Genomic DNA, 71205 nt, shown 5'->3' on the forward strand with positions numbered 1-71205 from the left:
AGAGACTTAAATGACTGTGAGAAAAATACACTTTACAATCGGATTAAAAATGTTTATTACAGCGGATCCTGTTCCTTAATCTCATTTAAACCTCATTTGAATGCAAAGGATCGTTACAAATCAGCTGCTTAGAAGCTCTCGAGGCAGAATGGGTGCAGAGGAGATTATAGTTTGGTGTCACGCTGTGCAGAGATTTAAAAAGAAATAATACAAATTGAATCTTTAAACTTCACAACTGAATTTGTCTTTTAAAACTTCTAAAAGTTGATTTATCTATCTATCTATCTATCTATCTATCTATCTATCTATCTATCTATCTATCTATCTATCTATCTATCTATCTATCTATCTATCTATCTAACTATCTATCTATTTATTTTTTTTATTATTTATTTTATATAGAATGGTATATTTGATCGGAGCTCCAAAGAAAAATAATAAAAAAATAAAATAAAATAGGAAAATAAATATCTAAAAAATTTGAAATGAAAAAAATTTTATTCTCGTTTTAACAGACAGTTAAACAGACAGTTGCAATCGAATTAGCAAGACTTTTACTTTCAACATGGTGTGTGTTGATATTTAAAAACTGACATCTTAGTAAGTGAAACAATTAAAGTGTGATTAAAAATGAACTAAAGATAGGATTATTATTATTAATAATAATAATAATAATAATAATAATAATAATAATAATAATAATAATAATAATAAATATATATATATATAAACAAACAAACAAACAAATAAATAAATATTATAGTTTATTATGTGTATTGTATATATACATGTATTTATATATATGTGTATATATATATATATATATATATATATATATATATATATACGTATATATATATAAGTATATATAAATATATATACACATATATATATATATACACACATATATATATATACACATATATATATATATGTATATATATATATATATGTATATATATATATATAATAATATATAATAATTGTTTGTTTGTTTGTTTGTTTATTGCCAGATAATTTTGCTTCATTCTAGATTAAAAAAAAGAAAGCCTAAAATTAGAAAATGAAATATTTGTTAATATTTCTGCATATTTAGTTTGTTGTAATATTGTAATGGAAAATACTAAATGAAATAGGACTATATTCAAGATTTTCACCTGCTACGAAAATAAATTTAAACTCACGCTTTTCTCAACAGGGTTTACATCATCTAAATCCCTCAACACTGTCTATATTAGGAACAATGTGTGTCAAATGAATTGAGAACAATGAGACACTGTTGTATTGCTCTCATCCATTAAGTGTTGATCTGAAATGACTCAAAGCTACATGTCATTTCCCAAGGCCTGATCTTGCACTGTGTTTGTCTTTTAAGCACGACCTTCCTTAAGGGTCAGCGTGTGTCACGACTGAGCAACTAAGAGCAAACAAAGGGGCGGAGTCAAGTTGTGTGTTTATTTGATATGAGACACCAAATGTACCAGCTCAAATCTGCCCAGACTGAGACAGTGGACGTTCTATACTGTAAACCCTCCTTACACTGCAGAAAGAGAATCAGGATCAAACTCAATCTGTGTGTGTGGAGGCAAGCAGCGAGGTAGGACTTTGTTATTTCTGCTCTAGGCTTTAATATGTTCAGTGCAGATGGACGAGGCTGTAATATAAATCAGCAGTGTGAAGTGACAGCACAAGCTGTGCAGGCTGCTCATGTCACGCCAATATGGCTGAGTGGTGCTCGCTGACCGAGCTGTCAAAGTGACACTCGAGAGGACTGAACTGTTCCTCAGGCAACGGATGTGCTGCCATGTAAAGGTGAAACGCAGTGACGTCAAATGATTTCAGGGCATAGAAGTTACTTCATATGTACAGTAGATACAGAATCTGAATAAGCGCACTGTCACTTATCTTCTCACAACACGTTTGTGTGGATGCTTAATGCTACTGCATTGTGAAAATTTAATTCCCGTGTGTATTTTTAGACCACTGGGGGATGCAGCAACTCTGAGAATCTGTGACATCAGTGAAACCTTGAGCAGACTTTTGTTACATTCAGCATGGACAAAACTTAAGGAAGGGACATCCTTAACTGTCAAATTAATTCTACCCATAGCTACAATACAGACTTGACCTCTTCGTTTCTGTCTGTCTTTTTTAACCACTAAAAATGAAGGCTTGATGACCCTCTAGTGCAAACATATCTTTGGTTTTAATTCAATTCAGATTTATTTGCATAGCATGATTAACCCTTTCTGTACACTTGTCACTGAGAAGACATTGTCAAAAAGCAGCTTTATGAAACATATAAACTCAGAATATGAATTATACATTTTTAATTTATCCCCGAATTAGCAAGCCAGGGGTGAGTTGGTGAGGACTCCATGAGATGATACGAAGAAATAACCTTATGAGAACCCAAAAAGGAATCCATCCTTATCAACTGTGTACTATTTACTAATGGTACTAATAACTATGTACTACATGGTCAAAAATTGCAGGTGAGTATCCAGTAGATTCATTCTTATTTCAACGTGAATTCTGTCTTGTAGAAGTTATCAACAGTTTCAATGAAGAATCCTTGAGCGCTAAACTCTTCATGCCAATCGAAGCCCAAATCTATCTTCGTGGCTGCCATCCAACCTCATGTATCTCTAGACTGTCATGTTGGGCTATCCTCAGCAGTTTGAATTTAAAGCATAGCAACCAAACCATATTATCTAACATGGAGCTCCTTGAGGAAAGCTGATCCAATTGTAATTCCTAGCTCCCTGATTGGACAGGATTCAAGCTTTATACACTTTGTACACACTCAGTGTGGTTAGAAATAACTTAACAGGTTACCCATGTAGAGGCTTGTTGTTTTTTTTTTTTTAAATTATTATTATTATTATTATTTTGTTAACCCTGAACTCCTGCTTCCTGGTACAACCAGGTGGGAAAAGGACCATCACCACCTCTTTCCAGGCAATTTAATCCCAAGGTCAGTAAAATTGTTCTCAATGTTCAAAAAGTTAAAATAATATTTTTCATGTCTTTGGAGAAAGATTAATTATGTAGGTTGTTTTTGTGTTGTTTAGGGTACAAATGCCCAGAAACTCTTAAATAGAGTAATGAGATGGGTTTGAATGGGACGATGCTGGTTAAAGTGGTACATGTAAATGACCTGTATTGCTTAATCTTATATTTATGGCATTTGGCCAGTCAAATTGCATTCTAATCTCATTTTATACAACTGAGCAAAAAAATGGCTTGCTCAAACATCGGTGTCAGTTTGGTGGAACTGGCATTCAAACTCATAACCTTCCGGTCAGTAGTTCAACAAAAGAAAGACATTAAACATTGGACACAGACTGATGATTTTTAATCTCACTATCTGGTGACACCCAGAAGAAAAACAGACATTATACTGCTCATGTCATCTGCTGGAGTTTTTCCTTTTCCACACTTGCCCATGGCTTGCTCACTAGGAGGAAATGTAAAGCTATATCTGGATTTCTGTAAAGCTGCTTTGTGACAATATTAGTTACTAAAAGAGCCATATAAATAAAATTGATTTGAGTTGAATCGAATTGAGACGAGGAGGCTAAATCGCAAATTAAATGCTAGCATTTTGCCTCTAAGCGTAAACAACAAATTAGCCCATTACATGGTAGTTCATGCCATTGACCCACACCAGAACATTTTTAACAGGAACAACCACTCGTTGTTTTGCTACTAATTTGCCGTAGGGTTCTCATTACTCATTTTAAGCTTCGCTGCACCCTTTTCTCAAACAAATTATATCTGCGTTAAAATATCGAACGTAATTCGTCCAGACTTCCAGCAAAGGAAATTCTTAATCATTGAAAAGAATGTAAGGACGTGAAACTGTAAACAAAGCAGGTTCAATATCTATAGTGATAAATTCCATGTCATTTCATTCCTTTTAAGAGTTTTTTGTTTGATGATTGACAAATAATGGATGACACAAATTTAAGTCCACAATAAGGTGGCAGCTAGATGATGTCACCAAAATGCAGACTTTCTGAGAAAAAAATCATACCATACAAAGCTGGCTGTTAAACACAAGGATTGGGAAACACTTTTGTAAAATACAAACATGCAGTCAGAATTTTTTTTAGCAGCATAAACACACTAACTAGATGAAAACAGCTATATGCATGCACATTACAGGCTTAAAGGTGTTGCAATATCTGGTGCATAGCGTAAACACAATCTTACTATGTGTTTCTGCAGGCTTTTTGTTCGGGTTTATAGCTCTAATCTCTTCGTTTCTCTGCAGGTGAGCTAGTAAAACCTGAACAATGTATAAGCCACAGAGCTCAGCTCAGGCTGGAGAAGTCTCTGTCACTTCACCACCTCCTCCCTCTGAGTCACTGCTACAAACGTGGCTCTGGAGATACAAACATACAGGTTCTCGTCTGGATAAACAGCACCTCCTGGTGGTGGCGCTGGTCCTGTTGGCTCTGCTTGTCATGATTCTGCTTCTGATATGGAACTATCAGTGCTTCATAGTCAAAAAAGTGTGCCAGGACCAGGAGGATGGATCAGAGTAGGTCGGTTTTTACACAGGCGAGAGGAAGCCTTTGTTAACATAGAGGAGCTTGAGAGAAAAAGAGAAAGATACGTTTCAGAAAATACTTTGATGCCGATCTACTCCTGTTAGGTGGCTTTGTGTTTTAATGCTATTTTTATTCTATGTTCATGTTGTATAGCACCATCATCCAAAAGCAGGGATGGCAACAGCAATTAAATCATCGTTAGATGACGTGACGATAAAACTTTTGGTGGAACCAGATGCAAAATGAAACCCATCCTCATCAGAACGGACACCCAATAGTCTGATTATAAATCCTGACAGTATGTAGAATAAAGACCAACAGCACTAAAAGTGTTGTAAGGATGTTCAGTATGAGTGTACTCTTAATAAGTGTCCTGGGATGGACAGAAGATAGATTTTTTTGACTACAGCAGTAGTTCATATGTACAAATCTACAGTAGGCAGGTGAGATTTTCCTCTAAAGCAAAAGTGAGACATGGGGATAAAATGAATGAGACATTCAATATCTGGTTGGCAAAACAATGACTTTATTACTTTGTTAGAAGAAGGGTATGTCCTCTACTGAAAACACTTTTCTCAAATGTACATTCATTTCATTTTTTTTTCATCCAAACGATATCCACCTTTTGAAATAAACCTTTGTAGAAAGTGAGTCCAATCCAGAGCCCTTAAATGTTGGTATGTCTTAGCTCCTTTCAATGCCTGCTTCTGAATGGTCAAATATTCTTTTTTTTTTCTTCCCAGCTCTGAAGTTTATACTAATACACCCATATGTTTATAGTAGCCGTTATACCGAAACGTCCCAAAAACATTAACCATGATTTTAAACATATAATGTAGCCATGTCCTTCTTTGACCTGTGGGACTGGCAAACTTTGTAAGAATACTTTTTTATATAACTGTATAACAATCAGCACTGTGATGAGTTTTTCTCAGTCTCTTGCAGAGAAAAAAGATCTACGTAGCCGACTTCCGAGAAAACGGCCTTTGTGGCCTTGTGTGAAAACGACTACAAACTCTTTATACTGTGGTTCTGTCTCAGTGGAAGATTAGTGTAAAGTACAGGAAGTTTTGCAGTGCTGTGAAGTGATAAAACGTTCTCTCTGACTTGCAGGAGGATAAAAGGTCTTGTAAAACCAACATAAATGCAGATATCAACCACAACGACTGAATCGACTGAAAGAGCTCTGTACGAATATAAACGTAGCCCGAAGCCTTCAAGTTCAATTGATTTTTTTTTTCTTTCCTTTAACCATGTCATCAAGCTAAGGCAGGTAAACAAAACAAAAAAAGACCTGAATGGCTTTAAAGTGATTCTGTACAACACGATTTACAGCAGTATTTCAGATGGTTTGTTATTGTCTCAATGACTCAGTAGGTTCACCCTTATGTATTGTGTCATGCAGGTGGAACTCATATACTGGTGCCATGTTGACCTTATTTTCAAGTCTATTCTGAAAGACAGCATTAAAAAGAAAAAAGAAAAAAAAAAGCCTGCACATCTTTGATGCCTAATAATGTTTGTTTTTTTCTTGTGTGGTGTATAATTACACTGTGCTTGGGAGGACACTTCTGTTAATCTGCAGCCTTGCATTAGAGAGTTATGTCATGCCACATAAGGGCCATGCCCACTTTTATGGAGAGCACTTAGCAAGGCTTCTCACACACTCATGACACTCTCTGCAACAGGTGAACTAACTCCCTTGTACAACACACACACACACACACACACACACACACACGCGCGTTCGCGCGCACACTGCAGCTATCATGGGGAATCAACAGCAATCATGTCGCATAATCGTCCCAGTTGCCATGTTATTATTGGCGACTGTTGGCATTTTTCTGCTCGCCATCAACATCGAGGACGTGAAGGAACCCCCACAGTACATGGTAAATCTTTACTCTTCACTAGCACTCACTCACTCAACACACTTTTCCTAGTGCAATCCACAATTGTATCATCCTAAATGCATGCATGCATGCAGGCATTAATGTAATATGCCTTTTTTTAATCGATGGAAGCTTAATATCAAGCCGAAATGATGCACATCTAGTCGTGGTTAAGTGATCAATTCGTTTATTATTTGTGCGCGTATAATGGCATATTTACGGTATATGAACAAATACGATAAAAACACAAAATATTTTCCGGGTTGGTTTTTTTTTCTTTCTTTTTTTCTTTCTTTCTTTCTTTCTTTCTTTCTTTCTTCCTTTATTTATTTATTATACTTCGAAATGTCACTTTAACTCCAAAATGAATGAATTAACTTTATTGTAATTTAGCTGTCCCATCTATTAAATCCGTATAAAGCTTAATAGACACCCAGACAAACTAATAGTAATAAATGTTAATACTAAAGATAGATTTTTTTATGTACTGTACAAAATTTCAGGAAAGGTAGTATTACATGCACGGATTTTTAATGCGTTTATGAAATAAAGAGCGAATAAAACTTCAATTCTGTTTATTTTACTGTTTAATCATAATACCGTAAGACCAGATATATACGCGCGTTTGAAGTGTACAGACACAATTACCTTGTTTCCTGCCTGGTCTCAGTTCAGCTTGTCAGACATTAATATACTATATTAACAGACTAGGTTTAAAATATCTAACATAACTGGACTAAACTGTAAAAATATTAATTACAGAGACACGACTTGGGATTTATTATGGACTGAGTCAATATTTTTTATGCTTGTCAGACAGGTTTTTTTATATTTGTTTTTGTTTACGTTTCTTTAACCCAGTTATTTAGTCCTTAGAAAGTAGTCCTTTGCTTAAAGGAAACTGATTTACATGCACGCTTAAGATATGTGAAACGTATTCAAATCAGTCCTAATGTATTCACATTCTCATCAGAGTGATGTGATGCCATCTCTACTGTATAGCTCAGTTACAGACTGAATCCCAAATATAATATCTAAAATAATTCTACACCCTATATATAGAGATTCATTGAGCATCAGAAAGAGTCTCGCCTTATATCACGACATCGGGTTAATAAATTGAAATTTGAATTGAACAGAAAAGCATGACAGGGTTGTTCAGTCATCTTACGTAGGCCGGCTCATAATGAGATGAATTAATGCTTCCTTAGAGGTTCAACTGTGACTCAGTGACTTTTCTATTTCCTTTATTATCAACATTATGATTCATCTCAGTATAAACCAGTGTGGAGGAATCTAATCAGGATGTGAATTAAGGGGTTGTGGGATTTCTGACGACAATTAATCCCCTGTTGACTTTTAATCACCTTGAACAAAATCCTGAGTAGGTTCTTGAAGATTTTTAAATGTTGTAATCATTAAAATTGTTTTTATTCATCATGCCAGAAAGACATTACACTTGCCTACAAACACCCCTACGATGGACCATACCATTTCTTTAATTTTTGATCCAGCTTCAAGCTTGATTCCTTCATTACGTATTCATTTGAGTGTGAAAGAACAACACGAGGCCAAAACTTAAAAATAGCTATCTATGTTAGACTTGTAATTAGTTTATCTCCCGGTAATTGTTTTAATTCATGTCAATTTACTTACTAAGTATATGGTATGATGAAAGCATATATCATATATCACAAATAAATCATTTGATATTAAGTATTGACTGCCAACGTTAGAATAAAAAAACATACGATTTGTGATACACTTGAACAAAGTGAGTGTTTAATTATTATTATAATTTTTTTGAAAAGCATCCATAGATACGTACTGCGTTTTCTTCCAGTTTAAGCTACGGCGCTTGTATGAATGCAGCTAAACCAATGTCAGCACCGTGTTGTGTTATTCCTGCGTTCAATCAGCTCTTCATTTGAAAAGGGAAAAAAAAAATACTTGATATTCTGCTTGACTGAGGAGAGGGAATGTGTCGCCTCTGGCTTTGGTGTGTGTAACATCACAGCTTCTGCAGCGCTGAGTGAATGAATGAACTTCAACGAAATAAGCTACAGCTACTTTAAGCTTTATAACTGCTGCAGTTATTACTTTTTAACACGCCGTCAATTTAAAGCAGCCCCGATAACAAGGTGAGTAAGAGGGAGTGGCGCAAGTTGTTTTTCGACACCGTGTAATCCACGGTGGCATATCTTGTAAATCCAGCAGCAGTTTGTTTTGATTTCCTTAACATTCCCAGGATCGTTTATCTGTAGCTATGGATATCGAAATGAATGTTTTCAGCCAAAACAAACACTGAAAAGTTTAACTAGTACAATTCTTATCCAACCCCAAACTGCACCCTATGCTACCCCTGAGAAATATGGTGGATTAGAGCTTATTTTGTCAAGGGTTGTGTAAATAAACTTAAAATTCAACTTCTGTTGTCACATACACAACCGTACACAGTACGGCATGTCGTGAACTGCTTTTACTGTTCATGTCATAAATATGTCTGTGAATAATCTTGTGTTCTTCACACCCAGTTTTCCAGGAATAGCCTCGGGATTCACTCACGACTTGGACCGTTACGATACCTGGTTTCTCAAGATGAACGAATTTTCTATATATTAACATATCAACATAAACAACTATAGGAACATCTGTGATATCTAACACAGTCTCATACTTATAAATACTTATGAGGACATTTTCTGGTCCTCTTAATAAAGGTTGTGTAAAATATAAAATGATGAATTTGTAGGCATTTCATTTTTTTTATTTTAATTTTTTTTGCTGTTTAATTCTAAAAAGAAATGGCACACACAGAAACGTCGATGCTTTAAAGGAGTTTTGATTGAGTGCTGAGGTTTGGGAATGAGAATAAAGGTCTTGTATTTGCTGTCTTTAGTTTTCTATGGTTAACGCACCTGAGCATGCGAACACATGAACTTGGTGAATAAAATGCAGAAGCATTGAATCCGTACGCAAACTCAACTGAAGGGTGGAGTGCAGGTCTGATTTGGGAACAGCGCCCAAGTTGCATGTGTTGTCTTGTACGCCTTAATACATCTTGCCACAACGGCTAGAGAGAAAAAAAATCCCTTGTGCTTCTTCCTTCCCTTCAGGCGAATGTGTTGTTTTATTTCCCGAAACAAATCCAAACAACGAACTAGTTCAGTTGTCCGTTAAATTCCTGTCTGAGTGTCTAAAAGTGTCCAGGTAAAAGTGTCGTATCACCACATACACGAACCCCTGCACTGTTTTCCCATGCAGCAAATAAGGCTAATAATAAGGCTTAATATTGTTTGACGGTTTCTTACTGAGACTTCGGATGTGTTTTGCAGTATGGAATCGTCCTGGATGCAGGATCCTCCCATACAGCCATGTTTGTCTACAAATGGCCTGCGGACAAACAGAACGACACCGGCATTGTCAGCCAGCACAGCGAGTGCCATGTAAAGGGTGAGTAAATGCATGTGCATGTACGGGCGTGCGTCCGTGTGTCAGAAACACAATAACTCTTATTCATCAAAGTTTGGATTGGAGGACAATTGATGATTTAGCTTCAGTTGTGAGTCAGCTCTCGTTGATGAGGATGAGGATGAGGAGATGGTGGTGATATAAATGGAAAGCATTCTGATGGTGCTTTTGTCTGATGTTGCTGGAAATAAAGACTTAAACGTTAAAGTTACGTGAATGCCTGGGAAGTCGTGGCCTAATGATTAGAGAGTTTGACTCTTAACCGTAAGGTTGTGGGTTCGAGTCTCGGGTCGGCAATACCACGACTGAAGTGCCCTTGAGCAAGGCACCGAAAACACACACACACACACACACTTTGGATGGGTTAAATGCAGAGAACGAATTCTGAGTATGGGTCACCGAACTTAGCCGTATGTCACGTCACTTCACTTCGCATATTTTTTTTTTCTTTAAAAATTATGTTTATGGTGAAAAATCAGGTAGAAGACTGAGCAAACATCATCTAATCTCACATCATCTAAAGTCAGTAAGTATGAAAGGACCATCTCATATATTCTTAGTATATACTGTATATTAGTTTACAGGCAATAGCATATGCTGGATTAGAAAAACTAACACAAAATGGTACAAAACAGTGGGGAAAATTTAATTTTCTAGATGTAGCTAATAAGGCTAGTGGTCTTATGCTCCTGATTCGGGTTTTCTCAGTTTCAGAACTGTAAAAGTTTGTAAATTTGTTTAAATTGGACCTTGCTATGAGAAATCACGCTTGAACTTTGATTATTATTGCTATTCATTTCATGGGAATTGAATCTAAATCTGTTCACACGACTTCAAAGCCATTGTATAAAATTTACAATGATCTACAGTAATTCAACTACGGCTTAGTGGTTGGTACGTTCGCCTCACACCTCCAGGGTTGGGGTTCGATTCCCACCTCCGCCTTGTGTGTGTGGAGTTTGCATGTTCTCCCCGTGCCTTGGGGGTTTCCTCCGGGTACTCCGGTTTCCTCCCCCTGGTCCAAAGACATGCATGGTAGGTTGATTGGCATCTCTGGAAAATTGTCCGTAGTGTGTGAGTGTGTGAATGAGTGTGTGAGTGTGTGAATGAGAGTGTGTGTGCCCTGCGATGGGTTGGCACTCCGTCCAGGGTGTATCCTGCCTCGATGCCCGATGACACCTGAGATAGGCACAGGCTCCTCGTGACCCGAGAAGTTCGGATAAGCGGTAGAAAATGAATGAATGAATGAATAAATGAATGAATAATTCAACTACAAAACCTTCAGATTGTCGTGGCAAATTTATTTTCCACAGTAAGACGTTTTGGGTGTAGAGATGCAAAAGTAAAGTTTCTGCAATGTTCTGAATTCATGTGAGGTAGTAATGAATAACTCCTAAAAACGATGTTGTTCAACAAAACCTGACTAAATCAAACGGTCCTAAACTAGAACTCATTAGATCCCTCACCGCTAATATGTGTAGATAGCTACTAGAAGTATATAGCACTGCTTATAGAAACACGATTGCTAAACGCTGGCTGGAATCCAAACAGATGTTCATTCAGAAGCTTCCTCACCCAATTCGTTTTCATGGGTCAGAAGGTCGAATTCTCCGAGCTTTCACTTCAAGTTCTCGCTCACATAATGTGTAAAGGTCATTATTTTCTGTCATGAATACCACCATTTATAGTTCTGGTTCCCCATCACCAAAGTTTACATAGATGTTACAACCATATAAAAAATGTAACCATACACTGTGTGTATTATGATTATTGTTGCTAAGGGATGGTCTGAGGAAGCATCTGGCATATCAAAACCACCCTTTCTTCCCCTTCTCTCTTCTTTGGAAAGTCAAGTTCTCACTTTGTTATGAAATTGAAATGAAGCAATAAGCTAATGTTCTGACTTGCGTTTAGGTGGAGGCATATCGAGCTATGCGGGTCAGAAAAACGGAGCTGCGCGTAGCCTGGAGACTTGCATGGAGCAGGCTTTGGAGGACATTCCCAAGACGAGGCATCAGGTCACGCATTTGTATCTTGGAGCCACAGCTGGCATGAGACTCCTGAAGTGAGTCACACATTCCAGAACCTTAATCAGAGCTTTTCCAGTGAAATAAATGTGGTCAGGTTATCAGTTCCGTGGCATCGCCTCACATTTCAGTAGTGAGGACTTTATGAGATTCTTCACTGATAAAATCGAAAGTATCAGGAATAAAATAGGTGACGCTCAACATATGAGAGCAACCAGTGACACAATCTCACCTAAGGCTTTACACAGCTTTACAAGTACAGGACAGGAAGAGTTAGATAAACTTATTACTACAGCTAAATCAACAACATGTTCACTAGACCCCATCCCAACTAAAAAGAACTGCCCTCCCAACTGAAAGAAGTGTTACATAAAGCTGGTGAGCCTCTTCTTAATATCATTAACTCCTCGTTATCTTTAGGTTACGTCCCGAAGTCTTTTAAGTTGGCAGTTATTAGGCCACTCATCAAAAAACCTAACTTGGACCCTAATGAACTATCAAATTACAGACCTATCTCACACCTTCCGTTTATGTCTAAAATACTTGAAAAGGTTGTGTCTGTTCAACTGAGCTCCTTCTTACAGGAGAGCAACATCCTTGAAGAGTTTCAGTCAGGTTTCAGGCCCCATCATAGCACAGAAACTGCACTTGTTAAAGTTACAAACGACTTGTTCTTAGCTTCGGACCAAGACTGTATGTCACTATTAGTTCTACTTGACCTTAGTGCTGCATTCGACACTATAGATCACAACATTCTTCTAGATCGCTTACAATATTACACAGGTATTCATGGTCAGGCTTTAAACTGGTTTAGATCCTATCTGTCTGACCGATACCATTTTGTAGAATTAAATGGTGAATCCTCCAGTTTACTACCAGTTAATTATGGGGTCCCTCAAGGATCAGTTCTAGGACCTGTGCTTTTCTCTATATACATGCTTCCATTAGGGAACATTCTTAGAAGACATGGGATTAGTTTCCATTGTTATGCTGATGACACACAGTTATATATCTCATCAAAACCAGATGAAATAGCCACAGTGTCCAAATTAACTCAGTGCCTTAGAGAGATAAAAGACTGGATGAGCTGCAACTTTCTATTGTTAAACTCCGATAAGACAGAAATACTACTCATAGGTCCAAAAACCAGTGCACAGAAACTCTCACAACTTAACTCCCATTTAGACGGATGTACTGTTAGAAGTAGCTCGACAGTGAAAGACCTCGGTGTTATATTAGACAGTAACTTGTCTTTTAAAAATCATATCGCCCATACTACCAAAACAGCCTTCTTCCACCTTAGAAACATTGCCAAGCTGAGAAACATCTTGTCTGTATCTGATGCTGAGAAGCTAGTTCATGCATTCATGACCTCTAGACTGGACTATTGTAATGCATTACTAGGTGGTTGTCCTGCATCTTTAATAAATAGGTTACAGTTAGTCCAAAATGCAGCTGCCAGAGTTCTCACTAGGACAAGAAAGTATGACCATATAACCCCAATTTTATCATCTCTACACTGGCTACATGTTAAGTATAGAATTGACTACAAACTGCTGCTACTTACGTACAAGGCTCTTAATGGTTTAGCTCCCATGTACCTAACTAGTCTTCTAACACGTTACAATCCTTCACGCTCTCTGAGATCACAAAACTCAGGACTTTTGGTAGTTCCCAGAATATCTAAGTCTACTAAAGGTGGTAGAGCGTTTTCTTATTTAGCTCCCAAACTTTGGAATAGTCTTCCTGATAGTGTTCGGGGTGCAGACACACTTTCCCAGTTTAAATGTAGATTAAAAACTCATCTCTTTAGTCAGGCGTACACATAATACATCCCATAATATCTTACACCAGTACATCAGACCAGCACATTTTTATGAACAGCAGATATGTTAATCCCTTTCCACTGCTTCTCTCTTTGTACCCATCCCGAGGCATCCAGACACTGTACCAGCTCCCAACGTCCTCTTTGGGACGAAGCCTTTTGACGTCCACTGAGCCGAGGCCGTCTCTAAGAATCCTGAGACATCTCCAGTTAGACTCTGTGATACTAAGGAGATCAGAAGTCCTTGAACCTTACACCAATACAACATTTATCTGACTGTATATTACAATCACACCCCCAGTGTCACCCATATGAGGATGGGTTCCCCCTTGAGTCCGGTTCCTCTCAAGGTTTCTTCCTTTACCAATTTAAGGGAGTTTTTCCTTGCCACTGCTGCCTGAGTCACCTCAGACTTGCTCATAGGGGAATAAATACATACACATTGTGAACTATATACATCTAATAATAATCTAGAATTTTTATTCTGTCAATTCTTATCTTTTATTATTCGTTATTTCCTTTATCATTAATTATGTTTACCTTCTGCTCTATGTTTATGTTCTGTAAAGCTGCTTTGAGACAATGTCTATCGTAAAAAGCGCTATACAAATAAACTTGAATTGAATTGAATTGAATTGAATTGAATTGAATTGAATCACGAGGTCCCGGTCGATGAATGATTGTGTCTGTGTTTGTACTCTACAGCCTTTCTAATCCCAAAGTGTCAGCTGAAATTCTGAAGGAAGTAGAAGAGAAGCTGAAGAGCTATCCATTCCGCTTCAAAGGGGCCAGCATACTGACAGGGCAAGAGGAGGGCGCGTATGGCTGGGTCACTGTCAACTACCTGTTAGAGAACTTTATAAAGGTCATCATCATCTTCTTCCTCATCCTCATCATGTTATCATGTCTAATTATTTGTTCAGCTTTATTTTCAAGTCATTTTTGAAATCCTAAGAAATCCACTTGAAAGTGCTTCTTTAAAAAAAAACAATTAAAATATTATATAAACAGATAATGAAAAGGTTTTAAAAATATATATAACTAATATAAAAATATATAAAATGATATAAACAAAAAGGGGGGCACGGTGGCTTAGTGGTTAGCACGTTCGCCTCACACCTCCAGGGTTGGGGGTTCGATTCCCGCCTCCGCCTGCATGGTAGGTTGATTGGCATCTCTAGAGAATTGTCCGTAATGTGTGAGTGTGTGAGTGAATGAGAGTGTGTGTGTGTGCCCTGTGATGGGATGGCACTCCGTCCAGGGTGTATCCTGCATCGATGCCCGATGACGCCTGAGATATTCACAGGCTCCCCGTGACCTGAAGTAGTTCGGATAAAGCGGTAGAAGATGAATCAATGAATATGAACAAAAAGAGATAATAAAAAGTTTTCAAGACTAGACTAAGAAAAAAGAAAAGATATTGAAAGAATAACTTTAGGTATTACACTCTATTTAAAAAAAATCTAATATAATTTTAATTACTTTCGATCAATTAAAATGATCAATAATAATAATAATAAGATCTATTACACAACAGCGCTATTCATATCCTGGTCTATATTTCCCCGGTCCTGTTAGAATAATAACACTGTTATTAATGTCGTGTCTGTTTTCTTTCTCTGATCCGAAGCTCCCTGTTCTTTTTGTCTCATCAGTACGGGTTTGTAGGCCACTGGCTGTCCCCTGGCAAAGAGACGGTGGGTGCACTAGATTTCGGTGGCGCCTCCACTCAGATTACCTTCGTAACCAAGGACAAGGTGGAGGACAAAAACAACCTGATGACGTTGCAGCTGTACGGCAAAAACTACAGCATCTACACTCAAAGCTTCCTGTGCTACGGCCGGGACCAGATGCTACGCCGCCTGCTGGCTCACCTGGTTCAGGTAAACACTGGTTCTGTCACAGAGCTCGATAAATTAGAATGAAACAGAAGAACAGCAGAAGGTCATGTATATCTGAGCTCAGTTTAAATGTCCTTAATGCTAAGGGCTTCAGGACACATGATGAGTTTCTAACAAGCTTAGACAAATAGTTCTATTGTAGTCTGCTTATAATGTTAAGGCTTATATATAAAACGTAAAGACTGTAAATGATCAGTAACTATAGACCACCTCAAGGATTATTCACTGAGGATATAAATATAACTAAATTGCATTACAGAAGAACTGGTGGACAGAGGGGTTAAATAATATACGTCGTCTGGACACTAGCGTTTAGAACTATTGTCGTTTAGAGGTCATGACAATAAAGGTCATTTACCATCAGAATTTTTTTGCACATTTATAACATTTATTGCCTGAATCTTCCCTCATATTGCATAATAAAATTGTGTAACAGTTCACAAAAATTATTTTTAGTAAATAGTCAAATGTTTCTGACAATGTCTGCTGACAAACAGGCTCTTGCTTGCATGAGACTCGAACCTGTTCACAGGGTATATGTTCACAGCCATAAAAAGTCTCAGAGCCCGATCTGCACAGTATATACTGTACGCTTAAGGATAAATGGGAAGTCGTGGCCTAATGGTTAGAGAGTCTGACTCCTAACCTTAAGGTCGTCGGTTCGAGTCTCGGGCCAGCCACGACTGCTTCCAACTTCTTCTCGGGCGCCGCAGCATAAATGGCTGCCCGTTGCTCCGGGTGTGTGTTCACGATGTGTGTGTGTTCACTGCTGTGTGTGTGTGCACTTTGGATGGGTTAAATGCAGAGATGGGTCACCTCAGAATATACTTAGCCGTATGTCACGTTACTTCAAATAAAGCCCTCAGAGTCTCTAGTTTGTTGAATGGATCTGAGAAGAGAAATTACCTTACAGCTAAATTTAAAGATAAACTCAGTAGATGTATCTGTCATAAACCTATCTACCTTCTGGTAAGTGTGTCAAATGTGTTGCATGCCAAAAAACAGAGCAAGTATGTAACCAGGCACTGTGTCAAACAGATGCGCGCACACACACACACACACACACATTTAACCAAAGTTTTAACTGAAATTCAAGTCTGGTTTGTTTCATGTATCTGAGAAGGAAAATTACCTTACAGCTAAATGTTAAAGATAAACTCAGTAGATGTATCTGTCATAAATCGATCTATTTATGCCATTAGTTGAAATTTCCCGGAGTTAAATTGTTTCCACTGCAGGGGGAATTAAATATCATGCTCTTGTATCATCCATGAGGACGAAGGATTGTCGTGCGACGCTTGCATTGTGGTCTGGAACTGGGTCATGTTGTGGGTTTTTGTCATGTCTTGTTTGTCTTCCAGACCTTGTAACGTTTATTATTGCCCCCCCTCATCATAATCATATAAATTACATTACATTTGATATGCGCAAAGAAACAATGCAATCTACAAGGAAACTCTGTCGAGTTGATCAATGGGGATATAATAATCTGTAGAGAAATACGTTTATAGAGAAAACTATTGATTTTATATATGTATGTATGTGTGTACATATTTTTTTTATTCATTTATATATATATATTTTATTCATTTATATATATATATATATATATAATATATATATATATTTTTTTTTTTTTGCATGAGCATCAAGTCATGCAGTTAAATAATGAAAGAAAAACCCTGACATGGGGCTTTTGTTAAGAGAACTGGCCAATAACAGCGAACCACAGTAACCACACATACACTCCAAACTGAGACACACCTTCTGGTAAATGTTAAATGTGTCAAATGTGTTGCATGCCAATAAGTTTGTACATAACCAGGCACTGTGTCAAACAGATGCACACACACACACACACACACACACATGTATGCACGTTAATTGAAATCCTAGTCCCAGCATTTTGGCTTAGTAATGAATATAAAGGAAGCGTCACAGCCACGATTGAGGGTTGCTGCTCTAGAACAATGAGAAGGACTTTAAACACCAAAAATTATGACATTTTTGCACTAATAAGTAAATACACTTACCGTCCACTTTATTAGGAACAGCCGTACATCTTTATATTTGTTAGTTATCCAATTAGGCACCATTAAAAAAAAAATCACACAGCTATAAATTATTATTATTATTAACTTTCTTTGAGCTTGTTCCAGTTTTTGGTTGACAGAAGTGGAAGGTGCATGATGTGGTCTCCTGCTCTTGTAACTCATCAGGCTTATGGTTTGACATGTTGCGTGCTTTGAGGTGTTTTTCTGCTCATTACAGTAAAAAGAGGATACTGAAGTGACCATAGACTTTTTTTTTTTTTTTGCATTGTTCTGTGTAAACTCAAGACACTGCCATGTGTGAAAATCCCAGGAGTTCATCGGTTACTGAAATACTCTGACGACTGACTCTCTCTCTCTCTCTCTCTCTCTCTTTCTTTCTTTCTTTCTTTCTTTCTTTCTATTTCTCTCAGTCTCAGGGCGCTAATGAACTCATAACCCACCCTTGTTTACCAGCGGATTATAACATGTCCAAGACACTCGCCACGTTTGATTCTCCATGCACAGCATCCAGCAAACCCTCTCCATTTGACAGCGCCAAGCAGCTTAATATTGTAGGCTCCGGGAACTACAAGCACTGCCTGGGGAACATGTCCCAGATCTTCTCTTTCCAGAACTGCTCCTTCTCCAAGTGCTCCTTCGATGGTGTTTTCCAGCCCAGTGTTTCTGGCAAGTTCATGGTAGGTCGTCTTTTTATATTGTTTCAGGGGTTGATGTTTTAATAAAGTGTGTAATCAGGACCCTGATGGTGTATTATGTGTGTCGAATAAATCTAACCTGGAGCAGCGGATGCTTTAGGTCTCATCACGAACAAACGTGTTAGGTCTGGTAACAGACAGTAAACAATGTCATCTGTAGAGAATTACAATAAAACTTCAGATTATCGTTTCATTACCTGAACAAATGGCAGCGTGTACAGCTGCAGGTTGGGTTATTATGGTATTTAACACTTGACCACAATGACACACTGCAACATTCACACCTCTGAGTTTTTTTCCCATACATGTTTCCCCTGACATCATATGCTGTAGTTTGTGGGTTGGGTTTTGCGGACAATGCGGGTTGGGTTTTGCAGACTTTCCTTGTATGTACGTTCGTTATAAAATTATCTACCGACTTTACGGTATTCATCAGCGATCAGAAAGGATATTATTTCATTTTAGATTGACATTATTTACTGTTCAGTGTCAACCAAATGAGGACGAGGTTCACTTCTGATTCTGGTTCCTCTCAAGGTTTCTTCCTCATATCATCTCAGGGAGTTTTTACCTCACCACCGTCACCTCTGGCTTGATCATTAGGGATTAATATTAGAGATAAATAATTACTTAATTGTAAAAAAATGTTTTATTCTGTTTCTATACTACTGTAAAGCTGCTTGTTAAAGGTGCAATACGGATAAATTGAATTTAATCGACGTAATAAAACAAACAAAAAGCTATTTATTCCTTTAATGCTTGTTTTTCTTAGGTCTTCTGTTCTTGTGCTTTGTTTGAAATTTTTGTGAATCCTTTTTTGTCGTTTGTTTCTTTACTTACTCTTATTAGGATGATGTTTCTGGACACTACAATATATTTAGCTCTATAACCAGTTTATAGTAGAGCTTCATTATTGGAGCTGAGCCAATTTGTCGGTTAAGTGAATCCTGCCTGAGAGCCTGATCCATTTAAACTTAACTAAAAAATAAACTTGTGTACACGGTTACATTACAAAGCGCATTTATATAAATGAACAGCATATACATCTATAAAAAAAAACCATCCTTGACATCAGTTGCTGTAATGTTTAAGCCAATAATAAAATATTGCATGGTATTTTTGTATTGCAGATAATATCTTGGTGGTATGTTGTCATATTTTCAGCCACATATTTTCTTTATCTCTCCCCTCCTTCTCTGTTGTAGGCATTTTCTGCATTCTACTACACTTACATTTTCCTGGAGAAGGCCACAGGCATCACCGTCAATTCACCCGAGCTCCTAGAAGAGGCCGCAATCACCGTCTGCAACATGAGCTTCCAGGAGGTTCGAGGCTGCTGTGCTAATTCTGTCCCCTGCTATTCTGAGCCATCCATCTACATATTTCACATTCACCTTGCTCAGACTTGTGAAGTTTAATCTAAGCTAAATATAGTATATACAGTAAGCTACAGTATGTGTACATTTAGTCTAGAAGTACGTTAATGATAAATACTGAAATGCTTGTAAATATTGTAATATAGTACGACGTAAAAATATTTGCATGTCTACCCAGCTAGAATAAAAGACATGCAAATGTCATGCGAGTATGCAAATGTTTTTCATTTGTTTGAATGTAGGTCACGTTTTTTATTTTAGATACTGTGTTTTTGGTATATATCATAAATATGTCACTTCTTGATAGCATAGACGGCAGCGGTGACACGTTATGAAGGACATGATTTCGTTTATCATCATGTATATAGTAGATACAGAAGAAACAAACAAAAAAATTTCAAATACTTCATTAATTGTACGCAAAAAAAACAGCTAATCCATTCACAATATGACTTACTATAGATTCAAAAAACATTTGCATTTCCTTTTGGGCAGTCATGGCCTAATGGTTAGAGAGTTTGTCTCCTAACCCGAAGGTTGTGGGTTCGAGTCTCGGGCCGGCCACGACTGAGGTGCTCTTGAGCAAGGCACCGAATCCCCAACATTCACACACACACACACACACACACCCCCGACTGCTCCCCTAGCGCCGCAGCATAAATGGCTGCCCAACCGATCGAGGTGTGTGTGTGCACTTTGGATGGGTTAAATGCAGAGAACGAATTCTGAGTATGGGTCACCGTACTTAGCTGTACGTCACGTCACTTTTTTATCTGGTAGACATAAAAATAACGTCAAATGTTCTTTGTCCATTTTTTGGGAAGCATTTTGTTCTAAAATATACATTATACAATAAAATGGGATCTCAGGAAGCTTGTATTTCATTCTTCTGTTTAATCATTTATTGATTTGTTTATATTTTACAGCATGTAAAACTCTCTATTTATATGCTATACTATCTTTCCCTATTAAAGATGCTGCAGAAAGTTCCAGAACAGAAAAGCCGACTGCAAGACTACTGCACAGTCGCAGTCTTCATGAAGGTGCTTCTTCTGAATGGCTACGGGTTTGATCAAAACTCCTTTCCCCACATCTCCTTCCAGAAGAAAGTAAGCTCTGAGCACACGTGTGTAAAGCTGAGTCATGAAACTACACATCTGTTGTGGACTGGATTATCATATCTCGCTGTGTGTCTTGTTTCTAGGCAGGAGACACCTCGATCGGTTGGGCTCTTGGTTACATCCTGAACCTCAGCAGCCTCGTGCCGGCTGAGAGCGTGTCGTTGAGAAAGGCTCTTTGTCCAGGAGCCTGGAACATGCTTGTCTTCCTCTTCACAGTCCTGCTCATCCTAGCAGTCATATTTCTACTCATGGCCATGTGCTGGAAGAAGAAAGGAAATGACAGTGCACTATAATTGTCTGTTAACAATGTTTATGTTTTCATGCACTGAAAAACTAAAGGGCTATTTGTGAATTCACGATTGCAGTAGATCAGATGAGATGAGCAAAGAAATTTACTTACTGTGGTATGACAATTTAGCAGAAATATTCGGTTTCAGCTATATTTATATTTCAGAATATTTTTTTTGTTGTTGTTGTTCTTGTTGTAATAAATACATCCAGGGTTATTTTCAGTAACATTCTATGTAGGTTATGTAGCACCGTTTGAAAAAGATTTGTTTAAAAAAATTGATTTAAATGAGATGTTATGACGCTTGAGTATTTTTATATTGTATCCAGACTTGTTTTATAAACTGAGGTTTTGAATTTTTTCAAAAGAATTAGTATTTCAATTCAATTTTGAATTTGTTCAATGCATTAATAAAGTTTTTCATTTGAATTCCTTCGCTCTGTATATGAATAAAAAAAACTGTTTTCTATGTGTGTGTGTTTTTCTGTGTGTGTGTGTGTGTGTGTGTGTGTGTGTGTGTGTGTGTGTGTGTGTGTGTGTGTGTATGTATGTGTATGTGTGTGCATGTGTGTATATACGTATGTGTGTGTGTGTGTATATGTGTGTGTGTGTACTGTATATTTATGTATGTGTGTATATGTGTGTGTGTGTGTGTGTGTGTGAGAGAGAGAGAGAGAGAGAGAGAGAGATTCTCGTTCAGTTTAGTTATGTGATTTACAAAAGTCTTAAAAAAAACAAAAGAATGTTTATAATTGAATGTATAGTGTGCGATATTACATAGGAACCTTTCTCAGGCGGAACCATTGATCTTGTGAGGTTCGCTACCCGGTCGATTTTATCGTGCGCTCAGGAAGTGTGTAAATGCAGAGAGCTCAAAATACACACTTAGCGACCATTTTATTACAGTTTTCAGTAGGTATCAGTGTGTAGTTTAGGATTTACTGCAGAATAATAAAGTTACACTCTTAAACCAAGATGTTTTCCGGGTTGTCTGAGCTCGGGATTTCCAATGGTGAAGATCTGAAGGAAACTTTGACGAATTGTACAGAGCCTCTGAAAGCTATTGACCAGTTTCAGGTAACTGTTATTATAGCATGTGATCCATTTGGGCTAAAATAATACGATTAAATTAATAATATATTTTTAAGATATATAATATGCTATATAATATATATACTAATATATAATATACACAAGCTTAATATATATTAAGCTTGTGTCTGAATGTACAGTTTATATTACAGTAAAAATGCTAATATATATATATATATACTAGTGCTAGTGTATTAAACTCTAAGCCCTTTTTTCCTTTTGCTTTATTTCTTTTAATTTATTTATTTATTTATTTGCTCCTTTATTTATCATTTATAAACATTCTCGCTGTGTACCCGGGGGGCGGAGCTTAAAGATAAAGTATAAACAATATTGAATAATATTAACATTTTATCTAGTAAAAACTATTTTTTTTTTACTTAGAACTACTTTTTAGAAGCATCATAAATATATACATATTACAATAAAGTTCCCTAATTCCAATGTTTTTCATCTCTTTAGCTGTCTAGTTGTTTCAGACGAGGTTCAGGGTTGCCAGATTTGCAGAAAACGGGTCCAAGAACCCAAACCACATCCCCTCAAATCAGATCCACAGGTTTATACTGTGAATTCTAATGGTTGCAAAAAAATGTCATGATCATGTGGTCAGAGAAGGTGGAACGTGATTTGCTCATCGCAGCAGATGTAGTGAGATTGTGACTAAAGTTTGTATCTGAATTTCAGCAAGAGAACATTTCTGTGACACTTGGATAAAAGACACTAATAGGAAGACGTCAAAAGTATTATGTGAAACTCACAGGAAGGCTATAAATATGTCAATGGTTAACAATATATGTTTCTGGACAAAACAAAATCTTTATTATCTCTGATAAATGTTATAAATGACATGTTTCTGTTGATGACTCCTATGACACTCAAGTTGCTTAATGACATGCACAGTAGATTAATCGAATTCCACAGGAAATCCCTAGCCCATGTGGCCTCAATGCACTGGCCTCACATTTTTTAATATCAACGCCACGTCGTTTCATTCAGGAGCATAAAACTCATTATGTAAGGTTCTACTTCACTACAGCAGCAGATATTGTTATGTTTAGATGGAGAACGGCATATTGTTGCCGACGCTGCAGTCTGCGCTTCCTTTCCTCGATCTTCACGGCACACCTCGGCTGGAGTTTCACCAGTCGGTGTTTGACGAGCTCCGGGACAAGCTGATGGAGCGAGTTGCAGTCATTGCAGAAGGCAAAGACGAAGACAGGTAAGAGAAAGACACCCCAGTCTGCTACACTGGTTTATTCTGTGGTTGTTCTTTACAGTATATTTAATCCAATCCAACAAAGATACCACAAGTTGGAGGAACTTCTGGAGAAGAGCTTTCCGCTGGTCAAGATGCCGTCTATTCAGCCGGTGGTCATGCAGGTTATGAAACACTTACCAAAGGTGAGAGATGATCCAGCTCACTGGTGTTAATGATGTTAATGATCATGCTGCTTTCATGTCATTTCCATTGTGGTGTTTTTGTCAAGGTTCCCGAGAAGAAGCTGAAGCAGGTGATGGCTGATAAGGAGCTGTATAAAGTCTGCGCAGTGGAAGTTAAGAGGCAGATCTGGCAGGATAACCAGGCTTTGTTTGGTGATGAAGTCTCTCCTTTGCTCAAGCAGTACATCGTGGAAAAAGAGGCAGCTCTGTTCAGCAGCGATCTCTCCATCCTGCATAACTTCTTCAGTCCTTCTCCCAAAATGCGACGTCAGGGAGAGGTGAGTGCTTCCGCGCTCGTTAACCGCAGCACGTTTTTAATCCCTTAATAAGAAATAGACACCGCATAATCACGGAACGTGTCCCGTGCATATAACAGGTTGTGCAGAAGCTCACACAGATGATCGGGAAGAACGTTAAACTGTACGACATGGTGCTGCAGTTCCTAAGGACGCTTTTCCTGCGCACTCGAAACGTGCACTACTGCACCCTGCGTGCCGAGCTGCTCATGTCCCTGCACGATCTGGACGTCAGCGAGATCTGTTCCGTCGATCCCTGCCACAAGGTGAGGAACCGATGTTCTCTTCGGTGTAGCAAATTCTCCTGGAATTTAACAGCTGGTAAATACAACATTAGCCAGTGTTCCTCTTGTATAATAGACACAATTTTCTACCAAGTAATAATACAACCAATGAGCACAAAACTGAAGTTGAAGGAACTACGTAATCCATGAGGCTTTGTCCTTGGCTAGATGCCAAGAAATATTTAATTAAGGGCATTTTTAATTTTTAATGTTAATTGCATAAATTTTGTATTTGTTTGTTTATCTGGTGCCTTCCCTTGCTGCAAAACAAATTGTAAGTTATATTTGTGTGTGTGACAACCTAAAAAGCTGCACTAAAGCGCCATCATCAGGTCGAACTTGCTCATGACGTTTTCTTGAATAATTTGAGAAAATACAATCCACCGATCATGATTTGTCTCTTAGATTTGTGGTTTGATCTGCATGTCCATTTTAGTCCAAAACAAAAAAAAAATACTATTAATTAATACTAAAAAAAATATTGTTTATCCTCCTACATTTAATACATTTAGACTGACACTAAATGCAATTTATATACAGTAGTAGGTGTTAAACACAAACCAAGGATGTAACAGAATACATGTGAAATAAATCTATCGGGTTTATTCCAGTTCACCTGGTGCCTGGACGCCTGCATCAGGGAAAAGTTTGTCGATGCCAAGCGAGCTCGAGAGCTGCAGGGTTTCTTGGACAGTATGAAGAAAGGCCAGGAGCAAGTCCTCGGGTATGAAAGATAAACAAGGGGCAGAGCAGCTCGCTGTTTTACGACATTTACGGCATCGTTCTTATTGGCTGTGTGACTGTCTCTCACAGGGACCTCTCTATGATCCTGTGTGACCCGTTTGCCAGTAACACACTCGTCTTGAGCACAGTGAGGAACCTGCAGGAGCTGCTCAGCCAGGACGCTTTGCCCAGAGTAAGAGCTCCTGATCAGGGAATAAGATGCATTATGCTGCAGGGTTTTTACTGTATGCTTATAATACTTTTAAGAAGGAGTTTCACACTTGCGTGAAATAGTTCCCCTTGGTCATTTTAAACCTGAGTTATACAGTTTGTCGTTTCACACTGCTCATACTTTATACTGGGTTAACAGTTAATGCTGGGGATTCAGAAACTGACATTTTACACTGTGCTGTAGGTTTCTAAACCCTGGCTTATAGATTGGTAAATACACTGCACAGGTTGTTTAAAGAACAGCTTGACCTTTGAATGCTGTGACCTTCTGCAGGGTTAAAAGCAGGGTGGGGCTCATTTTTATTTATTATTTCACTTGACTGGAAATTTATGGATTGGAGAAAAGAGTATAGGAGATCGTCAATCAGGAGATAAGTTTCTTATCAGAGTAGATGATCAGTGTTTGTGTATGAACAGGACAGTCCAGACATGCTGCTGCTCCTCAGGATGCTGTGTCTCGGTCAGGGAGCCTGGGACATGATTGACAGCCAGGTTTTCAAAGAGCCACGGCTGGTAAGATCGTTAGCTGCTATTCATGTAACATTATTACATGTTTATTAATTTTAGACCCTGGAGCTGGTGACGATTTAGGTGATGAGTTTTTTTATATTCTTTTTTTTTAGTAAATATTAATGTTTTTATTATTTTTATTTTATTTATTTATTTATTTTTGCGTTTCTACTGACTTATAAATGTATTTTTTTTTTAGCACGTTTTTAATGATCAAGTCGCTGGTTTCCGGCCAGCTTTGTAGTAAAAAAAGAAGTGTTAACGGCTCCAGGTTAAGAACCAGCGCTGTCACTTGGAGAAAAAGAGCTAAATGAGTTTTTGTGATGAGCGTTATTTATTTGAGAAACTTTTACAAGTAAGCGATATTGTTCGGTGCTGTCGTTAGGAACTTGAGGTTGTTACACGTTTCCTGCCGGCCATGATGTCGATAGTGGTGGACGACTACACGTTCACTGTAGAACAGAAACTCCCCAGTGAAGAGAAGAGCTCTCTCACCTACCCTAATACCCTACCTGACACTTTTACCAGGTATTTACACACACTCTTATTAAGCAGTTTTATATTTATATATATATATATATATATATATATATATATATATATATATATATATATATATATATATATATATATATATATATATATTCTGATGGTGTTACCCAGTTTACATGTCCAGTACAAACTGGTTTAATTATGTGGTGTATTTGGAATGTTATTTGCTCTTTAGATATCTGCAGGAAAACAGAGTTGCGTGTGAGATGGGTCTGTATTATGTACTCCATATTGCTAAGCAGAGGAATAAGAATGCTCTGCAGAGGTTACTTCCTTCTTTGGGTACGTAAACCACTGGCCCACATGCTGGGTCTATATTAAATGATTGTATTAGAGAAGAACAATATTAGCTCACCCTGATCATTAATACTGTAATAGAAATGTCCCCAGGACATGTATTGACTGTATTTTTCATGAGCTTTTTCTAGGTAATATATTTACAACTCCTTCATTTAGTCTGACTGACTCAGGCCACACCTCCTTCGCTGTGACTGACACTCTGAGGCCACACCTCCTTTACTTAGACTGACAAACCCTAATACCGTAAAACCTTAATAGTAGGGGGGGCAATAAATATTAAATTTCTCATGAGCAATTTTTGAAGGGGGGGACACATAATAGTGTAATTGTACTTATAAAGATTATTATTGTAGCATGGAGACGCGTCATTATGGTTATTTTCAAAGTTTTTCTTCAAAGAAAGGAAAACTATCTTAAAAATAACCACAACAATAAAAACTAGGAATTAAAAAAGGGTTAAAGGTTACAGTGCACTGTGCAACAAGCTATTGTAAACAAGCTATTGTAAACAAGCTAACGTTAACTAGATAAGTAAGATTTTAATCACTAATATAGCAGATTCGTGGAAAATGACGTCGGTAATCAGCATTTTTGCCGTAAATATTTATGAATGAATCTGCATCAACTACATTAAAGAGAATCACTTTATTTAAAGTGAATAAAATAATAAGATAATAATAATAAGATCTATATTTATAGAATATAATTATAATAATAAAATAATAAGCCGCAGCCACACACCTGACTCGTGTGTGCAGAGTAGGTGAGATGAACTGGGAAAGCAGGCAGTGGGTCAAACCATTGTGAGGAAGTGGAGGGGGGACTCAACTAAATGCAGTTTTTGTGGGGGGGGTTTCTACTTACACAATTATTTAGGTATACATACATATATTTTTCACAATAGAGAGTGAGATTTTTTTATTTTTGGGGAGGGGACAATCCTCGGATTGGGCGGGATTTACGCCCAAGGCCACACCTCCTTCGCTGGCACTGACACCCTGAGGCCACACCTCCTTCACTGTGATGGACACCCTGAGGCCACACCTCCGTCACTGTGACGGACACCCTCAGGCCACACCTCCTTCGCTAGCACGGACACCCTCAGGCCACACCTCCTTCACTGTGATGGACACCCTGAGGCCACACCTCCGTCACTGTGATGGACACCCTCAGGCCACACCTCCTTCACTGTGACGGACACCCTGAGGCCACACCTCCTTCACTGGGACTGACACCCTGAGGCCACACCTCCTTCACTGTGACTGACACTCTGATTCCACACCTCCTTCACTGTGACTGACACCCTGAGGCCACACCTCCTTCACTGTGACTGACACCCTGAGGCCACACCTCCTTCACTGTGACTGACAGACTCAGAAAAGGAGAATAGGGAAGAAAAGAAATGAATATGATCTGATTTCTGAGTCGGTGCAAAATAGAAACTCTTTACAGAAAAAAGAGACATTATTGAACATGCGTGTGTATGTCTGTGTGTGTCCCTGCAGTGGAGACGTACAACGACATGGCATTCGGAGACATATTCCTTCACCTCCTTACAGGCCATCTGACCCTTATCTCTGATGAGTTTGGCACTGAGGAGTTCTGCACCTCCGTTTTCGACAGTTTCCTCCTCACGTCATCATCCAGGTCAGTGTTTTAGTGAAGGAGTCGAGGCTTTGCTCCCCTACCTGACTTCCTTTACTCATTTATAGCCATTGACTTGGCGACTCATTTCCTGTTTCACAGACTGAAATCTATCACATTCATCCGCAGCAGACGTTTGTCACTATATATATATATATGTGTGTGTGTGTGTGTGTGTGTGTGTGTGTGTATATAAACTCATACAATTTTTTCAATGATTCCAAGGTTCATATCACAAAAATATTTTTTTTTTTTTTTTTTTTTTTTTTTTTTAACTTATCAGCAAGGAGAATGTGCACCGACACGCACTGCGCTTGTTGAACCATCTTCACCAGAAAGTGCACTCCTCTTTCCTGGAAGCACTGATGAAAACACTTGAACCACCCAAACAGGTAGAGCCTTCAAACCACACCAACCTGCCGAATGGGAATTGACTTATCTTCATACTATAAACAAATGAATTATTTTCTTACTGTGAGTCTGATTTCAAACGAGTCAGGACTCCGTCGGCTTTCGGCGCCAGACCGGCGTTTTTCCCTCTGTTGAATAAACTTACACAGAACTTTAGTGGATTAAGAAAAAAAAAATATCACAAATAATTCTCATGAACTACAAACCCTTAAAACTCTGAGTGTCTACTTTCATATGAGCTTCATATTATTTTTATTGGTTAATTTAAATTTTTTGGTTAATTTTAAAGTTAATTCCTAAAACCACTATATGACACCATCTCCTCTTATTTATGCTTTTAAATGTGGAAGTAGGATAAGTTTGTGTTCCTGTCTGGGAGTTATGGATCAATATCGGACCGTATATAGAAAAAAAAATAAGCTTGGTGTTGGGAGGGGGGGTCATCCCACTAAGAGCGTCTTATTTCAGTGGGCTTTCACTCGGACAGTTTATGCTATGTTTTTTATTAAAAATTGTTAATGTGAATCCGGTCATGTGGACCAGGAAGCCTTCCAAAGTGTGTCGAGCTTGTGTGGGTTCAGGTGCACTGGGACTGTGAACGTGAACGCAACTCGTACTCAGGTTCGTACTTTCTTTGGAATTGTCGTCATCGTTAATTTACAAGACATGAGCATGAGAGGCAGGGGAACACTGTGGGTCAAAGAAGAGGTGAGATGCCTGACCACATACAGTAGATGATTCATTCATTCATTCATTTTCTACCGCTTATCCGAACGTCTCCCCGGTCACTGGGAGCCTGTGCCTATCTCAGGCGTCATCGGGCATCAAGGCAGGATACACCCTGGACGGAGTGCCAACACATCACAGGGCACACACACACACTCATTCACTCACACACTAACACACTACGGACAATTTTTCCAGAGATGCCAATCAACCTACCATGCATGTCTTTGGACCGGGGGAGGAAACCAGAGTACCCGGAGGAAACCCCCGAGGCACGGGGAGAACATGCAAACTCCACACACACAAGGCGGAGGCGGGAATCGAAACCCCAACCCTGGAGGTGTGAGGCAAACATGCTAACCACTAAGCCTCCGTGCCCCCTACAGTAGATGGTGATAATAATTTTAAAAAGTGTGTAAGATGAACATTATTGTATTGGGTTCGATGGAATCAAGTGAAACTGGAACCGGACCAGCGGAATTGTGGGGGCAGCCGGAACAATCACACTCAGATTCAGACGCCATAACTCCACCAACACGCGACATCTTATTGTCCAGGGCTGGTGTAGGTGTAGGCAGTTCACAGACAAGCCCTTTCACAGCTGAGACAAGGCTCTCTATAAACTCTCTGTTATTCAGATTTATCTACCGTCAAGATGGTTTAGACTTAGCAGGGGCATGGAAAGTATCTCGAACACTGTGATCAACATAAGGAATCGTATCATGACTCTCCAGACGTTTCATGGGGACGTCTTATACGGGATTCTCTTATTCACATGCATACCATGGACTTGGATGTCTGGGTGGTGTGTTTAATACAATAACACCATTCAAATAAGGCTTTTTACTGTACATCATCATAGTAATTCTTTTTTCCCCCATATTTCGGTCCACAGAGCAGTGAGCCGGTAAAAGAGCTTTACACACAGCTGGTGGAAAAGATCGAGGCATCTAAACGGAGTCCACCAGAACCAGAAGAAGCGCCCACCATGGACCTGGGCCTGCACCCGGTCACCGTCCCCACCACACCCACCACTCCTCTCTGATAGACACCGCAGAGGCTCTGAGACGGACGGATGTCTTTCTCTAGTGTATTTTGATCGTTTCTGGTTTTCTTATCCAGAGGTCATTTTATAAACATCATCTCTTTTGGCTCAATTAAGTGCTTGTTTTGTTGTGAGTGAGTATTTTAAAGACCGATCGCGTTTCAATGTATCAGTTAATACTGATAGTATATGTACAGCTCCGTCGTGACTGATTCTGTGGCTTACGGATTGTTTGTAGCCCAGCTGTAAATAAACTTATTTAGAAAATCATCTGTTTCTTTCGAGTCTTCAAGTTGCGGATTTTGTTTTCGTCTTCATTTATGTTCGAATTTAATCTGAACTTTTAGAAGCTTTTAATCTCTAAAGTTTGATTCAATTTCCTCCATTTTTTTTTTTTTTACATTCTCACAAAAAAGCACCAAACCGCAAAAAAGAAACAAACCTGTTCCTCTGTCGAACTCATTCCTGGTGCTCTAAGGTTTATTATACTAAGATAAATATTATAGAAAAAGTTCAAGATTAATATTAGTTATATTTAAAGGTGTTTGTATTTATTCCCGATGAGCAAGTCTGAGGTGACTTTAGTGATGAATAACTCTCTTCTCAGGTTAAAGAGAAGATTTATTTGTTGCCTTGTTTTTGTTGGTAAGCTTTATTTCACAGGAGACGTATATTAATAATATATTTCTAATCTCCGAGTGTCCGATGTTAGTCGTCATTAAATCCTAACAAAGGATTAAAGGAAAAGTAACATTCCTCGTACATTTAATATCTAGATATATTGTTTGTTTGTTTTTTAATAGCGAAATATTTAAAAAAATGCTTCCTTAATCTGGTATTTAGTTTAATTAGGAACTACACCTATGTAAATATAAACAGGAACTGAAAACAGGAATTTAGAAAAAGCTTAATTAGAAACCGAGAATGTCTAAATGTGGCCGCGGTACAAGGGAGCCAGTGGTGGGAATTTCCCTGAAAATGTTTTGTACTTTGAGGTTTCTTTTTTTTTCCAAGGGCAAATGTTACATGTCTAGCAAGTAGCCTCCCACTTCCTCCCACATGAAATCCCCTAACCCCAATATCTATCAGAATACGAACCAGTCGTCGTCAAAGTCAGGTCATGTGGCACTTCAGTGTAACTAACAGATGGTGCTTTATTTATCATCTGTTATTTATCAGCATTTTACTGGATAAATTGTAAATGAGAACAATGAACTGTATCTAAAGTATAAGTGGCTGGGAAGCAGTGGAGTTATATTAGTTGTGCTCTCGCTCCCCTGTCCATCACAGCAGTAAGCATCCAGAACATCATGTATGTGGATGGCACTTGCCCTTAAGCCATCCGGTGATGCAGTAGGATTTCTCAGATAGCTGTGGTAAGATGGGAGAGCTGACTAGTTGATGGGAATTGGGGAAAAATGATGCTAATTGTATAACCAACCACACAAAAACACACATTTTTGGTATTCTTGTATTTGACAGCCTGCATTTGCATAGTGATTCTGATAGGCTGTTATATTTTATGACAAAACAACACATGCAAATCAGATTTTTTCAGGTCTTCGGGCATGGCGGCTTAAATGATGGCACATTTGACTCAACCCACCAGGGTTGTGGGTTTGATTCCTGAATCCTCTATGTGTGTTTGGAGATATCCCAATATTATCCATGTGCTTCGGGCTGTTTCTGAGTACTCCAGGTTTCTCCCCAGTCCAAAAACATGCTGTAGGCTAAATGGCATTACTTGTGTGTGTGTGTGTGTGTATACATTATATGTGCCCGATGATATGTGGTCCATAACATGGTGGTTCTCGGTGTCCTTGTGTCCTGAGTCCCCTGGGATAGACTCCAGGTTCCCTTTGACCCCGTAAAGAATAAGTGCTCCAGAAAAGATGGATTTTCAGACTTTAATGTTTCTTACATTTATTTAGTTGTATGAGATGCTGTACATTTTATAGCAGCTTAGGCTGACTTTGAGTAGTAGTTCATATAGACATGAGGCTTGTTCTTCCAGACATCTACTAGTAACGCATTAAAAAATAACTAAACGTGAGTCGTATCACGAGTTAGACTTTATGCTTATGTACGTATGACCGTTCAGAGACTGTAGGTTTAAGGAAGAGACGAAGTACAGAGCATTAAGACGCGGTCTATGTTACTGATCAGTGGTTAAAAAAGAAGAAGAAAGCAGAGAACATGATGACAGATAAAACCTTCTGACATCTCGTAAGCTTATCTTTATGTTTATTATCAATCTGTAATTTGTAGGTGTAAAATGCCAGAGTATATCTAATACACTGAAAACTGAGTGTAAGAAGAAGAAGACAAGGATGGAGGTTGTATAAATATGACTGGAAGGTGCACGTTAGACTGGTTTCCATGGCGAGAAATGCTGAGCACTTTCTATATATCTTATTTCAAACGTTTCAGGTCACAAACAGGGGACCTGAGACCAGCGAGACATAGTTCTTAATCAGAATTTTTTTTCTAGGTAAGGATAGAGATGTGATAGCTTGATAATTATTACGACTACTTCTTTAGAACATCCTCTGGATGCTATTTATGAATATGAAAGCAGGCAGGAAGTTGCAAAAAAAAAGCTTGAGGTAAGTTTGATAACTGAGAGCTGTTGAATTGCCATCGTACAGCCATTCGTATTTCGAGCCCTGTGAAAACGTAAGTAACCCAAACAAATCCTAATTTATTTCTTTATTTTGTAGACAACTACGTGCTGCAAGTCATTTGATATTAATACTACAAACAGATGTATGTAAATGTGTAAATTTAGAGCATGACATCTTAGTTGGTTGTTTGTTTTTTGGCTTAATTTTGCTCTCTAGATGAATTGCACAAATCTTTCCTCCACCACTAACCAAACATTTCCAGTGAAGTCCCAGCCTGTCTCTATCACTGTGCTGATTTGCCTGTTCCTCATGACTGGGTTTCTCCTGAACATCTTCAGCTTGTGGGTCTTCAAGTACCGTACTCCAGGCTGGAAGTCTGGAACGGTTCTCCAGTTCCACCTGGCCATCAGCGATCTTAGTTTATGTCCTCTTGGACCCTTTTTAGCGGTTAACTTTACAAAGGGATACTGGCCTTTCGGACATCTGATGTGTCGGCTCAAGATCGCCCTGTTGTTCGTCCACTTTTATTCCAGTATCTTTTTTCTCACTCTCATAAGCATCCACCGTTACGTCTCCGTGGTCTACCACAGTCAGGAATTCCGAATGCAACAAAAGGACTTTGTAAAGAAGCTTTGTCTAGGAGTTTGGGCTTTCATTCTGACTAACGGTGTGGTGTATTGTCTGCTTCTGGGTGCAAGCGGAAAGGATGAACACATGTTGTGCTACAGCATCCACCAGACAGATTACAAGGAGAAGTATTTTGCTCTAAATTTTGTTCTACTCATCCCCGGATTCCTGATCCCATTCATGATATCAGTGGTGTGCTACAGCCGCTTGGCAAGATCCGTGTCCAGCATCAACGTCTGCCATCTAAAAGGCAGGCAAATGAAGAATAAGTCACGTAAAATGATTGCTGTTTGCTTGCTGATATTTGTAGTGTGTTTTTCACCTTTTCATGTGATTCAAAGTGTAATGGTGGTGGTCAATAAATTCTACCCCGATCTCTGCAACCTGCTTTTGAAATTGGAGACACTGTACTATGCCTCCTGGATCCTGTTTACAGCCAACTGCTATCTTGATCCACTGATCTATTGCTTTGCCTCACAGAACTTTATGGCAGCCTTCCGCAGCTCCATGAGAAAAATACGAGTCAGGTTCCAATCAACTCATGAGAATACTGACCATGATAGCCCTCAGACCACATATGTCACCCCCACGCCAAGGATGACTAAGAGGGAAAATATGTCCATGACTCACTTATAATTCCTGTATCTGTTTATGTGTGTGTGTTTATGTGTGTGTGTAAAAAAAAAAAGTGTGTCTGTGTGTGTGTTTTGGGGGGTGTAAGGTGGATCTATGGGGCATCATTTCTAAAATGTTCATAGAATCAGGTTTGATCTTGAATTTCACAGATTTGATAATAAAAATTAGAAATGGGGATTTCTGAAACCTAGAACCAATGTTTTTTTGTTGTGCTTATTTACCAGTATTCTAGTTCACTCTCACTTCTCGGGGAACTTTCAGACCAGCCAGTGGTACAGAAGCTAGAGTGACTGAAAAAATATATGATTTTCCCAAATGAAGACAGATAGAAAGACCAACAAAGATAGACCGATAGAAAAAATATTAAAGAATCTGAAAGGGGGTGGGGGGGGGTTGTTAGGTGGTTAGGTAGGTACTGTAGGAAGGAAGGAAGGTGGCTGTTTTGGAGGGGGGTGTAGGAAAAAAGGGAGGAGGAAGGGAAGGTGGGTGTCTGTTTGGGTGGGTTGAATGGCCAATAGGTAAGTTTGGTTGCTAGGTGGGAAGGAGGTTAAAGACATGTCAGAATGAAAAAAAGACAGCTAGAAAGGCCAAAAGAAAGTCAGACAGAATGAAAGACAGTCATATAGGACATAAATATTGTTTTTCCTAACCTAATATATGAAATTCCCAAATGTATAAAAATCGAAAGACAGGAACAAAGATAGACAGATGGAAAGAAAAAGAATGGGTTGTGGTTAGGCAGGTTAGGTAGAAAGAAAGGAAAGGAAGGATGATGGGATGGATGGGTGGATCAGGGGTAAAGAGGGAGGGAGGGAGGGAGGGAGGGAGGGAGGAAAGGGTATTTGAATATGGAATCAAACCTTTTTGATGCACTTTTTTAACTTTTCTGCTTTCGAGTCTAATTCTATAGGCGAAGGATTTAGCACTGAAGTCTGCATCCAGTGACAATTCTTTCTCCTAAAAGTTTTTCGGATGAAAAGAATTTTACATTTCACTTGAAAAGCCTGAAAAAGGAACAAAGGGAAATATAACAGCGGCTTCATTCGTGCAGAAATCCTGGAAACCAGAAAGACTGTACAAAGAAGTGACCCTTCATGATGTGTTACTGATGTTATACTGTATTGTTTAAATGTGCTATTTGAAATATTACTATTTGAAGTATTGTGTATTATTTACAGAAAAACACATAAATATATTACCATATTCTGTGAGTTTCAACCAATCATTCAAACAGCTTGAAATATTAGAATTAACATGATTTAGCAATTCAATATTTTAATGCTATTGTAATGGATCTATTTTTGTCATTGATGCAGCGAAGAGCTCAGTATGTTATATCAAGTCAGTGATGTTACAGTATGTCAAACGCTTAAGCTCAAAATACTTCCGTAATCCTTTTGTGAAACAGGAATGAAACAAATAAAGGAAGTTTTATTTATGCATTCATGGTTTGTGACCTTCACTGAGTCAAAGAGTAAACAGCTTGCTTTACTTGTCTGCTGTACACGTACAAATGGAGATCGGTAGATTTTTCTTTTTTTCTAAAATATTATTAATCTTCATCGCTCAAAATGTAAAGAAATAATAGCTGTGGGTTATTTTCACTGTTCTACTCGCATATGTTGTGGACGACACCATGTAACCATTGTAAAATGAAAGAAGGTTACACTTAGCAGAACGATTCAAGGCCATTGTTTCAGCTGACAGTTTCAGCACATCTACGGTTGCAGGACATCACCGGTTTCTCTCACAGCTCTGGTGTGATTTCCATCTACTCTTCTTCCAGTCTCTTTCAAAGTTTGGTAACTTTATTGCCATGGATTTTCCAGACATTTTCAGATTAATTTTGGAGTGTGACAAGGGATCATTGTCTTGCATTAAAATTGCAGGTTAATTGAGAGATCTTTCCTCGCAGGAAAGGAACCGCATGTTGTTGAAGGAGGTTCTGATAAACATTTGCATTCACCCTGCCATGTAGCCGTCTAAAAGGCCCAACGATGGACTTTTCTCTCTGTTTTTGTCAGGGACTCTCTGAATTCCAACATAGAAGATTCTTTGTACAGTATTCGGCCCTAAACCGTAGAACTAGAGCTTAGACATTTCACACCATACAGATATTGCAAAACCGATTGCATGCATCTGCCACCAATCTGTTTCCAATTCTGTAAATTCTGTTTTTTATCGTAATTATATTCTATTGTTGTTCTATTGTTGTCAAAAAAGTATTTCATTTCATACTGTGACCAACACAATTTGAATTCTATTTGAATTTAACCTGATACGGTTTCATCTGTCCCACGGAACACAAAAACAAAACAGAACTGCCTTTGTTCTTCTTCCTCTTTCATATACATTCTTTAGAAGTAGCTTTGTCACCACATGAGTACACAGTTTCTCGGTCTCTCAAAGATGAACAGCCATAATAAGACATTTTGCCCTCCTGTAGCACAGCACATCAGCCTAACTGTCCTAATCTGCCTGGTCTACATGACCGGGCTCCTCCTGAATGGATTCAGCATCTGGGTTTTCATCTTCCGGATGTCTAAATGGAACTCTGGGACGGTGTTACAGTTCAATTTGGCAATAAGTGATCTACTGGCTTCACCTGCCACCCCTCTGATGGCAGCCTACTTTGTCAACGGGAACAACTGGGAGTTTGGCCCCTTTCTGTGTGAGTTGAAGATCGCCTTGATCAGCGCTCACTTCTACGGCAGTATCGTGTTCCTCACCCTTATCAGCGTTCATCGCTACGTGGTTGTGGTCCACTTCAAACGATCGTCTCCATTTAAACATAAAGCCTTTGTGAAGAAGCTGTGTTTTGGAGTGTGGTGTTTTTTATTAAGTGGCGCCATAGTGTACGCCGTTCTGCTACCTGTTACCAATGAAGACGGGCACAAGCAATGCCTTTCCATACATCAATCCAAACTCACCAGTGCGTACTTCATTATCAACTTTGTGCTCTTCACTCTTGGCTTTCTTGTGCCTTTCGTCACAGCTGCGGTTTGCTACAGCAGTCTGGCTCGATCAGTAATCAAGGTAAACGTCATCTCTATGCATGGTCAGACAATTAAAACAAAGTCTCTAAAGATGATAGGATTGTGTCTGGTCATCTTCGGACTCTGCTTCTTACCGCTCAACGTTACCCGGACTGTCGCGGTTGTCATTAAAAAGTACTACCCTGAACACTGTCAGCTTCTGTTACGCACTGAAACAGCGTACTACTTCTCATATGTCCTGGCAGGAATCAACTGTTGCCTGGACCCTCTTATATATTTCTTTGGTTCACACAATTTTAATAAAGCTTTTAGAGGATCTGTGAGAATGGTAAGACGTCACCAGGAGAAAGAAAACAAAACTGAATCAGAGACAAGTTACAGTACAAATAGAAATGCAATCTATACAATATCTACAGGAGTGGTGTTATAGCATTCCAGAGTAAAAAAAAACATCCCTGTCTTATTCCTGTAAATATTTTAAGGTATGTTTGCTTGTGATCTTTTTTCTGTCATTTTGTTCAATCATATTTCCTGTGAAATTATTTTTGTGAGGTAGTTTGTGAATAATGAGACTGCAATGCCACTTCTGCAATAAATATAACACACTGTGAGAAGGTTTTTAATGGTTTAACTGGTTCCTTCAGCAGTTTATTTTGCCATGCTGGTCTTCTTAATGTGTTTTAGCACAGTGCTGTTAATCTTCTAAGAACAACTGGTATGATGTGTGTAGTAATATGATGTAAAAGATAATAATTCTTGTAATGTAGTGTGACATGGTGTTTAAAATATCTGTCAAGTTTTTAAAAATTATTATTTCATTTTTTTTATTTGTTGTTTATAAAATGTATACATTTAAATATCATATTTGTCTTTAATACAAATAATACAAGATTTTCTCTTCTAGTTTAAGTGCTTTAAACTGAGATAGAGGCAGATCATCAGAGAAACACGAGGCACACATTTGCACACTCATTCACACCAAGAAGCTTTTTGACATCTGCAATTAATAATTGGTCCTAATCCTAATATATTATTGTATCCATAATTATATATATCCATAATTAACCACTGGTACATTTTGGGGTGGTTGGAGGAACCCATAGACACTGAAGAAAGGCCAACAGACATCTGGCAGACACAGAGACAAAATGACACTCTGAGCTCTCGCTGGTTTGGTCCTGAGCTCAGATTTCTGTCTGCATGGAGTTTCACATTTTATCTCTTGTGACTCTTGGGGTTTCCTCTTGGTTTTGTGGTTTCCTCTTACTTTTCAAAAACATGTTATTCGGTGGACTAATTTTGATCCGGCGTGGAAATGTGTGAGCACGGTGTCCTGTGAAGGACTGGCGTTCCTGGGCCTGAGCCTGAAGCCTATTTATTGATCTATTTAGTTTTAAAATAAATTAGTCAAGTAATAAAGAAGCTGGTTTAGTCCTAATTTTGTAGGGATGATCCAGTGTTACTTACACAGATAAAACACACACTTGACTTGCTTACTAACCTAGTAGGAAGATATGAGTTTTTTGTTGTTGTTGTTGTTGTTGTTGTTTAGTTTTGTTGTGTTTTGTCTTTTTTTTTCTGGAATATCTGAAATGATTTTTTTTTTTATCATTGTTTACTTATATGTATATATGGATGTAAATAATGCCCTTTTTAAAAAATATATATATAAATAAAATGTTTATTCTTTTTAATCTCCATGTTTGATCAGCCAGTGAAAAAATATTTTTTAAAAAGAAAAAAGAAATAAAAAATCCTAATCTTCCAAACTTGGCCATGATGTACAAGGCTATAGAGTGTCACGCATTGACACGCATTTTGTCACGCTCTCCCACCACACATTGTATTTCTTACACAGAAAAACATACTATTTATCATATATTTATTACGCCCAAAATGTATCTGTCCGCACCGCTGTCTCTATGGAACCGAGCAGGAATCAAGCACGTCTCCCCTGGAGTTCTTAGTCGAGCCAATCAAAAAAAAGATGCTACACAATAGCCAGAAAATAGCACTATTGTAATGCAACAACCAATGAAAGAAAAAGCATATCTTAGAATTGTTCACCATCATCTTCGTTCACCCAGAGAAAACCACTGGAGCTGCGAGCATCACTTTGAGCACTTTGACACAAACAATGACATTTTGACTACTGTTAGAGACGTTTCCCAGATAATCAGCATCAGTTTTTCATGAGTGTCTGGGGGCCCTGAGATGGTGCCAGGGGGCCCGTTTCTATGACATTTTATAAAATAATGAATTTATCATAAATTCTGTGTAATTAAATCTAAGAAAAATAAAGCTACTAACCACCAGCACTACATTGTATAATTTAATATGTTTTCTTTAATTCAAATATTAAGTTTTGGAATGTTTTAATGTGACATTCCATGTCCCTAGAGCCAGATTACGTGTCTGGGGATTGGGTTGCCGAGGCCCCTGCCTTCGACTGCCACCCAATCCACAATGCACCAGCCCCTTACGGTTCCTCCTGCAGGTGGTGGGCCCATGGGAGATGTGTATCTTGGGGTCTTGTTCACGAGTGAGGGAAGGATGGAGCGGGAGATCGACAGGCGGATCTGTGTATCTTCTGCAGTGATGCGGTCAATATACCGGTCTGTTGTAGTGAAGAAAGAGCTGAGCCACAAGGCGAAGCTCTCTATTTACCAGTCGATCTACGTTCTACGATGGATGGATGGATGGATGGATGGATGGATGGATGGATGGATGGATGGATGGATGGATGGATGGATGGATGTTTTATGTCATAATTTTTTTTCTTTTTTTCCTTCAATCATTTAAAATATGTCACTCTTGTCTGTCTTCAAAACATGAGAGCCCTGAATATATAATAAAGTAAGTTACGGTTTGTTTTTGTTTCTGTAGGTCATTACAGACAGGCTAATATATATATATATATATCTATATCTATATATATATATATATATATATATATATATATATATATATATATATCTATATATATATATATATATATATATATATATATATATATATATAGATATATAGATATAGATATAGATATAGATATATATATGTGTGTGTGTGTGTGTGTGTGTGTGTGTGTGTGTGTGTGTGTGTGTGTGTGTGTTATATATATATATAACAGTAAAAATAAAACGCACTACTGAACCCTTAATAGTTTTATTTTCGAGTTTATTTATCGATATTAGATCACCATGGTAACTGGACTGCAGTAAGTTGTGCTCGAGCGCCTCTTGTGGAGCGCGAGTTGCCCAGGTGATCTATGTAACGCCCATCCGGTGTGACGTCACGCCGAGAGTCGAGTGCGCAGGTGGAAAGTGTGTGTGCGCGCGCGCGCGTGTGTATGTGGATCAGTTTCGGTCGTCCACCGAGCGAGGTGGTGGGAAGACAACAAAGATGGGAAAGCTTCAGGAATTCCAGATCACTATAAACGGCAACAAAGTGGTTTACAGTCCCGGTGAATCCATTTCCGGGACGTTGAAAATCTCCACCGCTCAACCTATTCAGTGTAAAGGTAAGATATGTGTTATTCTGGGACTTTAGCTAGTACTGTGGGCGGTATCGTGTTTACCACTTAATTTAGACACAGGCACAGTTAAAAATAAATAAATAAACACAATTATTGACGGTTATTAGCTGTTATGACGCCACACAACACAGTATTACATGTTAGACTGAAAATATTGATGGAATAAATGAATAATAAAGCTGTTGTAGCCTGTATTAGGCCTGAAAAAGCCACACAAACAATAGGTCTGTTTATGTAGTGTAACTGTCACATAGCCGTGTTATTAATAATGTATTCCTTAGTGGTTTAGTATGATCATCTTAGAGAACAAGAATAGAACATGTCTTGAAAGCAACAAAACAGTGTTATGAAACTTTAGAGTTGTTAGTAAACTTTGTACTGATTTCTGAGACATTTACAAAGTGTCTTTCTCGAGTTTATTTTAGCCTGCTTTGTCTATATCAGTTGTTCTGTTGCTTTCATGGTCTTCATGGTTCATGTATATGCAAAAACCAGTTTGGTCGGTTAATTATTCACTATTAAACTGACCTGATTGTTCTCTCTAACACTCCAAATGTGTGTGTGTGTGTGTGTGTGTGTGTGTGAGAGAGAGTGTGTGTGTGTGTGAGAGAGCGTGTGAGAGAGTGTGAGTCTGTGTGTGTGAGAGTCTGTGTGTGTGAGAGTCTGTGTGTGTGTGTGTGTGTGAGAGAGAGAGAGAGAGAGAGTGTGTGTGAGTGTGTGTGTGAGAGAGAGGGAGAGCGCATGTGAGTGTGTGTGTGAGAGTCTGTGTGTGTGAGAGAGTGTTTGTGTGTGTGTGAGTCTGTGTGTGAGTGCTTTGTTGGGAGATTATGTAAAGCGAGATCATGTCACTTCATAAACTTGCTGTCACTTTGTGATGTCATTCTCTATTGTCCTCCAAGTAGTTTTTAAAACACAAAAGAAAAACAACCTTCCCCCCAAAAACAAACAAACAACTCTGTGTCTAACTCATTTTTAAACACAAACCGATATTTCTTTCACATAGGGTGATGATCATCAATGTGAATGGATCTCTCATTATTTTTGTAAAGCTCCGCCCCCTTTGCTTGACCGAGATGTGTTCTTTAACACAGATTTAATTTAACACAAGTGTTTGCGATCTCTTGTTTCAGTTGACACCTTTATCACCTCCAACACAAACCCCTTTTCACTCCCACTGTAACATTGTTGACGTAAAGAGGTCTCACTCATGCCTATTGACACTCCATCACTTCATAGGATTTCTTCAGATGTCTGGTTTTAACAAGTCCATGAGATGAGTCTTTAATGGTGTAATGCTGTAGAATTCTCGATTCTGATTGGTCGGATTGTGTGTCGATTAATTTTGTAGGGCACCAGTAGGGCCAAATGACATTTCCTCTTATTCCAATCCGTTACCGTTTCCATAGCAACAACTTGTACTGTCCGTGTCAATACTTTGAAGCTGTAAGTTTAAGGAAAAGCTTCAGGAAGCAGAGCTTAGTGGTTACTTTGCTCACAAGACAGGCTGCATTTTTATCTTATTAAAGCTTTTTTAAGACTTTAAAAGCACTCAGATTGTTTATAGCTGCTGTACGAGGAACCTGTCTCATGCTTCTTCCATGACATGAGATTGAACTATAAATGGAAGAAAATTATTAGGAGATTGTCTGCAACAGAACCAAGCGCTTGTTTGTCTGTTGGCTCTAGATGAGCAAATTGTTTATCACCATTATTTAAAAAGTGTGACCAGGATATATCACTATTGCACAAGACTACGAGGTGAAAATTTAGGACACCTCTGCTCACTTCCGCACTTCTGTCTTCGTAGGGTAATATTTTCATATACGTTAGAATTATTATGAGGATGTAATGTACGGGGATGTGGTAGCCTAGTGGTTAAGGTGTTGGGTTACCAAACAGAAGGTTGTGATTTCGATTCCTACGTTCACCAAGCTGCCACTGCTGGGCCCCTGAGCAAGGCCCTTAACCCTCAATTGCTCAGTTGTATAAAAATGTAAGTCGCTCTGGATAAGGGCGTCTGCTAAATGCTGTAAATGTAATGTAAACACCGGAGCTTCAACATGTTTCACTAACACAATGGTAGTGTTGCATTAAAAGAAAACTTTTGATAATTTTTTTAACTAAGGATTTTTTATATCTTTAATGTGTAATTTGATTCTTTAAAAATAAATCTGTTTTCATTTAAAAAAAAAATGTAACATGAAAATCAGTCACAGAAATGTTCGAAACTTTTTAAAGTTTATTTTGTAGTAAATTTATGTAGATAAATAAATATATCACAGTAGCTGTGATGAGTCAGAGAAGTGTATTGTGCTGTAATTTCTCAAAATAGCGGTAATTAAAACACTACGTGGCTCCATTACACATAATTTAATGTGTATAATAGTATCCTGCAATGAGGAAAGAAGTGTTAATTTCCCTTACCCTAAAAAAAATACACTATTGAGCATATTCCTGAATTTATTATCAGATGCAGGCTGAGAAGACGAGTGAGCGTCTCCTGAGTGACTCACAATGCAGCCATTGTTGCACTTGTCTATTCTCCTGGAAAGGACTATGGAATAAACGGCATCTTTATTGTTGTATGGAAATAAAGGATCAGTCTGGCATCCGTATGCTTTAGAAACCTATATTATGAGGGAAATGTGTTCAGGACGTCCTTTCTGTCCTGAACATGTTTGCTTTAGGAACCTATATTATGAGGGAAATGTGTTCAGGACATTCTTTCTGTCCTGATGGTCACGTGACATTCAGGCTCAGCGTTATCTGTATTATTGTGGAAGTTGAAGCGAAACCAGCTCGGCGGAAGCAGGAACAGGAGCAGGAGCATGACTGGTTTGTTGGCATTCCTGCTTTGACAAAATAGTTGAGAATCAAAACCTGCTATGAATATTGTAGGAGCAAGGTCAGTGTTAGTGCCTGGTGCCTTTGTACATGGGAATAGAGGTGATAATGAACACACTATTAATATGAGTGTGTTCTGGTTGCTAACATGGAGTCATAAATCTTTAGTAGTCTTTTTGTTGAGTTCTTTAGAAAAAAAATCACAGACTGGTGGGAGTGTGAGGACTTTTAAAAATGCTAAACATTTGTCCTGTAGTGTTTGAAAATCAAGGATGAGATTCTGGAGTTTATATCTAATCAAATTTTGCTTTGCGATCAGCTCGGCTATCAGAAATCAGGTACGATAACTCCGATCAGCTTGGCGTCTGAGATCAGCTCGGACGATCGATCGAATTTTCAGGTTCTGCTGCTTTTTCCATCAACACTTAGAGGCGACAAATAGAAATTCAGACACATTTTATTTCCCAATGTGTCTCAGCATGCCGATAAGTCTTTATAATCTTCAGTAAGCTCTGTGTCCTCTCTGGAACACTGGAGTTGGGAAATACACCCTGAAAGGAACCCCAGGGCATCATACACACATTCACACACATTCACACTGTGGAAGGGAAACCAGAGAACCCACAGGAACCCTGAATAGTGAGAACACATACTGTGTCACCTTGCATCACCACTTTTTTTTTTTTTGGTTATTGTGGTGTTATGGGATTTTTGTCCCCCACCAAAACTATCATTGATGTACTCAGAAGTGAGGAAAAAGGCTGTGCAACTTTAACAGAATGTGTTTTTCTTTGAGTCGCTTGCTACAGAGGATCGTCTAGTCCACATACTTGATTTGAGAGGATTTCTATCTGGACTTGAGACTGGCACTGAGAGTTAGCTTCTCAGTGGCTGGGTTAGCTTCCTGCTCGGGAATCGAACCTGGGCCACTTAAATGACAGCGCAGGATCCTGCAAGTGGATCCACCAGGAGGCCAACTTTAGCAGAAGATAACAGATTAAAATAAACAGCGAGGCATTAATAAGACCTGGAAATTTGGATCTGTTGCATAAGGTGTGAGCAAAGTGCAGCATAGAGAGAGAGAGAGAGAGAGAGAGAAGGAGAGAGAGACCCAAGGGATGATGCCTCATGCAGATGAAGTCATTGTATTTGTTGCTGTTTTAGATGACATCATTGGAAGACTGTTTGCCTCAATGCACTCTCTCTAACTCCCTTAACACCAGGTTCATGATGCTCTTCCCTTGTTTATCCCTCCAGCCATCACGGTTGTATACACCTCCCGACGTTTCATGGCGTAAACATGAAGGGTGTGGAACTCTGGGTGATGTTTGATTAAGTGAGATCTCAGATATCACATTGTGAAACAGTCCTATACAGTTATTCTTTCTTTTCTTTTCTCCAGCAATTAAGGTGAACTGCCACGGGTCATGTGGCGTGACCAACAAAGTAAACGACACGGACTGGCTCGAGGAGGAGCAGTACTTCAACAGCTCTCTCTCTGTGGCTGATAAAGGTAACATTCAACAATATCTCTCTCTCTCTCTCTCTCACACACACACACACACACACACACACAAATGCTCCTCTCTTTACTTTTGTGCTTCATGGAAAGAGGTTCAGGTTGTACAGAGGATCAGTCACAATACCTGGATTTTATTCTTATTTTGAAATAAAACAAGATTTTTAATTTCATTTGGATGAATTGACTTTTGTGGTTCAGCTCAGCGCTGTGTGCGTTTAATCATGTAAGAGAAAAGGCACTTTCAAAAATGGATTTTATTTATTCTTTTCTAGAAATACTAAATCAGTCAAACTCAAATACACCATATTTTTATTTATTTGTTTGTTTGTTTGTTTATTCCCTTATTATTTATGTCTCTTTTTTGAGTTCATTATATGAATTAAATGTTTATATATATATATATATATATATATATATATATATATATATATATATATATATATATATATATATATATTGTTGTTGTTGTTGTTTAAGTTTCATTATTATTTATCTTGTGTATTTTATTTATACATTTATTTATCTTCCTTTATTTTTTTTATACTTTCTATATTTATGTCTTTTACCAAATTTTCTCTTGTTGTTTATCTTTGGGTCCTAATGTCCGAATTAAATTTTTTCAATTTGCCTGTGTTTTGTTTTGTAATTTTCTAGAAATATCTTCCATTATTATTTCATTTTAAATTTACTCGGTATCGGTGTTAGTGTTCTTATTAACTTGTCTTTTAATTTTTATTTTTCTCCCTCAGATTTCAGTGTGAGTAAAGATGTAAAGATGCCCTTTACACATCAGCCTCATGTTGTAGTATTTGTTAGCTTTTTTAGTCTCTGTGTTCAACCTTTCATCTGTAGCTCCCTGTACCAATAAACTCTGCCTTTGTTTAGTGTTGCATAATAATGCAGCTGAACAAGAACTCCAGCACACTGAACACATGGGAACACATGGGAACACATGGGAACGCGTTTGAACACACCGGATCATGCTGGAACACATGGGAACAAACTGAAACACACGAGGACACATTGCAACACACTGAACACACAGAGACACACAGAAACATTGAACACACTGAAACAAGTTGTACACACTGAACACATTGGTCATATTCATGATCTATGTTTATAACTTCAGCATCATCTTGCACTCAGCTGTGGCATCTGATGTGTGTGTGTTTCATTTCCCAGGCACTTTGAAACAGGGCGAACACATTTTCCCCTTCAAGTTTCTCATACCAGGTAAGACTGTATAGCTCACACACACAAGCGTGCGCACACACACACACACACACACACACACACACACACACACAGACACTCCTGTTTCTCTACATTCCTACACACAGACACACCTGAGCTGCTCTGTTTATTTACTGTAGCAACAGCAGCTCACCACACACTGAATAATTATGGCTTTAGTGATCGTTACTATTTCCTTTAACCCGTAAAAAAATATTCTTATTCGGTTACTGGTCTCGTAACGCATTATGCTTATTAAGTAAAACTAGCGGTGCGAGTGTCCAGACTTTCGGTAATGAGAAAGTCTTTTATCCTTTTTCCTCTGAAAAGATAACAAACCCGAACCCGGAACTGTCTACATGCAGCGTTCAGTACGTACAGTAAATAAACAGGACACGACTATCTGGTGTGTGTGTGTGTGAGTGAGTGTAGGAATGTCAAGAAAGCTCGCTGTTATCCTCTGAATGACTTTACATTGCTGACAGTCATCCTTTTTGACCAACATTCCTGTTGTTGTCCACACCACTGTTTAACTTGTAGTTAATTGCAAAATTGCATCCAGTTATTGGACTTATAGCTTATATGTAGTTTCTACAGTAACGCTGACTGTAAAGCTGTCTACTTTTTCACTAATGAGAACCGAGTTATTCCTCTGGACTGTGCAGTAAGACACAATAACAAACCTGAACCCAGAGTATCTCTTTGATTTCTGTCTCATAACGCAAAATAATGATTGTTCTGCACACGCAGTAAAGTAAAGCTTGATATTCCAATAGTTGTTTTGCTCTTTAAGCGTAAACAGAATCACCTGCTACCTTTACATATTTCCTCAACTTTGAAGTGGCAAAAAAGAGGAAGCTCGTTGAGGTGACGCAAAGATACTTCCTGTCTCCGCTAGGCTGGCTGCGTCTATGCGGCATGTCGCTTAGAAACAGACGTCAGAAGAACGCCACAAAGCAATTCTCCTCACCTCTCTCAGATAAAGTCTAAATGTAAAGTTAACGCTTTAATCCTTTTAAAGTCAAAAGTTCTTGCTGCTGTGCCATGAACTGTCAATTGTCCAAATACGAACACTGTGGTTTGCCTGATTTCAGGATTGACCGGTTGAGCTAGATCATTTCTCATTAGTGAAAAACTGGACAGCTTTACAGTCAGCTTTGCTGTAGAAACTACAGAAACGAAATAATAACTGAGAAGACCAATAACTGGATGGAATTTTGCAATAAACTACATATATGGTGGTGTGGACTAAAGCTGTTCAGAGGATTCTGATGCTCTCACAAGGATAATGACCCAACACCGTGAAGCATGGCTCTAAAGCGGCCTTCACACTGCACACGACAAACGGACACGACTGTCGCATTTCGCCCCTAGTGGCAGTCGCACGGAATGTGCAATATGATCGTGTAGACGTCAACATGGGAGAGAAAGTAATTCTCGTGACACCCGAAAATAACCACGCAACTCTTGCACTAAACGGTGTTCCTCGCCGAGACTTTTTCTCCGAGTCAGGTAGTGTTTTATCCAGACTGATTTGAAATATTTTCTTTTGCGTCTCCAGTAAAGAAGAGCAAAAGCAAGAGCCTGTATTCTCCCTCCATTTATCATGGTGAATGATTTAATGAAGGAGTACAAACAAACAATCAATACAACAATAAATCCATAAAGACTGTGAATAATTTTTGTGGAAACATTGACACATTAAAAATAATACAATAATAATAATTTATTAATAATGTATTACCTTTTTATCAATAACAATGTATTTAAAACAAAAAGATTGCTTTTGATAAAGTTTAAAAATTACTAAAGTTAATATTAATACTTTTTAATAATTCTTATCACCTCACGCACACGAACCTGATTGGACAACATTGGAATACATCACATCCGGTCTGCATATCGGATGCGGTGTAGTCGCACAAGTTACATTTTTTTAACGGACCCAACGCTCAAAACGGATCCGAAAACTACGTTTCGTTTGTCGTGTGCAGTGTGAGGGCGGCTTAAGGATCCTCACTCATTTCCTTTAACCCATTCCACAATGGCATTTTTTTTTTTTGTATTAAAACTGCTTTCTACTGTACAGTCCAAAATGTGTCTATAACAAAGTGTCAGTGACTCTGGACATAACGCTCGAGCAGACACCGCAAACTCAGAGTTGTGTGTAAATGACAAGAACATGTATAAACAGCGCTGAATGATTTACTGGCATACATTCTTCATGTTTTGGTGCCTGTATACTGTAGATCCTGCTTCACATTGAAACAAAAAAATAACTGACACACAATAATATGCTTCCTTGGGGCCTTTTTACACCCGGTCACTTCATGTGTTTTCTCTGATCCGATAGCTATCTGATTTGTTAAAACTGTTCCATTTACATCAGGCCACATAAATGCGTCTCGGCGAATCGGATATCGATGCGATATTTCTACTCCCGCCCAAAATGCAAATATATTTTACCTCATTTCCGGGGTAATTGAAATGGAACACACTTTGGTGGATGCAGTTGCTACAAAAAAAAAACAGCATTTACTGTTTGCTACGTTTTCGCTGACGGCAGCAGTGCGTTTTAAGACCCAACGAGACACCTGGGTGAAAGATCGGAGCCAGCGCTGGTGGGAAAACATGTTTGTTTCTGGCGCGATGCACGACTCGCGAGTCACCTGCGAGTGACGTACTTCCGTTTGGGAGGAGTATAGAGCTGAGGTATGTGGCTTGAACAACCACATGCATTTACACCTGTCCAGTTTCATCTGAAATGCGTCCCAGACCACCTCCTGAAGGGGTTTGAACGATCGGATTTATATCCGTCTCGAAACCGTTTCGGAGGGCATTTAAACGTGGACTTTTTACCATCGGATAGCTAACAGATCACAGAAAACGCATGAAGTGACCAGGTGTAAAAACCCCCTTAGACATTCTGAACCGTCATGTCTGTCCATTTTTGTTTTAAAAATGTGAATATTCTTCTTCTCCAGCCACAGCTCCGACATCATACGAAGGGCCGTATGGAAAGATCATGTACAAAGTCCGAGCGTTTATCGACACGCCTCGCTTCTCAAAAGACTACAAGACCGAGAAGCCCTTCTACATGCTGAACAACATTAACCTTAACGAAGTGCCCGACATCTATGTGAGTGTGCGAGCTTTCTGTGCATTAATACTGTCCCATTCCTTTTAGTACGCACTATCATGTGCACCTATCATGTGCACTTGCTGGTGATTGTAGCTGTTTATTTGGTTTCGCAAGTAACTAATGATCAAGGATGGAACAGGTACGGACAGGTGAGACCATGTGACACCAGTTCTCATGATATTACATTACATTGTATTATATTGCACCGGCTTACAGGCGTTTTTTTTATTATTTTTTTAAGGTTCTAGTGCTAGTTTTAAAGCACTGAATAGATTGGCACTTGTTTGGTGTTTGTTCTAAAATGTTACACCCAAAGTAAAGAGCAAAAAATGTTATTTACTCCATTTGCTTGTCTTGTGTTGGTTCATAATTATTAATATTTCTTTGTTTTTATTATTGTTGCTGATATTTTGTCATTACTTCATTGTTATTCTTTTTTTTTTTAATGTCTGTATGATGTATTTTGAGCTGCCTTTGTTTCATACACATACAGTAAACGCCTCTCATCACGGTTTATTTCACAGGAGCCAAACTCTTCAACTATATCTAAGAATTTCTCATACATGTTGGTGAAGAACGGGACGGTCGTCCTGGTGGCTAAAACAGACCAGCGCGGATACACTGCAGGCCAGGTCATTAAAGTGTCCACAGAGATCGACAACCAATCAGGGAAGAACACGGGCCATGTTGTGGCGTGCTTAATTCAGGTAATGATTCTGTCGAACTACCGAAAGTAAAAAGTTTTCCTTCTCTCGAAAGCCGTGTCACGTTTGTCCGCTCGTGTCCTTTCAGAGAGTGACGTATCACACGAAGAAACCGACGCATGAAACGAGAACGATCGCAGAAGTGGAGGGAGCCGGAGTGAAGGCAGGCAAACGGGCAGAGTGGAAAGAGCAGATTATCGTCCCTCCTCTTCCACAGTCGTCTCTGGCTGGATGTAACCTCATCGAGATCAACTATTTCATCCAGGCGAGTGTTACAGTGTTACTACAGTGTTGCATCACTCCACCATGTTGAGCAACAAAATGTACTTTGTGAAACCTAAAAGAATAATTAATTAATTTAAAAAATCTCTCATGCCCCAGGTGTCTTTGAAGTACCCAGAAATGTTAATGACGCTGCCAATTCATATCGGGAACGTTGCGGTCGATCCGAGTCTCCGTCCTCCTCCTCCTCCTAAAGCCGACAAAGCTCCCAAGACAGCTCCCACCCCAGCGCCACGGACTAACCCGGCGTCTCCTACTTCACTCAACCCCCCTGCCGCCACTTCTCCACCATCTGCCTCCCCCAATCTACGCCCTCGCCCCGCCCCCCGACCTCGGCCCCGCAGCATGTGCGTGACTCCGACCGCACCCCCGGCAGAGCCAGACATGATGGGAGCTGGGAATCGGCAGAGCGAAGAGATTCCTACTAAGGTCCACTCACAGCAACAGGGCCCCATGTCTCCAAGCGCCTTTAGCTACGCACCAGGCCTTGTGTTCCCGCAGAATAACATCAACCCCTCAGCGCCTCACTTCTCCCTCTCCACCGGGGCCACCATCCCCTTCTTTAGTGAAGGGAGCGGCCCACCCGTGCCCACTTCCTGCCCCTTCATCCTGCCTCCAGATTACAGAAGCTCAGCACACCCGCACGGTGAGGCCCACAAGCTTCTCTATGATTTCTATAAAATGCAAAAGTTTGCATTCCCTTTGAACAGAATAAAGAAAATTATTATGTGTATAACTTGCATATACAACGATTTATATAATTTATAGGCTTGAAATAATTGTATTAAGTAAAATAATCAAATACTGTTTTTCCTGCTCAAACTGTGCAAACTTAGTCCAAAACTGCTGCGTAGTTACCGCACAGGCACCGGGGTGATAAATGAAAGTATCTATGATATATAAGTAGTTATCGGTAGTCAGTAATAAGTCAGTAGTTAATCAGTAGTCTGTAGTTAATCAGTAGTCTGTAGTTAATCAGTAGCCTGTAATAAGTCAGTAGTTAATCAGTAGTCTGTAGTTAATCAGTAGTCTGTGGTTAATCAGTAGTTAATCAGTAGCCTGTAATAAGTCAGTAGTTAATCAATAGTCTGTAGTTAATCAGTAGCCTGTAATAAGTCAGTAGTTAATCAATAGTCTGTAGTTAATCAGTAGCCTGTAATAAGTCAGTAGTTAATCAGTAGTCTGTAGTTAATCAGTAGCCTGTAATAAGTCAATAGTCTGTAATAAGTCAGTAGTTAATCAATAGTCAGTAGTTAATCAATAGTCAGTAGTTAATCAGTAGCCAGTAGTTAATCAGTAGCCAGTAGTTAATCAGTAGTTAATCAGTAGTCAGTAGCCTGTAGGTAGTCGGTTGGTACTTAGTCAGTATTTAGTAGTTAATCTCAATGCACTGTATTAACGTTTCAACCCCAGCTGTAGTGTTTAACTTGACTAGAACATTTTAATAGTATAGATTGCTAAGTACCTTTCGATGATTTCCATGAGTGTAAAAGCATAAAATGTAGTTTTAAACTTTTGCGCATTACACCCAAATATTTGTATCTGATGTATTTGTAACAAGTGTCAATATGTGTTCATGGTACATGCGTATTTTATTTAGTTGTATAACACAATCATTTTTTTCTTTTTCAGAGCCTCCACCAGCTTATGAAGAGAGCTTCCTCACCACGTAAATGACACTTTCTGCTCTGTACTAAATAATAGCCGATGCCTCACTTTGGGAACGATGTCCTTTCACAACCATACTTACTGCACTTTTTGGACACCGTAGTGATGCTGGAAGTCTGTGATTGGCAAGCAGGTTCCGAGAAAGTTCTTTTTTTGTGTGTGAAGCATGGAGCGGGATCTCATTTCCAGCTTTCTCAAACTCTGAATGTCTTTGATTCTTCTCTGTATTTGTTCTTGTTCACAGGAGACATTGCGTTCATTCTTATATATCGTATACATTCGTTTATAGCCCACCGAAAAAAAATTTTTAACTGATCATAAAAATAATAATCGCTGCTATTGGCAAACAAATATGACTTTTTTAATTTATTTTATTATTTTTTTATTTAAATGGGATTTCACCTCTTACAGGCAAAAGCTACAAAAAATGTCCTATGCTTTGTTAATGGGTTCTGTTTCATTTTAGAAGGTTTTAAAAAACAGTTTTTCTAACTAATACACTAACAATTTTTAGGAAATAAAGGATACTAATTTTATTTGCTTTCTCTTTTTTTTTCTTTTGTTGAAGATGTTTGTGAAATTTAAACACTCTCGTTTTGCCTTTCTTTAAAATTCAGACAGATTCTTCGATTTCATTACCAGATGCAATAAAGTGTATGATTATGTTGTAATAAAACTGTTTTCTATTCCACTTTGTCTGACTGCTTTGTCTTGAATACAATTATACTAATGTGTTGATTTATTTATAATAATTATATAGTGTTTTTTATAACAATTATATAATTTTTTTTTGGGGGGGGGGTTGAGTGATTGTTTGCTATAGTGATGGACAGGTTGACAGATGAATTCAGACAGGAAGACAGGCACGTTGGAGTGAGTGGAGAAAAGTGTCAGGGGTGTTGTGTGACAGTAGAGTGTCAGCAAGAATCAAAGGAAAGGTGTACAAGACAGTAGTGAGAGCAGCTCTGCTGTATGTGTTAGAGACTGTAGCAGTGAGGAAAAGACATGAGGCAGAGATGGAGGTAGCAATGATGAGGTTCTCTTTAGGAGTGACGAGGATGGACAGGATTAGGAACGAGCGCATCAGAGGGACAGCTCAGGTTGGCTGTTTTGGGGACAAGGTCAGAGAGACTAGATTGAGATGGTTTGGACATGTACAGAGGAGGGAGATGGTTATATTGGTAGAAGGATGTTGGAGATGGAGCTGCAGGTAAGAGGTCTAGAGGAAGGAGAAAGAGGAGATGTATTGATGTGATGAATGAGGACATGAATGTAATTGGTGTGAGAGTAGAGGATGCTGAGGATAGAGTTAAGTGGAAACAGATGATTCGCTGTGTCGACCTCTAATGGGAAAAGCCAGAAGATGAAGATGCAGTGGATTGAGTATTGAATATTTGAGAACTGCTTATCTTCTGGGATTTTCACACACAAAAACAGCCTGGAGAAGTCCAAGAAGAACAGCTTGAATGGTTCAAACTCTCAGAAAGGTCACTAAAGCAGGGGTCAAAACTGATAGGGACATTACACTAGCAGAAGCCACCAGGAATTTGGACAGTCAAAGATTGAGATTGGCAAGACGTCGACTTTTTATTTTCCAGTTCAAATCTCATATGCAGGATATTAAGAGCCTGGATGAGTTCCAAAAAGTTTCACACACTCAGTTTCAGTTACCATATTAATGCACTACATAGATACAGTGACTGAATTTGCTTTGCATTTTGTCATCCGTGCGATCTTCTACTCTGTCCATCAGCTCATACATGCTGCCTGAAGTGCTTTATGATTTAAAATTCAATAAGAGAGTTAATAAAAGCCCTATCAAATAACAATTAAATAATAAATCTGGACCATTGCTTATCTGATAGTATTTGAGACATGGACTATTTTCAGCAGTAACACTGACATATGTACAGTAGTATTACAGAATTATAGTATTAATTATAGAATTATAGTATAGAAAGTATTATATGTACAGAAGTAGTATGAGTGCATCAAGCACAATAGTGTTTACTAAGTTTTTATCAGTGTTTGGTTGTGAAATCTCCAGCAAACAGCAGTGCAGTGTTTTTAATAGCTGACACCAAGGAAAGGAAAGCTAGAGTATGATTGATTCACGCTGCATTGAAAAAAGATTAGCGCTAGTATCTCTAGTAGGAGTGTAGCATTGTTGTATCACATACGTCACCACTTCAGTGTTATGGGTGTCATTGCTGTACTGGAAATACTCTGTAATACTCACTCAGGCTTTATTCAGGTTAAAGGTGTGCTTACACCTTTAACCTGAATATATATATATATATATATATATATATATATATATATATATATATATATATATATATATATATATAATGAAAAAATATATATATATATATATATATATATATATATATATATATATATATATATATATATATATATATATATATATTGCACTATGTATACCTCAATTGCACATTTCACAATTGCACATGTGTACATACAAATTGTATATATTGTATACTATTTGCATATGTATATTTCATGCTTATTTAAACTGCACATTTCACACCTGTAAATGTATACATACAATTTCATCTATACTACATATGTCATGCTGTTACACTGTTGAGATTATGTCACTAAAACAAATTCCTCGCATGTGAAAACATGCCTATATATGATACATATAACATGATATATATACACTCACACTATAAACCTGCATGATCCAGGTCTGTAATTCTTCTTGAACTTGTGACTCATCTTGTCGATGCTCCCACATGCACACCATTCCCCAGAAACATCCATTCATTTTCTTCCGCTTATCCGAACTACTCGGGTCAGGGGGAGCCTGTGCCTATCTCAGGCGTCATCGGGCATCAAGGCAGGATACACCCTGGACAAAGTGCCAACCCATCGCAGGGCACACACACACTCTCATTCACTCTCACACTCACACAATACAGACAATATTCCAGAGATGCCAATCAACCTACCATGCATGTCTTTGGACAGGGGGTGGAAACCAGAGTACCCGGAGGAAACCCCCAAGGCACGGGGAGAACATGCAAACTCCACACACACAAGGTGGAGGCGGGAATCGAACCCCAACCCTGGAGGTGTGAGGCGAATGTGCTAACCACTAAGCCACTAAGCCAACGTGCCCCCCTCCCCAGAAACAGTTTATGCCCAATACTGACCTGTGCTTCTGTGGATACTTTCCCCTGGATACTGTAGACTTGTACAGTACCTAATAAATGCTGCTGTTGTCATAAAGATTTCTTGTGCCCATCTCAGGACTCTTATATATTTATTGGTCATGAGTCTATTTTGGGTGGATATGTTGGCTGTTTCTATACAGCAAGGTCCAGCATTTTGCAAATAAGCATGTTACACTCTGCTAAAAACTGCTAATGTTAACCACATGGCCAGTGACGGCGAGGCAAACGTTTTAGACTAACCAACATATTTTGTCAGTGTTTTAAAGATGGCTGAAATCTGTTAGCCACGATGACCATGTCTGTATATTGCTTTATTGTTAATTGTAGAATAGGGAAAATACTCTGGCTTACTGCTACACTGGCTTTATGAGTTTGCTACTTAATATGTAATAAATTAGAACAGAGCATCCTTTCAACACACTTAGTACTTTTTTCCTTTTAGTAAACAGTAGTATCCATCCATCCATCCATCCATCCATCCATCCATCCATCCATCCGTCCATCGTGCCAAACAATTGCAGGTACAAACACACACCCATCCCCACACTACGGACAATTTAGAGATCAATCAGCCAGTCAGTCTACAGTACAGGATTTTGGACTCAGGGAGGAAACCGGGATCTCCAGAGGAAACCCCTGAAAAACACAAACGGGACTCGAACCCCTGAAACAGACGGGACTCGAGCCCCCAACCCTGGAGTTCTTTACCACTAATACTTTAAATAATGATTTATATTTTAAATTTCTGCTGAAGCTGATGTGAATATGTGAATATGGTTCCTCTAAAAGCTCCTTAGAGCATTTCTTTCATTTCTAATCATTGTGTACATTTGTTTCTGAGGTGAGGTGATTGAGGAAGCAGCCAGCTGGAGGCGCTCAAGCTAGTCACAGCTGCGGGTTAGCTTCAGTCTCTGGGTAGAGGAAGTGAGGCAAGCGCTGCCTCTAAACTTTCTTTGTTTTTATACTCAATTTTATATTAGCATGAAGCTTAGTTTCTTTTAACTGGTAGGAATTATTCTTATATCCGATGTTGACTTGAACACCTTGACCTCATTTCATGCTTTAAAACCCGTATCGATTCTACCGGACCGTAGTGTTTTGATGAATGATGTTTTTTTGCTAACGTTAGCTTATTAGCTAAACCTAAGGGGTTTATTAGCTAAACCTAAGGGGCTTATTAGCTAAACCCCACTGGTGGTGGTGGCGATGGTGGTTTTATACGTATCTTTTGCTAAATATCAGCGTAATTTGTCGTATTTTTCGTATTGACCGACTGTCCAGTCTGATAATAAGCAATTTTGCTGTACAACATTTTAATTACAACGTTTTTGAATGAACTTGTTTCAGTTAGAAAAGGATTAGCTTTCATATTGTATACCAGTTAACGCTATGTATGATTGTTTACAGTCAGCTTCCTCTGTGCAAAACTGGAAAACTTTGGCATCATCATCATCTTTCATTAGTCTTCTAAGAGCCATGGCTAAACCTAAAAGACCTGGTGAGTTCATTAAACCTTTATTATCATAACAGACACTGGTATATTTTAAATCACAGACCATTTCATAATACGTGAGACAGAAGGTTTCCTAAAACTACAGGTAACACATTATGACTGCACATTTTGTACATCACTGCACATTTTGAATGAATGAATGAATGAATGAATGAAGGAAGGTTCTATTTATTTATTATGTATATATGTTTTTTTTAATGTATATTTATTTATATGCACAGTCTAAGGAGGAGTAGGCAAGGATGTCATTTCTCCACAGCTTGTATACTTTATGTAACTGTAAGTGACAGATATTCTTGTATCTAAAACCACTGATTATCACCTTAAATGTTTAGTTAAGTCACAATGGTGCAGGTGCAGGTCGCGGTCATGCAGGTGAGGTTGTGGTCGTGCAGGTGTAGGTCACGGTCGTGCAGGTGCAGGTCACAGTCGTGCTGGTCACGGTCGTGCTGGTCGCGGTTGTGCAGGTCGCGGTCGTGCAGGTCGTGCAGGTGCAGGTTGCAGTAATGCAGGTCACGGTTGTGCAGGTCACGGTTGTGCAGGTTGCGTTTGTGCAGGTTGCGTTTGTGCAGGTTGCGTTTGTGCAGGTTGCGGTTGCAGTTGTGCAGGGCGCAGTCGTGCAGGTGCAGGTGCAGGTTGCAGTCATGCACGGCACAGTCGTGCAGGTGCAGATTGCAGTCATGCACGGCGCAGTCGTGCAGGTGCAGGTTGCAGTCGTGCAGGTGCAGGTTGCGGTCGTGCAGGTGCAGGTCGCGGTCGTGCAGGTCGCAGTTGTCCAGATGCAGATTGCTATCGTGCAGATGCAGGTTGCAGTCATGCAGGAGCGGGTCACAGTCATTTAGATATAGGTTGCAATCATTCAGATAGATGTCACAGTCGTGCAGATTGCAGTGCAGGTGCCAGTTTCAGAAGTGTAGGTTGCCCTCATGCAGGTGCAGGTTGCAGTCGTGTAGGTTTTAGTTCATGTTCACATCAAACATGAGAATGGGGAAAATTCTTACCTCAGTTACTTTAATCTGGGTGATGTTGTCTGTGTCAGATGGGCTTGTATGAGTATTTCAGAAACCGCAGTATTGAAGAGTTTACACAGAATAGTGCAAAAACTCCCAGTGAGCGGCGGCTCTGTAATTCTGGCTACACATTTTTGTTGTGAGATGTCAGAGTAGAACATCCAAGAACGCTACATTAACTCTAATAACCACTCTTTACAACCGTGTTGAAACACATCTCAGAATTCACGACACACCAAATTGCAGTGATATATCTACTCCAGAAATTTAAGGCACAATGGGGACAGATTTACCAAAACTGGACAATTGAACAGGGTTTTAATCCTACTATACCTGATGTATTGAAATTCTGGGCATTTACTGTGTATTACCATATTCCCACCTTGTATCAGAGAACTAAGGTCCCAAGTCATAACCAACATTTTTTTTGCTCTGTTCTATGGTTAGGTTTAAAGTATTGCCAAGATTTAAAGACCGAGAGACAGCTAAATTAATAAAACATTTGTGTTCCATTAATATTCTTTAAATTGGTAATAATGTGAGCCATCTCTGTTATTAATTATTTTGAAATGGTGTGATGGCAGATAATTACTATAGATGTTTTGCTATAGTAGCAACATGTGTCAGTATACAGCTGTAAATTTAGGGGTAAAAATGTTCTATTAATTACCATAGATGGCTTTAACAATTATATTCATATTTCTTTAGGTGTGGACAAGCCTGGTGATGCATCAACACGAGGGAGGAAAGCTAAACTTAAGCTCAAGAGTGGAGGCTCAGAGTCGGAGAGAAAACAGAAAGACACAGAAGCAGGTCTTCATTCGCTTTTTGGACAGACTGCATCAAAGGCCACATCCAGCAGAAAAGGATCAGTCCCAGCAAGTTGCCCACCTCAGAAGACCCAGATTGCAGGTCCTGATGTTGCACAAAGTCATGCAGTTAAGTCTCTTCAGAGGTCATCCAGGACTACAACTTCTTGGAGAACAGAGATGGATAAAACAAGCTCAAAAGGCTCTGACGAGGGATCTAGAGGACCTACGCTGGTGCAATCACGCTTGGCATGGAAGACCATGGCCAGTCCTCCTCCTACTGTAGATGCACTCAAGGTCAGATAAAGACAGTGTGGGAAAAATATACACATTCATAACTAAATACTAGATAATACTAAGTAATTTATCTCTATATTGTCATGCAGTCGTAATGCCCAGTCTGTTGCTGAAAAACTTAGTATTCAACTGTCTTAATCCATGGTTTTGTGTGTGCATGTAAAGATCCTAAATACAGAAAAAAGAGCTGATGTAGAGCTGAAGATTATGCCGTCTACTCGGTTAAAGCTCCCGGAGAAACCCAAAGGCTCAGAGCAAACACAAGCAGGTCAGTATTCTGCTTCTTCTACTATGGATTTCTCAGACATTTAGTGCTGACTGGAAAAGGTCCCAAAGCAACACTGTCTTTTCTTTTGGTTTATATGCAGTTTTAAAGAAGAAGAAAAAGAAGAGGAAGATGGGCTTGTATAGTTTTGTTCCCAAGAAGAAAACCAAAGTGTCAGCTCAGCCGAACCTCACCTTACCTACCTCAAATAGCCAAGTGAGCGATCGTTTCAATGACATATTGTGGATATATAGTGAATAGGAAGCCATTTGTGGTTCATTCTGTCTGCTCTTTAGAAAAAGCAACTTTTTAAAGGGACACAGCACTTTCTTCTTTCCTCTCTGTGTTGCCTGTTTTGTAAAGACCAGATTATTGTATGTTGTCATTAGAAACCGTTGTCATGTGGAGTCAAAGGAATACAGCTTCCTTTAGAGGAGGCTTTTAAACCCAGAACAAACTGCGATAGCAAAGAGACGCCGATCGAAAAAGCAGTCGATCTTCAGGACATGAGTGAAAGTGTGCCATCACCCGAACATGTATGTGAAGAATATACAGAGCTCCCTCTACACACACTGGCACAGGAAAGCGTTCTGACGGCGATAAACACAGGTATGCAGTACGGACCCTGACACCGCATTCTCATATCAGACAATATGACATAGAAGCAAAACCAAATTAAGAGGGAAAAAAAGAAGAATAAGGTCAGAGGACTAGTGATGGTTATTGAAAATAGCTCAAATTAATTTCTCTTATGTGAAATTGCTCATCAAAGCCTTCGGACAGTGTTAATCTACCACCTTACCTATAGGGTGAACTGCTGTTTACTAGGAAAAAAGGTTGCAACATTTTTTTTATGTCAAAGAAAATAGTCATTTGAGTCCAAACTTATTTTAGATGCCCCCAAAACACAACTTTAACATGTTTTAATCTCAAACCGGTCATTAGTCATGTGTCGCTGCTTTCTTGTCATCACGGTGTGTCCTGTGTAGTGAACAAACAAAGCAGCTACACAGATCTTTGGTATTTAGCCGAGTATTAGCATAGAATTTCAATTAAAAGATTCGTTATGAATCACAAGTAAGCTTCTCATGGGTTTTTAAAAAAGAGCTATAGTGTAAACACTGACAAAAACATAAGGTATCTGAAGGTTGAAGTGCTAACTATGAACATCGACAGCTAATTTGGTCGTCACAGAAGAACTGAGGAATAACTGTTTTTACAGGTTTGCCCAAGGATAAAGAAAATCTGGAGTCGGATGAGACGATGGAGCCACCGCTGTGCAGCTGCCGCATGGAGACGCCCAGGAACCAGGATGTAGTAACACTGGCAGAGGGGAAGTGCATGGCTGTAGAGGGTGTTGATGGGAAGGTATCGCTCCCTTTGTCTCACACGCTTCACTTCCTCTAATCTCTCTCTTACTTCCTTACAATCCCTTCACTTTCTTTACCTTGTCGGAATTATTTCTGTTTACTTTCTCTTTCATTTTTGCTTCCCGTCCACTCTGAATTTTGACGCATCTTTTCCTCGGTTTTCGCCGCCTCTTAGTTGAGTTTATGCCGAAGACCGATCCAGAAGCAGGAGATGATGCGTCCGTCTCTGCGGATCCCGTTGCTGGTACTGTGTGAGGATCACCGGGCCGGTATGGTTAAACACCAGAGCTGCCCTGGCTGTGGCGTGTTCTGCAGAGCTGTGAGTACACACTGAGATGTTCTCCAGGGAGGAAAATGTTTAGCGGTTCCCACCTCGAGTTAAAATACCTTCTCGAAATGATTCTTTCCATCCATCCATCCATCCATCCATCCATCCATCCATCCATCCATCCATCCAGTACCGCTTATCCTTAATTTCTTTGTTAAAGGCACAACTAGGGAAAAGAAATAGATGTCAGATTCCTGTATCTGACCTTGGTGAATGATTTTTTTTTTGGTCCTAATACCAGAGACATCCTTATGACATTTTTAAATTTTCTTACCTTGTGATCTGGAATTGATGAAAACAATTACATGGATTATTCGTTATTAGTTTACTGTAATTAAAATATTCCATTAAAATATTCAGATCAGGTTACAAGCAAGCTCCTTATTCTATAACACTGAGCCTATTTAGCGGCTAATACTTCAACAAATACATATGCATATGAAATGAGCTAAATCTCAGGACGACTGTCTAACTGAACATGCTTAGCAACTTCTAGCTGGATCAATTCGCCATGTAAAGAGCCCCTGAGGAACCCTTGTTTCTAACCAGGGTATAGGTAATGGGTATAGATTAAAGGTCTTCTCAGGTCTAAAGAAATTTACCAGACCCGTAGTGACCCGAATCACTTTTTACCCGACCCAGACGTGCATACATTATTTTTTTTTTTAAGAAAGACACGACCCGAGAGAAACCCGAAAAAATTAGACCCGAGTCCGACCTGAACCGTTGGCAATATTTTTTGAACCCGACTGGACCCGAATGTTGCATAACTCTACACTAAAGTGGTTCATTGTACCAGCTCCAAACGTCCTCTGTGGGACGAAGCCTTTGGACGTCCACTGAGCCGAGGCCGACTCTAAGAATCCTGAGACATCTCCAATTAGACTCTGTGATACTAAGGAGATCTGAAGTCCATGATCCTTACACCAATACAACATTTATCTGACTGTATATTACAATCACACCCCCAGTGTCACCCATATGAGGATGGGTTCCCCCTTGAGTCCGGTTCCTCTCAAAGTTTCTTCCTTTACCAATTTAAGGGAGTTTTTCCTTGCCACTGCTACCTGAGTCACCTCAGACTTGCTCATAGGGGGATAAATACATACAGATTGTGAACTATTTATATCTAATAATAACCTAGAATTTTTATTCTGTTAATTCTTATTTCTTTTATTATTCGTTAATTCCTTTATCATTAATTATGTTTACCTTCTGCTCTATGTTTATGTTCTGTAAAGCTGCTTTGAAACAATGTCTATTGTAAAAAGCGCTATACAAATAAACTTGAATTGAATTGAATTGAACTAAAGTAACAGAGAGTGGATTAAAAATTGATTGACAGGTCCGTTTCAACGAAAATTAGCTTACCACCAGCCACACTTCGCCAGCCACATGTCTGCTCAAAAAGAGGAGAAGTTGGAAAAGGACTGGAGTCGATGCACACACGCGAGATACAGTAGTTCGGGTCTTCTCGGGTCCATTTGGAAAAAACACATTCATTTTAAATTACCCGAGACCCGATGCCGCTATTATTATACCCGACCCGTGTCCGAGGTCCACGTGAAACTTTTAGACCCGAACCCGCTCAGGTCTCGGGTCAGACCTCGGGTTTTCGGATCTAAGTGCACCCATGAAGACCTCTAGTATAGATCACAAATTGGAAATATAAGGGATTACATACAGTACGGTTCATACCTTACTTGGTATATCCATAGATATAGATGTACAGGCTTCTAATGTACACTGGTATCCTATTGTCTGGTCTGGCAAACACTTCCAACATAGAAACAACCATAAAAAAAGATGATGTGAAGAATTTTAGGTCTCTCTTTATTTAAATAGACTTTTGCTCTTTTGAGTCACAGCCAAAATCACCACAGAGTGCAGGGTTGCCTTTAAAGACTTTGGTACAATGAAGAGAGTGAATTTTTGACAGTGTGGGATTGAAATAGCTAGGCCTGACCTGGCCCTTGTGTTAAAGAACAGATATTTATAGAGCTGATCTACTATGGAGCATTATGGGGTTTTTTCCGAATACAATCTACAGGTCACAACATCAGTTCGGTTTATGCATAGCACAAATAACGCAATGAAATTTTCCTGGCACGATTGAAAGTCGACTCTTTCTCAGGGAACGTTTATGGAATGCCAGCCGGACGGACACATCTCTCACCGGTTCCACCAGAGCTGTGCGTCGACGATCCGTGGCCAGCTCTTCTGCCCTCACTGCGGTGAAGAGGCTACCCAGGCTAAAGAGATCACCATCTGTAAAGCTTCTCCTGTTACTCCTACGCCGCCCATCACTGTAGCTGCAGTACCCGAAGACAAAGGAGACTCCCCTTCGGCAGAGTAGGATCACGGCTGTAACAATTTCTATTTATACTTTTTAATTGTATTTAGTTTGTAAGATTTTATAAGGGCGACACGATCTTGGTTTTAATACGAAAGTATTGATCGATTTTTATATTTTTGTAGAAAGCTAAGAGCCGATCCTCCCGTGGAGCCTGCCGTAGAGTCGCTGGAGACGGTCCTGGAAGCACTGGAGGATGGAAAGTAAGCCCCCAAAAGTGTCTACATTTGCGTAAAACAGGTTTTTGTGGGTAAATATTAGGGGTGGCACGGTTCACAAAAACCCACAGTTCGGTTCGTATCACGTTTTAGGGTCACGGTTTTCGGTTCTTGGTATTTTTCCTTTTAATCTTCAACACTCCAGAAATTTCCTTCAGCATTTGATATATAGCTTATTAGCTTAATTATCCACAATTTAGGATTACAGTATTAACATTTTTTGTAATATAATCATGCATTAACTGAATTTGACTTGACTTTTAAGCACATTATTGGGACCATCTCTGAGTAAAAGCTAGGTGAGATTTTGATGCAGCACGAGAGAAGACATTGATGATGACATGCTTTTCGTTTATTTGGCAAAAAAAAAAAAAGGAGAATGTTTATTGTTATCTCTACAGGAACTTGTGCCTTGTTAGCACACAGAGACTGAAATGAACTTGTATTTATCAAACTGCCAACTTCAGTGTAGCTCTTACAAAAAATATTAAAGAAAAAGAGAGGAACTCTTACAAGCTCTGTCTTTTAAACAAGTCAAAATATTTTAAACATAAATATATAATATAATGTAATAACACAATATCATGAGGCTATAACAATAGCAAAGGCCATAATCATACCATCTTAACACAACGGTCATGTTAGAAGTGTTGCCATTAGCATATCGAATGCATTTTGCACAATGCTCGCACACACTCGCAGTTCTATCTACTGTTTTATTTCCGTTGTCATCGTAAGTAACATAAAATCCAAAATGTTCCCACACACCGGATTAGAACGACGCGGGCGCATCCGCCAACTCCGGGCAGCCTTCATTATCTCCTCCACTTGCCATTTCTGCAGCACTTCTTACTCAACTTTTACTGTCTATATGTGTGTTCGCGCGAAACTGTCTGAGGCGGTTCGGGTGTTTTTTCGTGTACCGTGCCACCCCTATTAAATATCTTTGAGGAATTAATTATTAAAACAACAAAGGCTTATTATGTCCCAGGATGTAACTGTTATTTTATTATAACAGGTTACTGAGATGCTTCTACTGAGAGATTCATAACATGCAGGCCCTCCTTTTTTTCATGAAATACCATCACAAGCACTTAATTTATTATTCATCATCAAAAGATTTTCCTCCACAGTGCATGGGTGACTTTAATAAACTCCGTCTATTCTTGACTTAAGAGCCCTGAAATATTTGCTGAATTAATTTGAAGTGCCTTTTTTTTTCTGCTCTCTTTCTAAGATATAAAAGGTCGAAGATTCCCCCGAAGCAGCTCTTCTACTCAGCTAAGCGAGGAGAGCTTCAGCAAGTCATGCACATGCTGGGTAAGGGGCTGTATGTGTGTGATCACATATGTAGCATAGATTCATTCGCACATTACACACCGCACTCACGTAAACACGCGTCGTCCTTTTGGCTACCAGTGGAAGGAACGGACCCCAACTTGCAGATGGAGAGCGAGAGGAGGCGCACGCCGCTCCATGCAGCCGCCGCTGAGGGACACAAAGAGATCTGCCACATCCTGGTTCAGGTACTGCAAAGCCCCATGAGGCTTTTAACATCATCATATCATCTCAGTGATTTATTTCAAACGTGTGTGCGTTCCTTTGAGGCGGGAGCAAACCTGGACATGTGCGATGATCAGCAGCGCAGTCCTCTGATGGACGCCTGTGAGAACAACCACATGGAGACAGTAGAGTACCTGCTGAAGGCTGGGGCCTCCACATCACACAAGGTAATGTATTTAGTGGGGATTAATAATAGCACTGTAAAATAAATCTGTAAATGTGCTGGGTCTAAAAGGGATGATATTAAAGACACTGAGATTCTATTGAGCTAAAACACTAATACAGTGCTGTACTAAACCTCTTAATGCTATCTGATTATCTTCACCCAGGATATAAGGGGCTCTACGTGTCTCCACATGGTGACTCGGGGAGGCCACATCGGGATCCTGCAGCATCTCCTCTCCTCTGCCTCTGTAGATGTGAACTGCAAGGTATGCAGGGATCCGTAGCTTTCATCCTCAGATAGAGACCTGAGACAGGGGTCCAAGGAGATCTCATACTTCAGTGCTTTTCTTACTTGGATGTTTTATTAGACAGTAGCTCTGATGTGATTCTGGGACAACATGGTGTCACAGATTGTGAGTTATTATATGTCAACTGATTGCTCTCAGGATGACGGAGGCTGGACCCCCATCACCTGGGCAACTGAAAACCTGCACACAGAGCAGGCGAAGCTGTTGATTGGCCGCGGAGCCGATATCCACATGAGAGACAAGGTGGGAGCCGGGATCGATGATCAGTATATACAGTTTGTAAAAGAATTTCCAGTCCTGTAATATTATATGTATGTGTGTGTGTGTGTGTGTGTGTGTGTGTGTGTGTGTGTGTGTGTGTGTGTGTGTGTGTGTGTGTGTATATATTCAAATTTAAAATGAACGCATAAAATAAATTCAGATTGAATTCATCCTTAAATTTTTTTTTCTGTATGTTTTTATAGTCCTGAAATGAGTTCCACCTCAGATTTCTAGTACAGCTGCTGAGTTCTGCAGTCTTTTTAAGGTGTCTGTAGTTTACCAGTAAAGCATATTAGGTCAGAGAGAAATGGAAGGTCTGGTCAGGGCTTTTCAGTGCAATTAAATTTCATCATGCAACCAACAGAGGGCTGTAAAAATCCACAATCGGCTCCTTTAAAATCACGTTTCATTTCATATCCTCATAACGACTTAAACGTCTGCTATTTTTATTAGAAATGTGAAAATCTTGTAGGTGAAAAGAGACCGATAAAGGATCCTATATCGTCCGTTAGATGTTATTTGTGACGTCATTTCTTTTTCTTCTAGGAGGAGAACATCTGTCTACATTGGGCAGCGTTTGCCGGCTGTGCCGACATCGCTCAACTGCTGCTGGAGAACAGATCAGACACACATGCTGTAAACATACATGGAGACACGCCTCTGCACATCGCTGTCAGACAGAACCAGCTGGATTGTGTCATGTGAGTATGGAGTGTGTGTGTGTGTGTGTGGGGGGGGGAATCAGCTGGAGACATACAGGCTAAATCCTGCATGTGTTTCTATTCGTTTAAGCAACAGACATTTTGTTTTACTCTGACTGATTAGTCTGACACTCTACATGTCCTATGATTGGTTGTCCTATGATTTTTTTTGTTTCATAGTTATAACAAACCTCTCTGTATGCAGGCTCTTTTTGTCCCGAGGAGCAGATGTTAACCTGAAGAACAAGGATGGAGAAACACCCTTGGACTGCTGTAGCATCAACTCCAAGATGTGGAGCGTCCTTAACACCAGCAAGAAGCTCACTGATGCCCGCCGAGGCAGAGACAGGCAGGCAGAGCAGCTCCTCTGCAGGTAGCTCGAGCTTCTCCTTCCATCAGAAATTTTTTTTTTATTATTTTTTTATATATATATATATAAACAAGGTCAATAATATAAAAGGATGTTTCTGGTTGAAGCAACCGTGAAAGGGAAAATGAAAGAAAAGAAAGCAAGAAAAGAATGGAAGGAAGGTATTAACAAATGAAGGAGCGTACAAAGGACAAAAAAAAGGAAGGAAGAAAAAGTGGAAGGATACAGGAGTGGAGAAGGGAAGAGGGGAAATGGAGAACAAGGGAGTATAAAAGAAAATCATTTAATAAAAGGGAGAAAAAAAACCCCGAAAAATAGAAGGAAGAACGAAGGAATTGGCGATCGGTGGTTTTTTAATTTATTAATTTTTTCAAAAATAAACCTCCGAAAAAAAAAAGGAAAAAACAAATGAACAAGAAAGAAAGAAAGAAACCAAAAGACAATGGGAAGAGAAAAACTGGCATTCAATTAAATATGAAAACTAATCATCATCATCGTTATATAGTAGAATAGCGATATTTTGGCAGGTTTGTGATCTGTAGCGTTTAAGACCATATTGCCGCCGCTTCTTGCAACGTCGTCAGCTTCAGATTTGTGTTTAATGTGGTGTCACATAGAGATCTGTCTCGGGGTTATGAGGACGTCCCTGTGACTTGTGTGAACGGCGTGGACCAAGAGCTCTGTCCAAATTTCAAATACGTCCCGGAGAACTGCTTCACCTCTCAGGTGAACATTGATGAAAACATCACACACCTACAGGTGAGTCCAAAATCAGACAAAAAAAAAATACGCACAGGTATCTTTATGTCGAGTAACACGGTCATTATTAGATTGATTTCACTCTGTGTTATTTATCGTTACCGATCGTTCTCTCGTGTCTGGGACGCAGCACTGCACGTGTAAAGACGACTGTTCATCCAGCAGCTGCATCTGTGGCCAGCTCAGTATACGCTGCTGGTACGACAGGGTAAGATGATACCTTTTTCCTGTTGTTGTTTTTTCTTTTTTTTTTTTTTCTTTCACTGCACGATTATTTTAAATGATTATTATATGACAGGATCAGTCAGTGTTCTTGCTGCTCTGTTCCTCTGTGCGATGACAGCAAACATTTTGCATGACCGCAATGTTGAAGCAGCTATTCTAATCGTTGCGTTGTCGTCCGTGCCGCGCTCAGGAAGGCCGTCTGCTGCAGGAGTTCTGTCGGGAAGACCCGCCCTTTCTGTTTGAATGCAATCACGCCTGCGCGTGCTGGAGAACATGTCGGAACAGAGTGGTGCAAAACCGACTGCGGTAATACCACGTAACACTGTTTCTGTCACGCGGCATGCGAATGCCGAGCTCATTAGACTCTAACGGCATTATGCTGTGTGTGTTTGTGTGTCATTAGGGTACGACTGCAAGTCTTTCGCACCGCCAAAATGGGCTGGGGTGTGAGAGCTCTGCAGGATATTCCCGAAGGAGCCTTCATATGCGAGTAAGACCTTTAAAGTGCTCACATCCATTAAAAAGCAATTACAAGGTTTTAATGATAGATATCACACCTGGACACAAGTGAGTGTGATTAACTCATTTACTTGTACTATTAAAAAAAAGAAACCTGTTTACTTCAAACACACTGAATTTTACCACTAAATATTAATAAAAAAAATCTGTAGTTAGTGACGCGGTGGTGAATCAGGTAGAGTTGTTGTCTCACAGCTCCTGTTGATCCTGAGCTCAGGTTACTGACTGAGTGGAGCTTCACGTGTTCTCTAGGTTCTAGGTGGTGCTCTAGGTTCTCCAGGTTCAGCCCAACTCCCAAAAATAACCTGGTTGGTGGATTGACTATGCTTAATTCCCTGTGTGTGTGTGTGTTTGTGTGTGTGTGTGTGTGGGGGGGGGGGGGTGTGGGGGAGTGTGGAAGTGTGTGTGTGTGGGGGGGAGTGTGGAAGTGTGTGTGTGGGGGGGGGAGTGTGGAAGTGTGTGTGTGTTTGGGATTGTGTGTGTGGGAGTGTGTGTGTGGGAGTGTGTGTGTGTGTGTGTGTGTGTGTGTGTGTGTGTGTGTGTGTGTGTGTGTGTGTGTGTGTGTGTGTGTGTGTGTGTGTGTGTGTGTGTGTGTGTGTGTGTGTGTGTGTGTGTGTGTGTGTGTGCATTACAATAGTCTGTCATCCAGCTTCGGTTCCAGACCCAATGCTTGCCTGATCAGGAAGAAAACAGCTAGTGAACAGATGTAACTGAAAATAAAAAACAACTCTTTTATGAAGTTACGGTTCTTTAGTTAGCCACTGAACCCTGAAGTGGTCGAGGCCAAATGTTTTGGGTTGTCCGTATTATTGTTAGTACAATAATTAATTAATAAGTAAATCAATTTTGCAGTCAAGATGAAATGTCTGGAATAGTTTTTATTAAGTCCAAGACTTTTGCCAATGTTCCAGAAGTTTAAAAAGAAGAAAAGGAAGTTGTTTCTACCACCAGCTGAACTATTACAAGTTGGCAATGACCCAAACATCACGATCAGTAACAAGAAGAACCGGACGTCACGTATCGGCATCGATTCTGCTTGTTTCTAAGAGCCTAGTCGAATCTGTGAAAAACATGTCATACAGATGTAGAGCTTTTCGTGACCTCTTTAAGTGAGTTTTGGGTAAACAGGATTCTGACAGAAAAGAGTCCATCACACGCACGCTGTAGATACGTTGCTGTTGGAGTGTTCCTTTATATAGCCTCCTCTTCAGAAAACTCTTTTCATTTTAATCGAATATGAAATAGAGCACAAAAAGGGAACCGTAATAGTTTTCATTAATTATTCATTCATTTTCGCCGTGATTAATTTCCTGCTTTTTTGGACCAAATCGTTTTTCGACTGCATGCGCAGGTTCGCCGGCGAGATCGTTTCAGACGGAGAAGCCAACGTCAGAGACAACGACTCGTACATGTTCAACCTGGACAATAAGGTCAGTGTCGTACTATTGACATTAAAACCGTGTCCAAAACAGACATTGTAGCGTTGAGCTTCATCTGGCCAATAGGTCGTGCTGTAGATTCTCACACACGTACAGTACATCGTCTCCTCGGCTCCCATTCTGATGGAATAAATGCTTTTTAATTTGTTGGGGTTTTTTTTTTTCCTCCTCTTCCAGGTTGGCGAGGTTTATTGCATCGATGCCCAGTTCTATGGCAACGTCAGTAGGTTTATGAACCACCTGTGTGAGCCCAATCTGTTTCCTGTGCGCGTGTTCACCAAACACCAGGACCTGCGCTTCCCACGTATCGCCCTGTTCTCCTGCAAACCCATACGAGCTGGAGATGAGCTAGGGTAAGGCTTTCGGTCTCTGGATCATTCTGTTCATCCATTCACACTCGCACATTCTGATTTTTTATTTTATTTTGTTCCTCTTACCCCAAGGTTTGATTACGGAGATCAATACTGGGAGATTAAGCGGAAGTTCTTCAGCTGTCAGTGCAGTTCTCCTAACTGTAGGCACTCGGGGGCTGGTTTGGGACGCGGCCATGTGGACAGCTCGGCCCAAACGCCCACCGTCCGGAGTTCCTCTCAGGTAGCCAGCACTCAGCACATTCGTTCAGCCAACACTGGACAAGCAGCAAGCCAACCCTGACCTGCCTCTGTGAGGACACTGCAGAGACGAACTGTCCGTGTATCACCTCCTGTTCTGATTTCTCGGTTGTCTTCTACCATGTTGTATTTTTTTATTATTATTTAAATCTATGAAGAGGACTTTTATAATGAAAAAAAAAAAACAATGCAGCAAAAGACTCATTTTAAAGCGGACTGTAGTTAGAGTGGAACGAATTCGGATAGAATCGTACCACATTTTGTTTAACTTGACTGAAGGATTATGAAATGCAATATATATTTTATCAATGATGTTTTTAAAACAGTCGGGACAGACGTTCACCCGATTGCCTGAGTTTTTAGATGAGTTTAAGATAACGCTTAACTCTTAAACAATGTATTTTTAGGGATTATTCATTTTATGTCATCCCGATTTTTATTATCGCTATAATGTTTATAATTATGATAATCATGCAGATTAAAGCCTTTTTATAGATATTTTCAATTATATGCTCGATATGCTGTCTTTTATTCATTTTTATCGCTTGTTCAATTGGAACCGAAATTCCATTTCTGTGAAATACGGCTCATCCTCGAGCTACGCTGCTTATGTATTTAACATCCTAGAATTGATTTAT

The 71205-nt window shown here is 39.2% G+C and overlaps 6 protein-coding genes across 6 annotated transcripts; all 6 read left to right on the top strand.

The window, feature by feature from the left end:
• The first annotated feature begins 6179 nt into the window (after nt 1–6179).
• On the top strand, nt 6180–21679 carry LOC113653344 (ectonucleoside triphosphate diphosphohydrolase 2). The gene is made up of 9 exons (XM_027162897.2): nt 6180–6451; nt 9787–9904; nt 11837–11987; nt 14480–14639; nt 15430–15657; nt 18140–18406; nt 19630–19749; nt 20775–20909; nt 21005–21679. The coding sequence occupies exons 1-9, from the start codon at nt 6329–6331 to the stop codon at nt 21212–21214; spliced, it is 1512 nt and encodes a 503-aa protein (XP_027018698.2). The 5' UTR covers nt 6180–6328; the 3' UTR covers nt 21215–21679.
• Nucleotides 21680–22035: 356 nt separating this feature from the next.
• Nucleotides 22036–30734, top strand: nelfb (negative elongation factor complex member B). The gene is made up of 13 exons (XM_027162896.2): nt 22036–22287; nt 23361–23521; nt 23604–23703; nt 23790–24020; nt 24119–24304; nt 24934–25046; nt 25136–25238; nt 25694–25789; nt 26172–26314; nt 26514–26620; nt 28144–28285; nt 28566–28674; nt 30315–30734. The coding sequence occupies exons 1-13, from the start codon at nt 22186–22188 to the stop codon at nt 30462–30464; spliced, it is 1743 nt and encodes a 580-aa protein (XP_027018697.1). The 5' UTR covers nt 22036–22185; the 3' UTR covers nt 30465–30734.
• A 162-nt stretch (nt 30735–30896) lies between these two features.
• LOC113653361 (cysteinyl leukotriene receptor 2-like) lies at nt 30897–34738 on the top strand. Its single transcript, XM_047818706.1, has 2 exons — nt 30897–33140; nt 33305–34738. Exon 2 carries the CDS (start codon nt 33305–33307, stop codon nt 34349–34351), a length of 1047 nt encoding a protein of 348 aa, XP_047674662.1. The 5' UTR covers nt 30897–33140; the 3' UTR covers nt 34352–34738.
• A 457-nt stretch (nt 34739–35195) lies between these two features.
• On the top strand, nt 35196–39054 carry LOC113653281 (lysophosphatidic acid receptor 6-like). Its single transcript, XM_027162782.2, has one exon. It carries the CDS (start codon nt 36731–36733, stop codon nt 37775–37777), a length of 1047 nt encoding a protein of 348 aa, XP_027018583.2. The 5' UTR covers nt 35196–36730; the 3' UTR covers nt 37778–39054.
• A 1602-nt stretch (nt 39055–40656) lies between these two features.
• On the top strand, nt 40657–52971 carry arrdc1a (arrestin domain containing 1a). Its single transcript, XM_027162953.2, has 8 exons — nt 40657–40867; nt 45129–45239; nt 46434–46484; nt 49469–49623; nt 50151–50333; nt 50419–50595; nt 50712–51258; nt 52245–52971. Exons 1-8 carry the CDS (start codon nt 40750–40752, stop codon nt 52283–52285), a joined length of 1383 nt encoding a protein of 460 aa, XP_027018754.1. The 5' UTR covers nt 40657–40749; the 3' UTR covers nt 52286–52971.
• A 3362-nt stretch (nt 52972–56333) lies between these two features.
• Nucleotides 56334–71075, top strand: ehmt1a (euchromatic histone-lysine N-methyltransferase 1a). Its single transcript, XM_027162933.2, has 24 exons — nt 56334–56488; nt 56891–56981; nt 58715–59112; nt 59278–59380; nt 59481–59593; nt 59767–59986; nt 60600–60745; nt 60923–61066; nt 63210–63427; nt 63554–63631; nt 64884–64966; nt 65066–65172; nt 65254–65376; nt 65539–65640; nt 65821–65925; nt 66490–66644; nt 66850–67017; nt 67632–67773; nt 67904–67981; nt 68189–68304; nt 68402–68488; nt 69869–69947; nt 70134–70309; nt 70400–71075. Exons 2-24 carry the CDS (start codon nt 56960–56962, stop codon nt 70608–70610), a joined length of 3174 nt encoding a protein of 1057 aa, XP_027018734.2. The 5' UTR covers nt 56334–56488; nt 56891–56959; the 3' UTR covers nt 70611–71075.
• Nucleotides 71076–71205: the final 130 nt, after the last annotated feature.

The sequence above is a fragment of the Tachysurus fulvidraco genome, chromosome 9 (assembly GCF_022655615.1).
Source record: "Tachysurus fulvidraco isolate hzauxx_2018 chromosome 9, HZAU_PFXX_2.0, whole genome shotgun sequence".
In the NCBI taxonomy this organism is placed as follows: domain Eukaryota; kingdom Metazoa; phylum Chordata; class Actinopteri; order Siluriformes; family Bagridae; genus Tachysurus; species Tachysurus fulvidraco.

What these genes read in the sequence shown, in the direction of transcription:
- ehmt1a (XM_027162933.2), top strand. Translation starts at nt 56,960, where the DNA reads ATGGCTAAACCTAAAAGACCTG. An exon ending in CTGTAGATGTGAACTGCAAG is followed by an intron (nt 65,641 to 65,820) that starts GTATGCAGGGAT and finishes GATTGCTCTCAG; the next exon opens with GATGACGGAGGCTGGACCCC. An exon ending in ATATCCACATGAGAGACAAG is followed by an intron (nt 65,926 to 66,489) that starts GTGGGAGCCGGG and finishes TTTTTCTTCTAG; the next exon opens with GAGGAGAACATCTGTCTACA.
- arrdc1a (XM_027162953.2), top strand. Translation starts at nt 40,750, where the DNA reads ATGGGAAAGCTTCAGGAATTCCAGATCACTATAAACGGCAACAAAGTG. An exon ending in TCTCTCTGTGGCTGATAAAG is followed by an intron (nt 45,240 to 46,433) that starts GTAACATTCAAC and finishes TTCATTTCCCAG; the next exon opens with GCACTTTGAAACAGGGCGAA. An exon ending in AAGCTCAGCACACCCGCACG is followed by an intron (nt 51,259 to 52,244) that starts GTGAGGCCCACA and finishes TTTCTTTTTCAG; the next exon opens with AGCCTCCACCAGCTTATGAA.
- LOC113653361 (XM_047818706.1), top strand. Translation starts at nt 33,305, where the DNA reads ATGAATTGCACAAATCTTTCCTCCACCACTAACCAAACATTTCCAGTG.
- nelfb (XM_027162896.2), top strand. Translation starts at nt 22,186, where the DNA reads ATGTTTTCCGGGTTGTCTGAGCTCGGGATTTCCAATGGTGAAGATCTG. An exon ending in AAGCTATTGACCAGTTTCAG is followed by an intron (nt 22,288 to 23,360) that starts GTAACTGTTATT and finishes TGTTATGTTTAG; the next exon opens with ATGGAGAACGGCATATTGTT. An exon ending in CACTTGAACCACCCAAACAG is followed by an intron (nt 28,675 to 30,314) that starts GTAGAGCCTTCA and finishes TTCGGTCCACAG; the next exon opens with AGCAGTGAGCCGGTAAAAGA.
- LOC113653344 (XM_027162897.2), top strand. Translation starts at nt 6,329, where the DNA reads ATGGGGAATCAACAGCAATCATGTCGCATAATCGTCCCAGTTGCCATG. An exon ending in CAGCGAGTGCCATGTAAAGG is followed by an intron (nt 9,905 to 11,836) that starts GTGAGTAAATGC and finishes ACTTGCGTTTAG; the next exon opens with GTGGAGGCATATCGAGCTAT. An exon ending in TGTTAGAGAACTTTATAAAG is followed by an intron (nt 14,640 to 15,429) that starts GTCATCATCATC and finishes TTGTCTCATCAG; the next exon opens with TACGGGTTTGTAGGCCACTG.
- LOC113653281 (XM_027162782.2), top strand. Translation starts at nt 36,731, where the DNA reads ATGAGTACACAGTTTCTCGGTCTCTCAAAGATGAACAGCCATAATAAG.